This window comes from Mizuhopecten yessoensis, unplaced genomic scaffold (genome assembly GCF_002113885.1).
Source record: "Mizuhopecten yessoensis strain PY_sf001 unplaced genomic scaffold, ASM211388v2 scaffold716321, whole genome shotgun sequence".
Classification (NCBI taxonomy): Eukaryota; Metazoa; Mollusca; class Bivalvia; order Pectinida; family Pectinidae; genus Mizuhopecten; species Mizuhopecten yessoensis.
The window spans coordinates 264,657-336,745 of NW_018480058.1; the positions used below are offsets into that span (position 1 = coordinate 264,657).

At 39.0% G+C, this 72,089-nt stretch overlaps 1 protein-coding gene across 1 annotated transcript; it reads right to left on the reverse strand.

Moving 5' to 3' along the window:
- Nucleotides 1-25,984: 25,984 nt before the first annotated feature.
- Nucleotides 25,985-57,286, reverse strand: LOC110443018 (putative per-hexamer repeat protein 5). The gene is made up of 6 exons (XM_021486959.1): nucleotides 57,001-57,286; nucleotides 55,930-55,951; nucleotides 33,628-33,819; nucleotides 32,846-33,462; nucleotides 32,163-32,459; nucleotides 25,985-26,019 (listed from the first exon to the last, which is right to left on the reverse strand). The coding sequence occupies exons 1-6, from the start codon at nucleotides 57,284-57,286 to the stop codon at nucleotides 25,985-25,987; spliced, it is 1,449 nt and encodes a 482-aa protein (XP_021342634.1).
- Nucleotides 57,287-72,089: the final 14,803 nt, after the last annotated feature.

Sequence of the window (72,089 nt, forward strand, 5' to 3'; positions counted from 1 at the left end):
GTGACCTTATTTTTAGCTCACCTGGTCCGAAGGACCATGGTGAGCTTATGCCATACCGCAGCGTTCGTCGTCCGTCCGTCTGTCCATCAACTTTTCCTTTAAAATGCTACTAGTCCTGAACGGCCAAGTAGATTTTGACTAAATTTGGTCTGGAGCATCCTTAGGCCAAGGGGACTCAATTTTGTATAAATGGTGGGTGTGGCCCCCCTTGGGGCAGAGGGCCGGGGCCAAATAGGGGAAATAGAGGTAAAACCTTCAAAATCCTTCTCCTACCCTAGGGATTAAGGAATTTTATCCTTATTAAGTCTGGAGCATTTTTGGGCCAAGGGGACTCAGATTTGTATAAACCGTTGGTTTTGCCCCCCAAGGGCCTGAGGGGCGGGGCCCAATAGTGGAACATAGCAAATTATTCTTTAAAATCCTTCTACTTCTGTAAGAATGACAGGATTTGGTCCATATTTGGTGTTGAGCATCCTTGGGTTAAGGGTAACCAATTTTGTATAAACGGTGGGTCTGGTCCCCTTAAGGGGTGAGGGGCTGGGCCCAATATGGGAAATATAGCAAATTCTTAAAAATCCTTCTTCTGTAGGAATGAAGAGATTTGGTCCATATTTGGTGTGAAGCATCCTTGGGTAAAGGGAAACCAATTTTGTATAAACCATGGGTCTGACCCCCCAGGGGCCTGAGGGGCGGGGCCCAATAGGGGAAATAGAGGTAAAACCTTTAAAATCCTTTTTCTACCCTAGGGATTAAGGGATTTTATCCTAATTTAGTCTGGAGCATCCTTGGGCCAAGGGGACTCAATTTTGTATAAGCAGTGGGTATGGTCTCCCAGGGGGCAGAAGGGCAGGGTCCAATAGGAGAAATATAGGTAAAACCTTTAAAATCCTTCTTCGACCATCATGATTAAGGGATTTTATCCTTATTTAGTCTGGAGCGTCCTATGCCTAGGGGCATAGGGGTGTGGCTCTGTTTGAAATTTGTTATATGTCAAGTACTGGATGGATCTTTCTGAAATTTCATATGTACTTACAGCACCTACCATGGAGTGCTATATCTTTACTTCATACCAATTATTTTAAACATATTCAGGTGAGCGATACAGGCCCTCTGGGCTTCTTGTTTTGCTTTTATCTTCTGGCATTAAAAGTGCAAAATATGTGAGATACTATTCTTTATGAGCATTTCTCTCACATCATTTCACTTGCAGTCATCAAAGTTGATATGCTGGTACATTATGGGAAGGCTGAGTGTTATGGTCATAACTTGAAGCCTGTCTGAAATTCATAGTTCAGCAATCTTGTTTCACTTTCTGCTGAAGAAATAAAACTTCATTTAATAAAAAAAAAGTGGCTGAATGTACTCAGCATAGAACACAGGTAGTTTGTGGAAAAAATTGATAGTATATATAGTCAGGCTAATTCAATTTACTAGGCGACACTCCACCTGAGTCGCAGTTGACCACCAGGGTGACATAAGTCTGTGTTAAGATTTAGTAAGACTGTGAGCCAGGAATGGACATAACTGTGGGTAGGATTTATGTAGGACCAGGGACCAGCAGGGGATATAAAAGGTCTTGTACAATGTCAGACAGTTTACAGGGACAGCTGTACGACTAATGCATCAGTTTGTTACTTATACACTCCAATAAATATCCTTAAAGACAATGGCCTGTGTAGAGAAGTAAACAGATTACTGTACTTTATTTTCTGAATTAGTTATAACTAAGAGTCATTTTAGACAGGTGGTACGTATACAGTTTGATGTAATTGTTTCTGCTTATCGTTTTCAGACTAAAGTCATATAGTTTGGGAAATCTGTAATTTTCTTTTGCTCTTAGAACATGTTTTATAGTAATGAAACAAGAGTTGAATCTTAAAACAGGTTCTATTGTAGTGAAAGAGGTGTTTCTTTTAACAGGTTCTGCTTATTGACCAAGGAGAGGGTACTTATAATAATAGGTCTTTGATCACCTACGGTAGTGACAAAAGAAGGGGTTCTTAGGACACATTCTTCCGCATCAAGGCAGAAGGAGTGTCATCTTGAAGTTCCACTTTTATGATAGAAGGGTTAACGTTGGCCTTACAGGTCAGGTTCTACTAGTGTCAGAATTTGATGGTAGAAGTTGTTCTCTGTAAGTAAGTTATGCTGTTTTCCTTTAGTTATTCCTGGATAAGTTTCACATTTTGAAGCTAACCACACATGACACAGACACCGAATGTGGAGTACTGCACTGTTCAGTTGGTGCTACAAAAGATTTGCAGGCTGTATTTCTAGAGAAAGGAAAGTTGTCTTTGATCAAACTTTAATGGGTCCAGGGAGACTCCAATAGGGACATGAGATAGATGCCTACTGACCATGTTGCTATGGGCAACAGGAACTCTGTCCGTTCTTTAGGTTCTTGTACAGTTGTTATTCCAATGGTACTCCAGATGTATGAAGTATGATTGGTATTTAGATGGACAGGTTTTTGCCTGAAGTATAGTTTTTTAAAAGCTCAAAGAGAATACTTTTCTTTTGAGCTGTAAATTGATCAGTTTATTCCTGACGATTATTCTAGGGTAGTTAAGCTGTTTACCGTTTATATCTGGGTAAACAATTGTTTTAGATTTATCTAGTGAATACATGTATTGGATATTTGAGTCAATATTAGTTAAATATAACAAATGGGAAAATATTTTCATGAATTAAAAACAAATTATCAAAATAGTACTGTAAAATATCAAACCGTTGTCCCCCATTTTGTGTGTTTGTCCTTTTTTTACCCATTTTGTGTTTGACCTTTTCACCCATTTTGTGTTTGACCTTTTCACCCATTTTGTGTTTGTCCTTTTTGTCACCTTATTTTTGTTAATTCTTTTTACCTGTTTTGTGTTTACACTTAATTTTCACCCTGTTTTCTGTTAATACTACTGTTTAACTAATTTACCCCTGAAGACACATTTGAACTCTTCCAACTCAAAGGTTGGAATAATTCATTATAAAATTTCAGCGGTGAATGAGTTAACATATTTTTAGCCCACCATCATCTGATGGTGGGCTATTCAAATCACCCTGCGTCCGTGGTCCGTCCGTAAACAATTCTTGTTATCGGTATTTCTCAAGAAGTACCAAAGGGATCTTTCTTAAATTTTATATGCAGGTTCCCCTTGGTCCTAAGCTGTGCAGGGCAACTTTTGAGACTGATCGGATAAACAACATGGCCAACAGGCAGCCATCTTGGATTTTGATAGTGAAAGTTTGTTATCGCTATTTCTCGGGAAGCACCAGAGGGATCTTTCTCAAATTTTATATGTAGGTTCCCCTTGGTCCTTAGCTGTGCAGGGCAACTTTTGAGACTGATCGGATAAACAACATGGCCGACAGGCAGCCATCTTGGATTTTGATAGTGAAAGTTTGTTATCGCTATTTCTCAAGAAGTACCAGAGGGATCTTTCTCAAATTTTATATGTAGGTTCCCCTTGGTCCTTAGCTGTGCAGGGCAACTTTTGAGACTGATCGGATAAACAACATGGCCGACAGGCAGCCATCTTGGATTTTGATAGTGAAAGTTTGTTATCGCTATTTCTCAAGAAGTACCAGAGGGATCTTTCTCAAATTTTATATGTAGGTTCCCCTTGGTCCTTAGCTGTGCAGGGCAACTTTTGAGACTGATCGGATAAACAACATGGCCGACAGGCAGCCATCTTGGATTTTGATAGTGAAAGTTTGTTATCGCTATTTCTCAAGAAGTACCAGAGGGATCTTTCTCAAATTTTATATGTAGGTTCCCCTTGGTCCTTAGCTGTGCAGGGCAACTTTTGAGACTGATCGGATAAACAACATGGCCGACAGGCAGCCATCTTGGATTTTGATAGTGAAAGTTTGTTATCGCTATTTCTCAAGAAGTACCAGAGGGATCTTTCTCAAATTTTATATGTAGGTTCCCCTTGGTCCTTAGCTGTGCAGGGCAACTTTTGAGACTGATCGGATAAACAACATGGCCGACAGGCAGCCATCTTGGATTTTGATAGTGAAAGTTTGTTATCGCTATTTCTCAAGAAGTACCAGAGGGATCTTTCTCAAATTTTATATGTAGGTTCCCCTTGGTCCTTAGCTGTGCAGGGCAACTTTTGAGACTGATCGGATAAACAACATGGCCGACAGGCAGCCATCTTGGATTTTGATAGTGAAAGTTTGTTATCGCTATTTCTCAAGAAGTACCAGAGGGATCTTTCTCAAATTTTATATGTAGGTTCCCCTTGGTCCTTAGCTGTGCAGGGCAACTTTTGAGACTGATCGGATAAACAACATGGCCGACAGGCAGCCATCTTGGATTTTGATAGTGAAAGTTTGTTATCGCTATTTCTCAAGAAGTACCAGAGGGATCTTTCTCAAATTTTATATGTAGGTTCCCCTTGGTCCTTAGCTGTGCAGGGCAACTTTTGAGACTGATCGGATAAACAACATGGCCGACAGGCAGCCATCTTGGATTTTGATAGTGAAAGTTTGTTATCGCTATTTCTCAGGAAGTACCAGAGGGATCTTTCTCAAATTTTATATGTAGGTTCCCCTTGGTCCTTAGCTGTGCAGGGCAACTTTTGAGATTGATCGGATAAACAACATGGCCGACAGGTAGCCATCTTGGATTTTGATAGTGTGGGTTTGTTACCGCTATTTCTCCGGAAGAACTAGAGGGATCTTTCTTAAATTTTATATGTAGGTTCCCCTTGGTCCTAGCTGTGCAGGGCAATTTTAGAGACTGATCGGATAAACAACATGGCCGACAGGCAGCCATCTTGGATTTTGATAGTGAAAGTTTGTTATCGCTATTTCTCAGGAAGTACGGGAGGGATCTTTCTCAAATTTTAAATGTAGGTTCCCCTTGATCCCTCGTTGTGTATGTTATATTTTGAGACTGATCATAAAAACAAAATGGATTAAAAGAAGAACTAAACAGATCTTTCTCATATTGCAATGATCGATTCTATTTCTTTCACATTAAGTACTGTACTAGTAAATATGTGAAATGACAAACTCACTTTGAAGGTTGGCTTTCATACACATCAGTATTAAGTTTAGATCAAAAGTTACCTCAAGGTGCATTTACTGTTAACATGACTCGATCAAACAGATTAGAGGAAAGAAGAGAAAAAATCGAACTGACAAAGAACTAATGAAGATGGTACAAAGGTGGGCGCCAAGATCCCTCTGGGATCTCTTGTTGTTTTACCTTTTTGTGCATCTTTGCCCTTTGTCCATTATATAATTGTATTCACTTGTTCAGCACATATTTAATTTCTTTCAAACAAAAGACTGATTTTAACACTGGGTAAACAATATTGAGTATTATAGTTTAAGCAAAGCTGGTAAATTCATTGCAGGCAAACTGACATTGGAAGAATTTGTTTTCATCTAATAGAGGATGTAAGAATTGATTTGGTGAAAAACAAGGGTGTAATGCACAGTAAATTAATGTATAAACAGGTGATGAATGAAAATGTACAACATAATCTTACCTATTCATTAGTTGTGTGATAGCTGTTTGTCTCGGAGAAGTTGATTGTTGAACATGGTGAAACTTTGGAAGTTAATGGAGAACTTCAGCAATTACTCAGAAATACAGAGTGAGAAATGATAATGTTATACCGTGGCTATAAATGTTTGTCTGTCTGTAGTAGCCAGAGAGCTTGTGACTTATTCCTCTTTGAATCAACAGACCAAGTATGAGCGGGTCATTGATGTATCTAGATCTGTTATAGATGCAAATGGAGAGATGCAACTCCTGGTACTTGGGAAGTGGAATTTGACCGCTTGCTTCTGAGGAACCCATTAGACAGTTACTTATAACATCAACAGAACTGAAAATGTACGTTTGTTTAAGATTTATCCTCTTATTGCGGAAATAAATTTTCAAGTTTTTCCTTTCATATATCTTATTTCCACCATCAGCATTTGCTGCCAACGTGGCAAATATCTAAAACGTTAATTTTTGAATACATAGCTCATTTTGTAAACTATTGTAAAGAATAGGAAACCATTGAACAAATTAATGTGATTGAAACCGAAGGACCTAAAGGAAATGGATACTTATAAGTGTTAGCTGTTAGATATGTTCATAACAGTGTGTGTCTAGAATGGAACAATCCCACAGAAACGTTGCTAGGTTGGCCATTTGTTTTATCAATCAAATTTCGTATTTTGTCTGCGGTCAGTAACTTTCTCCTGTCTGTACTGAACAAGACACATCCTTTTTAGCTCCAAGTGGGCTTATGCCGTGGTGCGGCGTCAGTCGTCTGTCCGGCTTCCAGCGTCAATATTTTACTTTAAACGACTTCTAAATAACCGAAAGGCCTAGGGTGATGATATTTGGCCAGTAGCATGCTGGAATGAAGGACTACCAAGTTTGTTCAAATAAATGACCTTCACTTATTTTCAAGGTCACAGGGGTCAAATGTCTTAAAAAGTCTTTAAACAACTTCTTCTGAATAACTCAGAGGCCTAGGATAATGATATTTAGCCAGTAACATGCTAGCATAAAGGGCTACTAAGTTTTGTGAAAATGAATGAAGGTCACAGGGGTCAAATATGTTAAACATATTTTAAAAACCTCGATCTTCTCAATAACCAAAAGGCCTTGGATGATGATATTTGACCAGTAACATGCTGGGATAAAGTGCTACCAAGTTTATTCAAATGAATTACCTTCATCTATTTTCAAGGTCACAGGGGTCAAATATGTTTAAAACCTTTAAACAACTTCTTCTCAATAATCAAAAGGCCTTGGATGATGATATTTGGCCAGTAACATGCTGGGATGAAGGACTACCAAGTTTGTTCAAATGAATGACCTTTGCTCATATTCAAGGTCACAGGGATCAAATATGTTTAAATCTGTAAATGACTTGTTCTGAATATTCAAAAGGTCCAGGGTAATGATATTAAGCCAGAAGTATGCCGGGACGGAAGGCTATAAGCTTTCAAAGTCACAGTTGTCATGTATTTAAATCATTTAATAGATTCAAATGAACCTAACACACATATTTAGCTGTATACTAGTCCACTTTTAAGATTACAAGTGTGAGATTAATACCAGGTGAGCGGTTCAGGCCCATTGGGCCTCTTGTTCTGGTGAGTTAGGGGATGCACAGATTTACTATTTTTAGATCGCCTTACCCTGGCCAAGTGAGCTTATTGAATGTTGCAGTGCCGACTGTCCATCTGTCATCACCTTTATATTTTGAACAGCTTCTAATTAATTAACTAATAAGCCTAGAGTGATGATGTTTGTCCAATATTATGCTTGGATGAAGGCCTAGGGCTATAAAATATGTTGAAATGAAGACCTTGACCCATGTTCAAGGTAACAGGGGTCAAATTTGTTTTTAACTCATTAAGACAACTTATTTTGAATCTCCAAGAGGCCTAGGGTATTGACATGTGGGCAGGTAATGATCCTGGGGTTAAGGGCTATCAGTTGTCTGTCAATGAGTAACCTTGCCCAAATTTCAAGGTCACAAGTGCGAAATGTGTTGCAACATTAAAAAAATATTAACTTCGAGATAACCAAGACACCTAGAGTCATTATAATCAATCAGTATTATGCTGGGTTAGAGAGCTAAAAGCATTGTCTAAATAAATGACTTTGACCAAATTCGCAAGGACCGAATATGTTAAATTTAAAACATTTAATGAATGACATTGACTCATGGTTAAGAACACAGAAATTAGATGTATTACAGTGCTTGAACATTTTTTCCGGAATAATTAACTAACGGGCCTTAATGAATCATATTGGACTGAAAGACTATACATTTTGTTCAAGTAAAATAAACTTGACCTGTTTTCAAGGTCAAGGGAGTCACAGGTATAAAACGTTTAAACATCTTCATTAGAATAACCAGGAGGCCTATATTTTGATGATATTTGACATGAATATGTTAAAATGAGTCTACCATGTATGTTCAAATGAAGGACCTTGAACAGCTGTTTAGGTCACTTAGGTCAAATATATATGTCTAGAGCATAATGAAGTTTGGTTTGCTCAAATAAATGACATAGGCTCACTGTGAAGGTGACAACAATAAACAAGAATGCTTGGGTAGCAAGATGAGATGGAGGGCTGATAAAATTTAATCAAATATATAACATTGATCCCCTTTCAAGTAGGGCTGTCACAACATATCCGGAAAAAGGTATATTGTATCATACACACAATACACAGATGAAATATTGCTGTATCGCAATATTTTTCAAAAGCATATTTTTATGTATTTGCTTGGTGCTTTAACATTGCAAATTGCTACAAATTCTAACAGATATGCCAATAAGCATCAAGCAGGCTTTTAAAAGTGGTAGGAATTGGTTCAAATTTTGTAATCGATGGTTGGTTTGACAAAAATCTTACATTCTGACAACAACTTATTACAAAATTGAGCACATCCTTCCTATGACAATATATCGGAATAAATATCGCCATATATTCATTATGTAATGCAATATATTGTGATACACTGCCAGCATATTATGACACCCCTACTTTCAAGGTTACAGAGGAAAATTATATGAAAAACTTCTTCAAGAGCCTTATATATTATGATCATGATATTTAATATGTAGAAAGCTACATAAGAATGCTGTTAAGTTTATACACTAAAATTCACCTCATTGAATATAAAGTAATTCAACAAGCCCATTCGTCACACTGACAGTTGGCTTTGGTTTGTTTGTGTTTTACGTCCTGTTAACAGCTATGGTCATTTAAGGACGTGCCTGGTTTTGGTGGTGGAAGAAAGCCGGATTTCCCGGAGAAAAACCACCGACCTATAGCCAGTACCTGGTGACTGCCCCATGTAGGTCTCGAACTTGTGACCCAGTGGTGGAGGGCTCAGTGGTAGTGGCCGCACTGACAGTTGGCTCCTTTCAGGACAATTTCATTTCAGTAATAATTACCATAACTTTAGTATGCATATAAATACCTACACACATCTTTGTAGCCCAATAACAAAAGATTCAAATATCCCTACCTCCCTACCGTGACGTAACCTCTATCTCGATGACAGAGCCACGGAGTGATCTCCCTTCCTCTTCCTTTTATGGCGCCTGCTGCCTGCTGACGCCCGGAGCTTGCTCCATTTCAAAACTTTGTTTTGTCGGTTTGGTTTGAGTGTCATCTCAATTTTTTCGGCAGTTTGTGTGCCTTATACCCATCTGCCCTTGTTGATATAATTAATTATTTTTGAAAATTATTTTTGTGCCTTTTACGGCCGGTAATTTACTCCACGTGTGTCGGTGGTGTGCCACGGTCCGCCATTATCGTGGGTTAATTTCCGACCTCTGTTTATTTCGGTGACGGTTGTTTGTTTCGGCAAACGTTATTTATTTTAACCGTTTTCTGATTTATATTACGGGTAAAATTCTTTCTACGTTGCATACTTTGTACTATCGTATTTTATCATTTTTTCCCGTGTTATCTGCTTGTAAATTTTTGTTTACATTCGCTTTGGAGGGTATGTCTCGGTCTGGACAGCGACGAGGTAGAGCTCATGGGTGTTCCCATTTCTTTGTGGAACGGGACCCTCATGATGCTTGTCCCAGGTGTCGTCCTTGCAGTGAGGTTTCGCCTTGTGAACTTTGTTCACAGTCTAAATCTCAGGGCAAGGACTTCATTGTTCCAAAGCTACCCTCAACTTACCGTAAGACAGATTCGTCTGTTTCTTCCGGTAAGCGAGGGAAGCAGAGAGGTAGGGGTCGTGCCACCAGCTCTCTGGGGTCTGGTGGTACTGTCTCTGTTCCTGTCTCGGGGGGTCTTGCTTCGGCAAGTCCCTCTCGTGAGCAGGGGGTGGCCCTTCCTGTCCAGGAACTCCCTGGAGTAGGGGAGGGGCAGCCTGACCCTGGCTTGGCACAGCCAAGGGTCGAATTGGCCGGGAACGCCCGTAAGCTTTCGCGCTTGCCTTCGGGTAGGGACTACCGGCCGCCGGTCACTGACTCTGTCAGTGATCCCGGCATTCCAGGTGGTGCTGTCGTTGGGGACAGTCTTGGTGCCGGGCCTGTTCTTTCGGGTTCAGGTCCTGGTGTGACAACAGACTTTCTTTCGGGATTGTCTGTGTCTACCGGGATTAGTGACGCGCAGCTCACTAATCCCGGCATCAATGCTGGTCAGGCATACCCTCCCGGTCAGTTACCCGGACCCGGTCCTATTAGGTCCGGTCCCGAGTTTCATTCTTCTGGGAACCTGGGGGGTTTCCCCCCAGGGGTTGGGTTTGCTGGACAGGGGGCCGGTTTCCGGCCTCCGTTTTCCCCTGGCTTAGGGTATACGGGTGCCTGCGGGCAACCATCCTTGGGCCGCCCTTAAAAGCCTGCGGATGGTTTTAGATTGCGGCAGCATCCCGGCAGTTACGGGCTTAGCCCGTACATGTCCGGGTTTCCACCTGGAGGGAGTGGCGGTCCACATTCGCCCTTTGGGCAAGTTGGTCAGCCCCAGTCTCAGGCAGGCCAGTTTGGCCAGTTCTAGGGTCACTCCCAGCCCGCGGGACCTTTCCCTTATCCTCAGGGATATGGGTTTAACCCCATGGCATTTCCGTTGTGGAATCCTTGGGGTTTGGTCTCTCCCTCGGGGAGACGTGTTAGCAGTTCTGTTGACCCCCCCCCAACATTCTGCTACTTCGGGGGCCTTATCGGCCGGTCCTAAGAAGGGGTGTCGGATCTTTAGGACTTCTGCCTCTCGGGCAGGCTCGTTGGTCTCTGGGTCCAAGGGTAGGGTTTTGACTACTAAGCCTAAACCTACAGCCACGGCCGTTAGGCGAACTGCACCTAAACACCGGTACGGGGAGCCTTCTCTTGGGTTGGCACATTTCCTCCGCCCGAGGCTTTTGGTCTGGATGGTGTGGAGGCTATGGACGTTGAGGGCGCGGGTATGGCAGAGGACGATGATGTTGTTCATCTTTCACCTGGTTGCTCGGATGATGACGGTCTTCAGGAGGGCTTGCCCTCAGAGGAGGACTTCCAGGATGAGGGTGACCCTGAGGCTGCTGAGGGTGAGGCCCAGCATGTGTTGTCCGGTATGCGGGGCCTTAGGGCCGACGTTTCCAGGATTCTTGGGGAGGAGGTTTGCCCACCACCTTCGGCGTCATCTGTCCCCGAGTCCACCACCCTTTTGGGTTCTTTGGTGGCTCCTCGGGTGTCCGCTCGGTTGGACCGCTCTCTGCCAGAAGGCACCATTGTGTCTTCAGCTCTGGCCATCGCCCAGTCTCGGAAGAGAAGAATTCTTCTTCAACCCGTAGTCCTGGGTATGCTGGGTTGCAGCTCAGTGTTGGCGATTTGTCAGAAGTGCACGCCACTGACTATGCCACACATGATGGCCTGCTTGCCCCTCAACCAGCTAAGCTGGAATCGAGGGAACTTGCAGCCTGGCCCGGGAAATCGGTGGACCAGGTGGTGTTCGGTCCCAAAGAACACCACAAGATGGAGAGACTGCTGCGTCTCTCCATCCAGATTCTGTCTTATATAGACTACCTGACGGTTTGTCTATATAGGGTATCCGACTTGCCTGAGGGTCGGATTACCGAGACAGAGCAGGCCGACATCCAGGACAGAGTGACCTCTGCCCTGAACGGGGCATTGAGAGCGCTGGCAGCTTTACAGGTGTCATCCCTCGTCAATGTCTTGTTGGCTAGGCGGTTTTCAGTTTTGAAAAATCGCCCGGTCGATGAGCCTTACCGTTCCAGACTGTTGACTGCCCCCTTCTCAGGGTCCACTCTTTTTGGAGGGGCCCTTCCTTCTGTTCAGAAGGATTTGAAGGAGGACTCGGTCGCCTCTGCACTTCTGGTGAAGAGGATTCAGGCTGAGAAGGCCAGTACCTCGCAGGGGTCAGCGCCTCCTAAGAAGAAGGCTAAACCTTCGGCTTCGCAGTCCTCTGCGCAGCCCAAGTATAAGCCTCCCTTCAAGGGCAACAAATGGAAGGGTAAGAAGGGTAAGAACCCTCCTGGGGGTAAGAAGAAGGGTTCCTGACTCTTTTCTTCCCTCCTTGGTCGTGTCAGACGACGAGTTTGGCCGGGAGGAATGCAGTCCTCTCGGCTCAAGCTTAGGTCCTTCTCCCGCAGGATTAGGCTTCGGGTCAGCAGACGATTCTCTTGCCTGGCAAGGTCTCGATCTGCCTCGACCAGATCTTCCTGTGGGGGGTCGTCTTTCTGCTTTCCTTCCAGAGTGGAAGGAAATTACGGAAGACGCATGGACCTTGTCTGTGATCAAGGAGGGGTTAGGCATTCCGCTAGTGCGGGATCCGCCCTTAGCGTCAGAGCCAATCTTTTTTCCTCCACCGGGGGATCCGGAAAAGGCTCTGGCGCTCCAGGAGGAAGTAAGGACCATGCTTTCCAAGGGCGCGGTCGAGGAGGTTCCTATGTCGGGATGCACTCCCGGGTTCTACTCCAGAATGTTTCTGGTTCGGAAGAAGTCCGGGGCGTGGCGTCCCATCATAGATCTAAGTGCCTTCAACAAGCACGTAGATTCTCCTCACTTCAAGATGGAGACTCCTCGGGGTATTATCGCCTCCGTGAGAGAGGGAATGTGGGCGACTTCAGTAGATCTAAAGGACGCCTACTTCCACATCCCCATCAAGAAGTCGGCACGGAAGTACCTCCGTTTTACTTGCAACGGAAAGGTCTTCCAGTTCCGGGCCATGCCGTTCGGGCTCACGACTGCACCTTTGGTTTTCACCAAGCTGCTGCAGGTGGTCGTGGGATTCCTGCACTCTCGAGGAATAGATGTTCACATCTATTTCGACGACTCCCTCATGCTCCACCTAGTGAGAGAGTCTCTGGTGCAGGTCACCCGGTTGGTTCTGAAACTCTTACTCAAGGTCGGCTTCATTCCTTCCAGAGAAAAGTCGGAGGTTTCCCCATCTCAGGATTTTGTTTTTCTGGGGAACCGTTTCAATACGGTTCAGGGCATCGCCCTTCCACCGATGGAGAAGTTCGAGAAGGCCAGGGCTTTTGCTCTGACCTTTATCGGCCGGTCTCAAGTCCAGGTACGTTGGTTTCTCAGTTTTCTGGGATATCTCAACGCCCTGGCCGATGTGGTCCCCTTAGGGAGACTTCACATCAGGCCTCTCCAGATGTTTCTCCTTGCCAACTGGGTCCCTTCTTCAAGGGATTGGGAAGCCTTGCTTCCTCTGAACCAGTCGGTCAAGGAGTACGCACGCTGGTGGACTCATCAGGACAATGTTCTCCGAGGGGTTCCTTTGTCCAAGCCGGTTCCCACTATGACCCTGTACACGGATGCATCCATGACAGGGTGGGGAGCTTATCTCGACGGGCGTTGCCAGTCGGGGGAGTGGTCTGGGGAACAGCTCTCGGAGCACAGCAATGTGCTCAAGATGAGGGCTGTTCTGTTGGCTCTGCAGTCTTTTCGGGAGATCTTGCATTCCAAGGTGGTTTGTGTGGCTACGGACAACACTACGGTTGTCGCGTATCTGGAGAGACAGGGTGGAACCAGGTCTCACACCCTGTGTTCCCTCCTCCTGATAGCGCCCCTGTGGCCGAGGCAGCCTTGGTTTCCGGAGCTTTTGTCGCTTCTGGTGGAAGAGACCCTGTTCATGGTAGGTCGGAGGTAGGCTCGTCCTCCTCTCTTTCTGCCTTGATTAGGGGGTTTGGGTTGGACAGGCCTAGGGTCCGGCAGTTGGCTCCGCAGTGGAATTTGCCACTGGTGCTCGAATCGCTGATGCCGGCAGCTTATGAGCCTTTAGTGTCTGCCTCCTTGAAGTTTGTTACCTACAAGGTGGTATTCCTTATTGCCCTGGCCTCAGGTCGAAGGAGGAGTGAGATTCATGCCTTGTCTTCTCACCCCTCTTGCCTCCGATGGTCCAGGAATTACTCTGCCGTTACCCTTCTCACTGATCCTGCCTTTATGGCTAAGAATCAGGTTCCTGGCTTCTCGCCCGATCCGATTAAGATTCCGTCTTTGACTGCCTTCGTTGGAACTGAGGAACGGGATAGGTTGCTCTGTCCCTGTCGGGCGCTTAGGTTTTACCTCGATAAAACCAGGGGGGGGCGAGGTCCTCGATCTCGTCTGTTTTTGCCCATTAAGCAGGGTCAACAGGATATCTCTTCTCAGTCAGTGTCTAGATGGATCTGTCAGGTCATCAAGTACGGTTACGACCACTCGGATGATCAGGTTCGGGCGTTGTATAAGGTGAGAGCTCATGAGATCAGGGCCCTTGCTGCGTCATGGGCCCTCCTCAATGGGTCCCCCTTTCAGGAGGTCATGTCCGCAGCTTTCTGGCGCGGACAGACTACCTTCACGGATTTTTATCTCCGGTCCTTGGCCTCTCATTCTGATGGATTGTATTCCCTTGGACCGGTGGTGGTTGCACAGTCTGTGGCTGTTCCTCCACAGTAATTCAGTGATTTTAAATAGTATGCTATCAGGCACCACGGTGGTACACCTGCTCGTTTCACGGGGAGGTTTTCCATTTTTTAATTACTTTCGGGGCTTTATTAGGGGGGTTCCTTGAACCTTTTCCCTACCTTGAGCATGTCTCGAGTTTGTTCCGTCAGCCTGGTCTGCCTGGATTCGAAGCCTCCACTACGGTAAGACGAATTCGCATACTAAAGTTATGGTAATTATTACTGAAATGAAATTGAGGTTTTTGAAGTAAAACCAATTTTCATGATGTAATACTTACCATAACTTTATGGAGTCCCACCCTGTATTCCTCCCCTTGCCTCCTCATCCTGGCTGCCTTTAGGCTCCATAAAAGGGGGTTTGAGTAAGGGAGATCACTCCATGGCTCTGTCATCGAGATATAGGTTACGTCACGGTAGGGAGGTAGGGATATTTGAATCTTTTGTTTTTGGGCTACATAGATGGGTGTAGGTATTGTATATGCATACTAAAGTTATGGTAAGTATTACATCATGAAAATTGGTTTTACTTTAAAAACCTCAAGTTAAGCTCTTTAATATTGCCTACAGGTAAGCCTGGAGCCACAGATATTCATTTGTTTAAATTGAATTGTAATTGTCTTGAGTTTTAATAATTAAATTCTATTTTCATCAGAGGATAGGACTAAAATACACATTCTTAATGAAGGTAAGAAACTATATGGTTGCTAACAAACGTTACATTGTCAAATATGTGAGACCGTTCATAATTGGATGCATATGTAGTATGTCAACCGGAATAGTAAGATCATGGATTTCAATTCTTTTTCATTTATCTCCTTAACACAGTAAGGCAATTTTGTCATTTTTAGCTCACCTGGCCTGAAGGGCCAAGTAAGCTTATGCCGTGGTGCGGCGTCCATCGTCCGGCATCAATATTTTACTTTAAACAACTTCTTATCAATAACCAAAAGGCCTAGGGTGACAATATTTGGCCAGTAGCATGCTGGGATGAAGGGCTACCAAGTTTGTTCAAATGAATGACCTTGACCAACTTTCAACGTCACAGGGGTCAAATGTCTTAAAATCTTCAAACAACTTCTTCTCAATAACTTAAAAGCCCAGGGTACTAATATTGTGCCTGTAGCATGCTTGGATGAAAGACTACCAAGTTTGTTCAAATGAATGACATTGACCTACTTTCAAGGTCACAGGGATCAAATGTCTTAAAATCTTCAAACGACTTCTCCTCAATAACTGAGATGCCCAGGGTACTGATATTGGGCCTGTAGCATGCTGGGATAAAGGGCTACCAGGTTTGTTCAAATGAATGACCTTGACCCAATTTCAAGGTCACAGGGGTCAAATGTCATTAAATCTTCAAATGACTTCTTCTTAATAACCAAAAGGCCCAGGGTACTGATATTGGGCCTGTATAATGCTGGGATGAAGGGCTGCCAAGTTCATCAAATGAATGACCTTGACCCACTTTCAACCTAATGTCCTTGTTCGACATTCAAGGTCACAGGCGTCATGTGTTTAAATCTTTTATATAGGTTATTATGAATCAAACACTGATATTCTGCCTGTATCTGTATTTTAGTCCACTTTTAAGATTACAAGTGTGAGATAAATACCAGGTGAATGATGCAGGCCCATTGAGCCTCTTGTGTAATGTTTCTTCCAAAATACCTGTTGCATTCCTGTTGTCCTTTTTATGAAATGAATAATCAGGACCTGCTTCTAGACAGAAAACATCTGTTTTCCTTTATTCTTCCTTGTACACATAAACGATATCAGGTTGTGTGTTTCTCAGGACTGCTTACAATGGATATGTATAAGCTTATGGATGCCAGAGCTTTCATAATTAAATTAATATCCAACCTAGGATATTATTGTCAGATAATTGATAATTGAATCTATATCCAGCTTAGATAATCTTTTTAAAAAAGAATTCTAGAGAAATATGATTGTCAGAGCTTTGATATCTTAGTTCCTCTTGAACATAAGATAATAAGCCCCCCACTGGTACTACTAGTGCCACCTCACTTATATGCTACAGCACAGACACTGCAGACCATTTTATGCTCCACCTGCAGGGTTGTTGGGGATAATAAGCCCTAATGTCTTCATGGAAGCTGGAAATTTTGCCTCAGAAGACATTACTATTTACAACCAAGGTTCGGGTATTCCCCAGCTAAACAATCCTCGAATACTTGAAACAAGGATAGGTCACTAGACTGGTCTCTGTCTCTAGAATATTGAATCATTTAAAAGAAATAAACTCTAATAATGTTGATCACTTAGATGTCTGATTCTAAACTAGGGGGAGATAAGCTAGAAGTAAAATGCAGCCAGGAAATTCTTATTAAAAACTTAGCAGCTGGTAGCCAGTCTAGTTGGTCACAGGCACCACTAGTACTGGTAACACGTAACTGTACGGACAGTCTGGGATTTATATTCAGAACCCATCGAGCTCTAGACAAACGCTCTATGAGCTAGCTACCAGTCCACTGATGATCGGCCCAGTCCAGTTCCGCTTCATTTATATCAACATTTATTGTTCTCATGACAATGATGATATTATAGAACAACCCACATAGAAATTTGTTGTTGCTTTTCTGCCATTTTGTTTGTTTGTCGGATGCTACACGGTTAAATGCCAGTTGTTGTAGGTGTCTTTCGTTATTTTGTTACATGTTTAATAGCTTAATGAATGTTGTAGGTTTTTGCATCTTATTTAGTTGCATGTAACAGTTAAAAGACAGTTGTAGTTTTTGTCATTTTTTTGTCAGATGTTACAAAGTAAAGTTAGCTATGATGCAACAACCCATTAGTAATGATGGAACATAATGTCAATGTATGTATATGTGTCTGTGCAACTCGTAAATGCTGTAAGCTAAAAATTGTCCGTATGTTATGTGTCTGTGCAACTCGTAAATGCTGTAAGTTAAATCATTGTCTGTATGTATATGTGTCTGTGCAACTCGTAAATGCTGTAAGCTTAAAAATTGTCCGTATATGTTATGTGTCTGTGCAACTCGTAAATGCTGTAAGCTTAAAAATTGTCCGTATATGTTATGTGTCTGTGTAACTCGTAAATGCTGTAAGCTTAAAAATTGTCCGTATGTTATGTGTCTGTGCAACTCGTAAATCCTGTAAGCTAAAAAAATGTCTGTATGTTATGTGTCTGTGCAACTCGTCAATGCTGTAAGCTAAAAAATTGTCCGTATGTTATGTGTCTGTGCAACTCGTAAATCCTGTAAGCTAAAAAAATGTCTGTATGTTATGTGTCTGTGCAACTCGTCAATGCTGTAAGCTAAAAAATTGTCCGTATGTTATGTGTCTGTGCAACTCGTAAATGGTGTAAGCTAAAAAAATGTCTGTATGTTATGTGTCTGTGCAACTCGTAAATGCTGTAAGCTAAAAAATTGTCCGTATTTGTTATGTGTATGGGTAAATTAATAGCATGTGGATTTGTAGACAGCACTCGCATAGACATTAAATGGACACGAGGAAATTCTATTTGGATGTTTTTTGTCAGTTTTGCTGTAACTGTTTAGTGTAACAGGGTTAAATGGTGAGCTACATATAACTAACAACTAAGGGTGGTTTGGTGGAGCATTGGATAGCACACATGTCTTTCACCATTGGCAGCAAGTGTTTGATTCCCCGACTGGACGTGAAAGGGTATGGGGCACCTACCTATTCCACATGAGTTTTCTCCGGTATTAAGTTTTCCTCCCACATTAAGACCCCCCCCCCCTCCCCCCATATGCTAACATCTGGGCCAACAATAGTGATAAATATAAGTTGAAATAACTTGTTTCATAGTTGTTGTAAAATAAATTAAGGCCATGATAGGGAAAAATTGGTGGATTTTCATTGCCACTTTTTTCAAAACACCTACATGATTGTTTTGACAAATTAAGCATTAAACAACAGTAGGTCAAGAAAAATGTGAAAATTAAATCACTACTCCTATATATACCTACCAACCAACAATCACCAAAGGAACAAGGAAAAATAAGGCAGTGTAATTTTAAAAATTCTGTTGTTCCTGACTGCACAGATTGTAACCATATTCTGTCTGAAACATAATAAGAGCAAAACAGTCTTGTTAAGGTCATCTCTAGGAATGGTTTTATTGAAGGTCATCTCGAGGTCATATTGAAAGTCATCTTTAGGAATGATCTTATTGATGGACATCTTTAGGAAACGTCTTATTGAAGGTCATCTAGGAATGGTCTCATTTTATGTCATCTATAGGAATGGTCTTATTATATGTCATCTATAGGAATGGTCTTATTGAAGGTCATCTCTAGGAATGGTCTTATTATATGTCATCTCTAGGAATGGTCTTATTGAAGGTCATCTCTAGGAATGGTCTTATTATATATGTATCATCTCTAGGAATGGGGTCTTAGTGAGGGTCATCTCTAGGAATGGTCTTATTGAAGGTCATTTCTAGGAATGGGGTCTTATTGAAGGTCATCTCTAGGAATGGTCTTATTGAAGGTCATCTCTAGGAATGGGGTCTTAGTGAGGGTCATCTCTAGGAATGGTCTTATTGAAGGTCATTTCTAGGAATGGGGTCTTATTGAAGGTCATCTCTAGGAATGGTCTTATTGAAGGTCATCTCTAGGAATGGGGTCTTAGTGAGGGTCATCTCTAGGAATGGTCTTATTGAAGGTCATTTCTAGGAATGGGGTCTTATTGAAGGTCATCTCTAGGAATGGTCTTATTGAAGGTCATCTCTAGGAATGGGGTCTTAGTGAGGGTCATCTCTAGGAATGGTCTTATTGAAGGTCATCTCTAGGAATGGGCTTATTATATATGTATCATCTCTAGGAATGGGGTCTTAGTGAGGGTCATCTCTAGGAATGGTCTTATTATATGTCATCTCTAGGAATTGGGTCTTAGTGAGGGTCATCTCTAGGAGTGGTCTTATTACAGGTCAACAACTGGAATCATTTCATTGAAGGTCACCTATTGGAATCGTCTTATTGAAGGTCATCTCTAAGAATGGGGTCTTTATTGAAGGTCATCTGTTACATCAGTTTTGTTGAAGGTCATCTAAATAGTAGTGAACCTATTGAAGGTCATCTGTAGAAATGGTCTTATTGAAGGTCATCTGTTAGATCAGTTTTGTTCAAGGTCATCTACATAGGAATGGTCTTATTAAAGTCATCTGAAGGAATGGTCATGTATAATAGTGGTCAACCTGAAGTCATCTGCTTATTGAAGGTTTTCAGTAGGAGTGGTCTTCATAAAGATCTCACATCAATAGGAATGGTCTTATTATATGTCATCTGTAGGAATGGTCTCATTGAAGGTCATCTAGGAATGGTCTCATTGAAGGTCAAATATAGGAATGGTCTTATTGAAGGTCATCTAGGAATGGTCTCATGGAAGGTCAAATATAGGAATGGTCTTATTATATGTCATCTATAGGAATGGTCTTATTGAAGGTCATCTGTAGGAATGGTCTTTTTGAAGGTCATCTAGGAATGGTCTCATGGAAGGTCAAATATAGGAATGGTCTTATTATATGTCATCTATAGGAATGGTCTTATTGAAGGTCATCTATAGGAATGGTCTAATTGAAGGTCATCTATTGGAATGGTCTTATTGAAGGTCATCTATTGGAATCGTCTTATTGGAGGTCATCTCTAGGAATGGTCTTATTGAAGGTCATCTCTAGGAATGGTCTTATTGAAGGTCATCTCTAGGTGTGGTCTTATTGAAGGTCAACAACTGGAATCGTCTTATTGAAGGTCATCTCTAAGAATGGGGTCTTTATTGAAGGTCATCTGTTACATCAGTTTTGTTGAAGGTCATCTAAATAGTAGTGAACCTATTGAAGGTCATCTGTAGAAATGGTCTTATTGAAGTCATCTGTTAGATCAGTTTTGTTCAAGGTCATCTACATAGAAATGGTCTTATTAATGTCATCTGAAGGAATGGTCATGTATAATAGTGGTCAACCTGAAGTCATCTGCTTATTGAAGGTTTTCAGTAGGAGTGGTCTTCATGAAGATCTCACATCAATAGGAACGGTCTTATTATATGTCATCTGTAGGACTGGTCATCTGTAGGAATCATCTTATTGATGGTCATCTATTAGATCAGTTTGATTGAAGGGCATCTATATGTAGGAGTGGACTTGTTGAAGGTCATCTGTTGGAGCAGGTCATCAGTATCAGTGGTTTTTTTGGTACCTTAGTATATTGAGAACTATTTTATGTAGTTGAAACAAGCCTGATAATGTTGTGTGAAGATGACATTTTGTTTCCAGAAGCTGAAACACAAAGTATTTTTGTTAAGGAAGGCTTAATTTGGTCAGATGATGCCCTCAGTTACCTGCAGTGTATACTGTTGACTATCTCAGTCACATGATCAAACCCAGTCTGTCGCCATAGTAACTGTCAATTTATAAATCGTTAACCAATGTGATTTTGAACAGATTTTTAGCCCACCATCATCTGATGGTGGGCTATTCAAATCCCCCTGCGTCCGTGGTCCGTGGTCCATCCGTTGTCCGTCGTCCGTCCGTAAACAATTCTTTGTTATCGGTATTTCTCAAGAAGTAGCAGAGGGATCTTTCTCAAATTTTATATGCAGGTTCTTCTTGGTCCTTAGCTGTGCAGGGCAACTTTTGAGACTGATCGGATAAAAAACATGGCCGACAGGCAGCCATCTTTGATTTTGATATTGAAAGTTTGTTATCGCTATTTCTCAGGAAGTACCAGAGGGATCTTTCTCAAATTTAATATGTAGGTTCCCCTGGGTCCTTAGCTGTGCAGGGCAATTTTAGAGACTGATCGGATAAAAAAACATGGCCGACAGGCAGCCATCTTGGATTTTGATATTGAAAGTTTGTTATCGCTTTTTCTCAAGAAGTACCAGAGGGATCTTTCTTCAATTTTATATGTAGGTTCCGCTTGGTCCTAGCTGTGCAGGAAAATTTTAGAGACTGATCAGATAAACAACATGGCCGACAGGCAGCCATCTTGGATTTTGATAGTGAAAGTTTGTTATCTCTATTTCTCGGGAAGAACGGGAGGGATCTTTCTCAAATTTTAAATGTTGGTTCTCCTTGATCCCTCGTGGTGTATGTTATATTTTGAGACTGATCATAAAAACAAAATGGATTAAAAGAAGAACTTAACAGATCTTTCTCATATTGCAATGATCGATTCTATTTCTTTCACATTAAGTACTGTACTAGTAAATATGTGAAATGACAAACTCACTTTGAAGGTTGGCTTTCATACACATCAGTATTAAATTTAGATCAAATGTTACCTCAAGGTGCATTTACTGTTAACATGACTCGATCAAACAGATTAGAGGAAAGAAGAGAAAAGATCGAACTGGCAAAGAACTAATGAAGATGGTACAAAGGTGGGCGCCAAGATCCCTCTGGGATCTCTTGTTTTAAAGACTTCCTCGGAGAAACCTTGTAAATTTAGTTGTCCAGAAAATGTCTGCATCCTGGATGTAATGGAGGAACAAGTTTTAGACGAACCAGGGGCCTATTTGTATCCATCTTGGATTTAGATAGTGAAAGTTTGTTATCGCTATTTCTCAAGAAGTACCAGAGGGATCTTTCTCAAATTTTATATGAAGGTTCCCCTTGGTCCTGAGCTGTGCGGATAAACAACATGGCCGACAGGCAGCCATCTTGGATTTTGATATTGAAAGTTTGTTATCGCTATTTCCCGGGAAGTATCAGAGGGATCTTTCTCAAATTTTATATGTAGGTTCCCCTTGGTCCTTAGCTGTGCAGGGCAATTTTTGAGACCGATCGGATAAACAACATGGCCGATAGGCAGCCATCTTGTCATAAATGACTTTCATCTATTTTCAAGGTCACAGGGGTCAAATATGTTAAAAACTTTAAACAACTTCTTCTCAATAACCAAACTGCCCAGGGAGATGATATTTGGTCAGTAGCATGCTAGGGTGAAGTGCTACCAAGTTTGTTCAAATGATGACCTTCAATTATATTCAAGGTCACAGGGGTCAATTGTCTTAAAAAAACTTTAAACAACTTCTTCTGAATAACCAAAATGCCCAGGGTGATGATATTTGGCCAGTAGCATGCTGAGATGAAGGGCTACAAAGTTTGTTCAAATGAATGACCTTCACCCATATTCAAGGTCACAGGGGTCAAATATGTTAAAAACTTTAAACAACTTCTTCTGAATAACCAAAATGCCCAGGGTGATGATATTTGGCCAGTAGCATGCTGAGATGAAGGGCTACAAAGTTTGTTCAAATGAATGACCTTCACCCATATTCAAGGTCACAGGGGTCAAATATGTTAAAAACTTTAAACAACTTCTTCTCAATAACCAAAATGCCCAGGGTAATGATATTTGGCCAGTAGCATGCTGAGATAAAGGGCTACAAAGTTTGTTCAAATAAATGACCTTCACCCATATTCAAGGTCACAGGGGTCAAATATGTTAAAAACTTTAAACAACTTCTTCTGAATAACCAAAATGCCCTGGGTGATGATATTTAGTCAGTAGCATACTAGGATCAAGGGCTACCAAGTTTGTTTAAATGTATGACCTTGAATCATATTCAAGGTCACAAGGAGCAAATATGTTTAAAATATTTCAACAACTTGTTCTGAATAACCAAAAGGCTCAGGATGTTGATATTTAGTTAGTAGCATATGCTGGGATCAAGGACTACTATGTTTGTTAAAGTGAATGACTTTGACTTATATTCAAGGTCACAGGGGTCAAATTTGTTTAAAATCTTTAAACAACCTCTTATGAATAACCATGGGTCCCAGGATGTTTATACTTTGCAAGTTGCATCCTGAAATGAAAGGCATACAATGTGTTCAACATAATGACTTTGTTCCACATTCAATCACAGGGGTGAAATGTTTTAAAAAAAAATAGCAGGGTCTTTTGAACGAATTTAATCATAAATACTGATATTTTGCCTGTAGCTTTATTTTAGATCACTTTTAAGGTTACAAGTGTGAGATTTATACCAGGTGAGCGATGCAGGCCCATTGGGCCTCTTGTTTCATCTGTAATTTTTAGCTCACCTGGCCCTTTGGCATGGTGCGGCGTCCGTCCATCGTCCATCGTCCATCGTCCATCGTCGTCCGACCGTCGTCCTTCCGTCTTCCGTCCGTCGTCAACTTTTTACTTTAAACAACTTCTTCTCATTAACCAAAAGGCCTGGGGTGATGATATTTTGCCAGAAGCATGCTGGGATGAAGGGCTTCCAAGTTTGTTCAAATAAATGACCTTCATCTATTTTCAAGGTCACAGGGGTCAAATACATTAAAATCTTTGAGTAACTTCTTCTGAATAACCAAGAGGCCTAGGGTGTTGATATTTGGCCAGTAACATGCTGGGATGTAGGCCTACCAAGTTTGTTCAAACGAATGACCTTGATTTATATCCAAGGTCACGGGTCAAACGTGTATAAAACTTTTAAGCGACTTCTTCTGAATAGCCGAAAGGCCTAGGGTGATGATAGTTGGCCAGTAACATGCTGGGATGTAGGCCTACCAAGTTTGTTCAAATAAATGACCTTGATTTATATTCAAGGTCACGGGTCAAACATGTATAAAACTTTTAAACGACTTCTTCTGAATAACCGAAAGGCCTAGGGTGATGATATTTGGCCAGTAACATGCTGAAATAAAGGGCTACCAAGTTTGTTCAAATGAATGACCTTGATTTATATTCAAGGTCACAGGGATCAAATATGTTTAATACCTTTAAACAACTTCTTCTGAATAACCAAGAGGCCCAGGGTGATGATATTTAGCCAGTTACATGCTGGGATGAAGGGCTACCAAGTTTGTTCAAACGAATGACCTTGAATCATATTCAAGGTCACTGGGGTCAAATATGTTTAAAACATTTAGACAACTTCTTCTGAATAACCAAGAGGCCTAGAGTGATGATATTTGGTCAGTAACATGCTTGGATGAAGGGCTACCAAGTTTGTTAAAGTGAATGACTTTGACATATATTCAAGGTCACAGGGATCAAATTTGTTTAAAATCTTTAAACGACCTCATGGGTCCCAAGTTGTTGAGGCCTCTTGTTCCATTAAAAGTCCCGTAAGGTGTGATTTTCTTAACGCTTAAGTCATGTCGGGGGGGTGGGGGTGGGGGTGGGGGTGGGGCTTTTAATGTTCTACTAATGGTTGGCTTGAGCCATCGAATACAAGTCGACTCAATAAAGTCCACCCTTACGGAATTCTTGGTGATGGCTCTTTATCACTCATCTGCTTGTATTTACGTTCTTTCGGTGAAGATCTGCTTGAATACTCGGGTATCCAATGTGGATGCCTACATCAGGAGTATTTATGCATCTCCACCCCAATAGCTTTGTTAGTTTGACAATGCTGCCATTGTTCTTTACATTGTTATCTTTAACTCATTCACCCCTGAAGACACATTTGAACTCTTCCAATTCTAAGGTTGGAATAGTTCATTATGAAATTTCAGGGGTGAATGAGTTAACATAAGGATTTATGGTCAAAGCCAGTATATTATGACAGGCATTGATATATGGCCGGATAAACTGAAACTTTATCATGGTTCATGAAATGTGTCTGCAACCAACACTTTGTTGGAAAGCTTGGTAGGTATGAATAATTGTAAAGGATGTCCTGGTACAAATTTATTGTTCTGTCTCGTCTGTTTCTATCGTTTCTCTTGTTTCTCTCACAGAGCAGTTGTCTGTCTCTCCCCATTAAAGCGTCTCGAGCAGGAAACGTAGGAGTCTGTTCCAGGTCATTGTCTGTGACCATTTCCTGTGTTAAAGGGTCACTGTCTAAGCTTAGGCCACTTCCTTTACGGTATCTAGATGAGGATTTAACGGTAAAACCAAGGTCATGTGATCTGTACAAACATCATTACGATGGGACGCACAGAAAATATAATAGAATTCAAATATCTGTAAAAAAGACAAATAAAAAACTTTGATTAAAAGTTCTGCTAGCGTTTTTAGATTTTGAAAAGATTTGCCTGTGAAGCCTACGACTGCTCGCTGTTAAATATATCTGAACAATAACAAGGTTTGTTGGTTGCGGGGTATTTTTTGGGGTCCATATTTATCTTTTTTCAAACTCATGCCAAATAATCCAACAGTCAAACGTAAACATGGAAATCAGCATTCGGCTCTAAGTCTCGGCAAACGTAAACATGGAAATCAGCATTCGGCTCTAAGTCTCGTCAAATGTAAACATGGAAATCAGCATTCGGCTCTAAGTCTCGTCAAATGTAAACATGGAAATCAGCATTCGGCTCTATAAGCCTCTTCAAATGTTTTCCAAAGTATTGACAAAATAAGATATTTTATTAATTTATTACTAGAACAAGACTTTAGTCTTGAGCACAAAACAGTTTCGTGAATATGGGCCTAGCACTCTGAAAATCCAGTGCGCATGCACATTTTGCTATCAAAACTTGGTCTATAAAGCTAATTTCTGGAAAAGCTTTTTAATTTTATTAATAGAGAGTGTTAACACTAAAGATTATGTAGCAAATTTAATACAAATTAGATAAAGCTTGGAGTCATGTCCACAATTTGTGAAGTATCCAAATGTTTCAATCTCACTGTGTAATATATTGGCTAGAGTTCCCAGGGTAAATTAGGTTTCTCTCTGCCTGTAAGTAGAATGTAAAATACACATAAATAATTTAAATTCTAATTCAATAATAGGTGATGATTATTTCTGTTTCTTTCATTAATGTGTATATTTATCACAATTATGAACATACAAAACACACTGTAATCAGATTGTGTTAGTTTCTAATGGAATATGTGTGAGGATATTGTCTGTGATGATGTCAGCTGGTACGATCATCTTGAAGATGACAATTACTAAGAATGCTATTTCTGGTAGAGTTAATACTAATATGATTAATTTTTGTTACAATTTTGTATTTGACATGTTCGTAGGCCAAATATATAATGAATAATAAACCATCAAAACACCATTTCGGTTAACAAATCTTGAAAACAACAGATAGTTATTTTTAAAAATACTATGGCAGATAACAAACTATTAAAAATATCCAAGATAACAATTAAATCCTTAAAACAGTTTCTTACCTTACGTACCCTGAAATCAATATCTTTACCAACAAACTCAGAAACAAATATCTTCGCTAGCAAACCCTAAAAATCCTCTCTTGGCTAATTACATTAATCCTGAAAACATAACCCTAGCTTAAAACATACTATATGATAACACTATGTTAGCTAACAAACCATTGAAAATATATCAAAGATAACAAATTCTGAATAACTATCTCATATAACATATCGTATATTCTTTTAATCATATCTCATAATTAGAAACATTTTTTCTAAAATTAAATTATACCGATCAGTTGCATGCCTACTAGAAGTTCTTTAGTGGGCCTGTGACTTTTATATGTTGATCATTGTTGTGTAATTTAGATTGAAGAAATCATGTCAGATATATATGTGATTTTGTTTTTAGATTTGAGGAACTGACCGAAGCTCTTGTCTTTTATGTATTTGAGGTTTGTTGCCATTCCCATACGCTGTATAAATACGTCCTTACGATGGTGATACATACCTGGACAATGTTACAGGTGTTTGTGGTCAAGGTGGTGATGGACGTGTGGTCACTGGACACAGAAACTTGACCTTAGGTTGATCATGTATTATAAGGAAATGGACAAAGGAAGGTGGGAGTGGACATGGTGTTTTACAGTTAGCCTGGACAGAGTGACAGTTAACACACACAAAGTGATGGGACAGAGGTGATACACAGGTCATGACCTACTGTGTAATATTGCCACAGGGATTATAACAGACAGGGTATTAAATAGTACTATGCACACAAAACATAAAAGATATTTGATTGTGTCAACGTTTGTCCAGAAATTCTCCAGAATGATCTCTGCAGTGCTCTATAAGATGTAGGTGTTTAACAAAACCACTATTTAGTATTGTAGTATTTTTTGATACCAATGGCAGGGGATTGGGAACTAATATTTCTTAAACAGCTGATAGTGTTGCTTATACAAACTAAGTAACGATATACTGTAAGTGGGACATGTTGACTGAATGAGTTTCCATGTTATGAGATTCCTGGGATGAGTACAGTAGAAGTTAAGCTACTTGAAGCTTTTACATATGACTTAATTAATCTATTTTGCAACAATTATGGAACAAGTTTTTCAAACTTATATTAATCACTCTTGTTGGCACAGAGGGTCCTAATGTCGGAGGACACAGGAGTACCTGGAGAAAACCCATGTGATCCTCAGGCAGGTGACCCTCCGGCAGGTGACCCAATACCATTGCATGTCCAGTCGGGAAATTGAACCCTAGACCTGACATATCTTATTGAAAGGCATGTACACTGTCCACTGCACCACCTGACCACCTGCTACTTATCTCACCAGGCGCAAGTTGAATTCATGTTCATGTTATTATCATGCATAAGCAATGGCGACTATGTGTTTTGTTTGGGTCAGAGGAAAAATGAAATATAATCCCTTTTTGTTTTATATCTTTTACACATTTCACACCCGGAGTGTGGTATTAACGGAAAGTTCATAATTATATATTGCTATGTAAGAAAAATATGTCAGTGATATTCTTCCTGTTGATAGAAAAAAGAGCGAAGGTTAGCGGCACAGTACCTTTAAGAATATAAGGTACCTTGTCCTGTGCTTAGGAATGTACAACAAGTTCTGTTCTGTGGGTGTGCTACTCTGGAATGAACTCTGTTTAAATTATTAGAATGAGAACATAAATATTGAGGAGCGAGACCATTTACACAGTTAAAGTCAGTAAAGATTTTCTATAAATAATATACCTTTCTATAGGTATCTGCACACATAGAAAACATTACTTTCAACAGAGTCTCTAATGGAACATCAGAAACAAGGTGTGCTGCACATTGTTGTAATTTACATAACTTTTTCTTTTGGACAGGTGTTTTATGAGATAAACAAAGCTATATAGACAATATTCATTTCTTTGGCGCCATATTCGCTTGACAATAAGGCTGCACCTTTTCAAAAGATATTTTTAATAACGTAGCATATTTTAATTGTACATAGGGTAATGTACGTTTGCCTTCTAGCTTCACGCTAGCTTAATCGGTAAAAGGCCTCTGGGAAGCTTGGTTTGCATGTACTATCCCTGGTCAAAGCACACTATATACTCTCTTTCCCTGTTACAAATGGTGTCGCGGCCCTCCCTTTCGTGACAGGCAGTTAGAACCTGGGTTGTTGTGATGTTTGAGGGTGAACATATTTAAAAAGGAGGTATTTAAAAAGTAGCTATATAGTAGTGTGGCAAGTTTTAATTTTACATGGGATTAATGTCGCCTTCTAGCTTCACGTTAGACACAATATCGCTTAAGCTTAATCTGTAGAGCAGCGGTCTGGGAAGCTGGGGTTGGGGGGTTCAAACCCCGATGAAAGCACACTTCTCTCTTTCCTGTTACATTAGATCATCACATGGGAAGATAAAGCATTTTGAATATATCTTTACTAAAGTGAAGATGGTTTTTATCAAATTGATGATTTCCCAGTTTTCACTTGTAAAAAGTAATAAATGAATGTTTGTTATTCAGTGTTTGTATGTGTTAATCAAATGTAAATATGTTGTTTATGTTAATTCGTTATTCAGTCTTTTAAGACAGGTATTTAAAGGTGAGTAAAACAAAGGTTTATTATTTATTAAGACAGGCATTTAAAGGTGATAAACAAAGGTTTATTATTTATTAAGACAGGTATTGAATCTCATAAAGGTAAATACAGGTTTGTAACTCTGTAAATCAGGCAAAGTCTTCATTTAATGTTGATAACAATATGTTTTTTGTGTCTCATTAGAATTTTGAAAATTACCAAACTTGACATTTTATTGGTTTTTAAGTAGAAAACATTCAACTCTTGGATTTTAATTGTCATTCAAGAACATGAGTATTTTCAATTGTGTTTCATATCACAGTAAATCTTCATTTTTAAAGGAGTTTATTAGTATGTAAATTATCTAAATTAAAAACTTGATAAATTGCTTTCAGGTACAATATAGACATTGAGGTGGATAGGTGAGCATGGTAGCTTTACATACATAGGTCAAGGGTCATGGGGATAACGTTGAAACGCAAGCTACACATTGATTTATACGTAAAACTGCCTTGAATAAAGATTTCTTATATTTTTCCAATTATCATAGGAAGAAGACATGTTGGAAGTATTTATCAATAGACTAGCTGGAACAGCTCTGACCTCACAGCTGATATATTGTGTTCTGAGAATCAAATAAATGGGCAGGAGTGAAGGTGATTTATATGGTACGTTAGGACTGACACGGTACGTTAGGATTGACACGAGTGATAGGCTAATGAATTCCTGGTCCTTCATCCCTACTTAGCCTGCTGATGGCAAAACTGACGTCCCAATATTAATCACAATTAATGAGGTTCTTCGGTGAGAGGTGCTGCACCAAGCCGTGCACCAGACTGACTTGAGACGGCTACCAAGTAATATTATTAGTGTTGTTGAGCTCCTATTGTACATATTAGTTGTACACAAAACAAGTCAATACAAAGGTATCGGAGGTCAGAAAATGTCAATACATGTCTGTATGTGTCTGTCACAGATGTGATTCTTTCTCTTTTCTGATTTTTTTTTCTCTGTATTTTTTATTCTCCATGATTTGAAATGCTCTCACTTTGCTAGGGGCATTACAAAAATGAAATTTCTGAGGAGGTGAGGTATGTTCCTCCCCTTTCACTTTTATTTACTCCTTCTTTTTTTTAGGTCACCTGAGACAAAGTCTCAAGTGACCTATTGCGATCGCCTTTTGTCTGTCGTCGTCCGTCGTCTGTCGTGCGTCCGTAAACAATTTACATTTTCGACTTCTTCTCCAAAACCCCAGAACCAATTTCAATGAAATTTTGCAGGGACCTTCCATGGACAAAGGTCAACAAAAGTAGTGGCCGGTTTAGTCCCAAGCCACCAGGGGCCTGAGGGGTGGGGCCAAAAAGGGTCAAATTGACTAAAATTTCAAAAATCTTCTTCTCAAGACCCAGATATGGTAGAATCAAATACTCTTCATATATGGAAGGGTCTTAAAGTGCTTTACCAAAATTGTGAATTTCTTGACCCTGGGGTCTCACGTTTCCCCCTGGGGAGGGGGTAAACTTTACTATAGTTTATATAGGGAAATCACATTTTGGACCAACATTTGTTTAATTTCCATTGGAAGTAATTCAATTTGGGTTAGCATTATCAGTATTAGGTAGCAGTTTGATAGTATGCACCTATGAGCCCTGACTGACCCCCAGGGGCTGATGGGTGGGGCCAAAAAGGGTTGAATTGACTGAAATTTCAAAAATCTTCTTCTCAAGACCCAGATATGGTAGAATCAAATACTCTTCATAGATGGAAGGGTCTTAAGGTGCTTTACCGAAATTGTGAATTTCTTGACCCTGGGGTCTCACGTTTCCCCCTGGGGAGGGGGTAAACTTTACTATAGTTTATATAGGGAAATCACATTTTGGACCAACATTTGTTTAATTTCCATTGGAAGTAATTCAATTTGGGTTAGCATTATCAGTATTAGGTAGCAGTTTGATAATAAGCACATATCAGCCCTGACTGACCCCCAGGGGCTGATGGGTGGGGCCAAAAAGGGTCGAATTTACTGAAATTTCAAAAATCTTCTTCTCAAGACCCAGATATGGTAGAATCAAATACTCTTCATAGATGGAAGGGTCTTAAGGTTTATGACCCTAGGGTCTCACGTTTACCCCCTGGGGAAGGAGGGGGGGGGGCAAAATTTATTATGGTTTATAATGGCAAATGATACTTTGAATATTACATGTTAATAACTTGATTGGAATTATAACCTTGAGTTGACAGTTTGATACTTTGAAAATTTTGAGCCAGCCCTACCCCCAAGGGCTGTAGGATGGGGCTCAAAGGAGTCAGTGTGCTAAAATTTCTTCATTTTCCTTGTTTAGAATCAGAGGTGCTAGTTTCAAATACTTTTTAGTCTGAAATCTGTATGCTAGATATTGAATAAGGTGGTTTTATTGTTTTTTGTCACTTTGAATAATATTTCTGTTCATGTTAAAAACAAAATCAACTCTCTGTATAAATATATCAGGTGACCGTTAAGGCCCATGGGCCTCTTGTTTAAATCCCCAGTCACATCCATGGTTTATTATACAGACATCAAGGATCACTGTTATCATGTGTCCCTACTTTACGGACTTAAAGATGACATGGTATTCCGTTTATGTGTCAATAAGATATGGGTGGTTGGGTGGTGCAATGAATAATAGACTCGCTTTTCACCAAGGTCGGATTCCCTGATTGGATGTGAAAAGGTTTTGGATCACCTGCCCGACCATGTGGGTACTCTGATTTCCTCCCACATTAAGACCCTCTGCATGCTTTCACCCAGGCCAACAAGAGTGATTAATATAAGTTGGAAAACTTGTTTCATAATTGTTGTTAAAAAAAAAGAAAAAACAAGTGTAATGACAACATTAAGTTTTCTTCAATAATCTCTGTACCACTGCCAATGATCTCTGTACCACTGCCAATGATCTCTGTACCTCTGCCAATGATCTCTGTACCACTGCCAATGAACCCTGTACCACTGCCAATGATCTCTGTACCACTGCCAATGATATCTGTACCACTGCCAAGGATCCCTGTACCACTGCCAATGATCCCTATACCACTGCCAATGATCTCTGTACCACTGCCAATTATCTCTGTACCACTGCCAATGATCCCTGTACCACTGACAATGATCTCTGTACCACTGCCAATGATCCCTATACCACTGCCAATGATCTCTGTACCACTGCCAATTATCTCTGTACCACTGCCAATGATCCCTGTACCCCTGCCAATGATCCCTATACCACTGCCAATGATCCCTGTACCACTGCCAATGAACCCTGTACCACTGCCAATGATCTCTGTACCACCTGTGCCACTGCCAATGATCCCTGTACCACTGCCAATGAACCCTGTACCACTGCCAATGATCTCTGTACCACCGCCAATGATGCCTGTACCACTGCCAATGATCCCTGTACCACTGCCAATGAACCCTGTACCACTGCCAATGATCTCTGTACCACTGACAATGCTCCCTGTACCACTGACAATGATCCATGTACCACTGCCAGTGATCCCTGTACCACTGCCAATGATCCCTGTCCCACTGCCAATGATCCCTCTATCACTGCCAATGATCCCTGTACAACTGCCAATGATCCCTGTACCACTGCCAATGAACCCTGTACCACTGCCAATGATCTCTGTACCACTGCCAATGAACCCTGTACCACTGCCAATGATCTCTGTACCACCTGTGCCACTGCCAATGATCCCTGTACCACTGCCAATGAACCCTGTACCACTGCCAATGATCTCTGTACCACTGCCAATTATCTCTGTACCACTGCCAATGAACCTGTATCACTGACAATGATCCCTGTACCACTGCCAATGATCCCTATACCACTGCCAATGATCCCTGTACCACTGCAAATGATCCCTGTACCACTGACAATGATCTCTGTACCACTGCCAATGATCTCTGTGCCACTGCCAATGATCCCTGTACCACTGACAATGATCCCTGTACCACTGCCAATGATCCCTCTATCACTGCCAATGATCCCTGTACAACTGCCAATGATCCCTGTACCACCGCCAATGATGCCTGTACCACTGACAATATTATCTGTACCACTGCCAAAGATCCCTGTACCACTGGCAATGATCCCTGTACAAATGCCAATGATCCCTGTATCACTGCCAATGATCTCTGTACCACTGCCAATGATCTCTGTACCACTGTTAATGATCTCTGTACCACTGCCAATGATCCCTGTATTACTGCTAATGATCTCTGTACCACTGGCAATGATCCCTGTACCACTGCCAATGATCCCTGTATCACTGCCAATGATCTCTGTACAACTGCCAATGATCCCTGTATTACTGCTAATGATCTCTGTACCACTGGCAATGATCCCTGTACCACTGCCAATGATCCCTCTATCACTGCCAATGATCCCTGTACAACTGCCAATGATCCCTGTACCACTGCCAATGATTCCTGTACCACTGCCAATGATCTCTGTACCACTGCCAATGATCCCTGTACCACTGCCAATGATCTCTGTACCACTGCCAATTATCTCTGTACCACTGCCAATGAACCTGTATCACTGACAATGATCCCTGTACCACTGCCAGTGATCCCTGTACCACTGCCCAATGATCCCTGTATCACTGCCAATGATCTCTGTACCACTGCCAAAGATCCCTGTACCACTGACAATGATCCCTGTATCACTGCCAATGATCCCTGTACCACTGCCAATGATTCCTGTATCACTGCCAATGATCTCTGTACCACTGCCAATGATCTCTGTACCACTGCCAATGAACCTGTATCACTGACAATGATCCCTGTACCACTGCCAATGATCCCTGTACCACTGCCCAATGATCCCTGTATCACTGCCAATGATCTCTGTACCACTGCCAATGACCTCTGTACCACTGCCAATGATCCCTGTACCACTGCCAATGATCTCTGTACCACTGCCAATGATCCCTGTACCACTACCAATGATCTCTATACCACTGCCAATGATCCCTGTACCACTGCCAATGATCTCTGTACCACTGCCAATGATCTCTGTACCACTGCCAATGATCTCTGTACCACTGACAATGATCTCTGTACCACTGCCAATGAACCTGTATCACTGACAATGATCTCTATACCACTGCCAAAAGCTGTAACTTAAATACATTTGAAACCGTTTTCCTGGAAGAGTAAAGCTTTGATAAATCAATTTTGAAAAGAAAAACTACATCAAATTTGTGAAGGGTTGGAGAAAATAGAATCAGGAAATTTTACATAACATGAGAATCATTTAGGACAAAAATTGACAAGACAGGATGATTGGAAAACATGACTCCAGACAAAATAGGGCAAACATTATGACAATTGATCATGATTGAAGAACGCTAAACACTGATACAGCAAGAACGGGGGATGAAGATTTTGGAACATTAAGACAAAATATGACAAGCAGTGACAGGGTATGATCATAGGAGAATAGCAAGAAAGTTTAGAAATGCTGACAGGAAATGGCAAGTCAAAAATTTACGAGATTGGAATATTGGAGACCATCAAGACAAAAAAGGACAAATTATGATAGTTTGGAAAATATATGTTAAGAAAAAGTATGACAAAACATGACGGGACAAATCTTTTGGAGAAAACATTTAATTAAAAATAGAAATAAGACAAACACTGACAGAAAAAACTATTAGGACATTACGAAGACAGAAAAATTGAGGTCATAAAATAACTTGCAAACACAAAGACAAAAAAGGACAAACATTGAAAGGACAAAAATTATTGTTGATTACAAGGACAACGTAGAATAAAATTTTGAGTAGAATTTTAATCAATACATGAAATAATATTGGCAATGGGAAAGAAAATTACCATGACAAAAAAAAGACAAATATTGATGTAAAAAAAGGAAAACACAACGACAAAAAAAAGACGAATATTGCCAGGAGATGAAGACTTACAGACAAATATTGACAGAATGTGATGATAGGAAGAATAAACAAGACAAAAAAAAGATGAATGTTACCAGGAGATGAAGACTTACAAACATTGACAGAATGTGATGATAGGAAGAATAAACAAGACAAAACAGGACTTATAGCAACTGTATGATTGATAGACCAGACAAAATAAGATCAAATTGGTCCATCAAATTGTCAGCACAAAATGGTTGAAGAACAAAATAGCAAATATTGTAAACATAGACATGCCACTCTATTGAACCTAACCCAGCAGTACTAGTGCTGACTCATAGTTTAATGTCAGCACAGTAATCAAACGATCGGGGAAAAAAGGTTTTCTTAAAGCTGCCATTGAAATTTCAACGATTCAGAACATTTAAAAAGTGAGTACCAAAACACAGTTAGAAAATGCCAGCCTTACTTCCCTGCAGTAGTTATTGACTGTGCAAATTGCTAGGCAATAATCAGCTGTTCACCTCGTTAAACAAATGAAATTGACGGGTATCGAAGAATGATTATAATCAGCTTTTCAAGCCTGGTTAGGGCAGAGTTATCAAGTTTGTGATGGTTTTCAGTATGATCTAATTTTAAAATTTTTAATTCAGTTGAATTTTCAACTTATGAAATAGTCACACTATTGATTTTATGAGAATTTTTTGTTGTTGTTTACACAGATTTTTTTTATGCTCTTTAACACACATTATACCACAAACATTGTACAAGTGATTTCACTCAAAGACATGTGAAGTTTATATCACATGCAGAGGTGTACTGTTTGTTGATATACAGAACTGTATTGTTTATATAGTACAGACCCCCCGAAGTCGTTGTACACATGGATATTCAGAAAAAGTGTTTTTCTCCTGCCCACACAACTCCAACAACCCAGGTGGAGTATAAAATAGTCTGGGGTGGATGTTGCGGTATCTGTGCTGTACTTAGCATTCAAGTGCAGTGGGCTGTTGGAAGTATGGTCCAACTACAAACAGAACACATTACATCTCCAGCACACACGCAGGCATACACGTAGGGAGATATTAGCCAGGTGACATAGGACTAGTAGTTAGCCCCTGATAAGGCAGCTCCTGCGAATTCCTCAAATTGTTGAAAGCTATTGAAAAGGGACCCTTTACTTCCCGTCTACAAAAACTAAAGGATGAATCAAAGTTAGTTCCTTTTGTTTCTACTTTCAATCCACGGAATTGTAATATGTTTCCTGTGATAAAGAACAAATGTGAAGAGTTATAGCAAAGTAGCAGGCGTATGAGAAACATTTTTAATAAACATGCTATTTTACATTGTAGACGCCAACCTAAGAACTTGAAACGTATGTTGACATGTACTAAGTATGATAATTCTTGTGTAACACCAGAAGTATCCAAATGTAAGACACCAAGATGTGCTACATGTCCTATGATTATCCAGTGTAATACTTTTATTTTCAAGAATGGTTTGAAATTTACTGTGAAGGTACAAAGAATTGTAAATCAAAAAATGTAATTTATGCAATAGTTTGTTCTAAATGTGGTGATTTTTACATTGGTCAAACCTGTAATGAACTCAGAACACGTATGACTGTACATAGACAACAAACTAGAACTGATTCTTTACGAAATCTTCATGTTAACAAACATATTCATGAATGTGCTGGAGATAAATTTAATGTATTACCTTTGTATCAACTATTTTCATCAGACACTATTTTAAGAGAAACGAAAGAAGACCAACTAATCAAAATATTAAAACCAAGTCTCAACAGGCCACAGTAAAATTTTACGCTAAATTGTCCACCAATCTTGTGTACTTCGTGACGTCACGTTACTATTGTAGTGTGATGACATGTAATTGTGACATCACGAAGTTGTTCTTTTGAATAAACCTGAAGAGCCCTGTGAAGGGTGAAAGCAGCTAGTTTTTTAGTCGGTCGTTAATCTTTTTTTTATATAAATATATATATATATATACTGTAAAGCAATTTAGAGTGGCTTATGTTAGCTAGATAGGGCGATATATCAAATGTTGTATATTATTATTTATTTTATCACTTAAGTTTTATAGTACAGGTACCAATTATTGCATTTTCTGTAAAACAAGTAGCAACTAGAGAATACCAAAGTGTCAACAAGCAAGTTTAACTTCAAAATCAATAAAAGTAGGGCAAAATAAAACAAACATTGACATGGAGACCCTTTAAAAAAATCAAGGAGGAAAAGACCAGGTGTTCCAGAAGGATAGGCATCTTCTGCTTCATTGACGACACCCGCTATGTAAATCTAGGTCAAATCCAAGTTATGTCACACCCTCACACCCTCACACCTAGAACTTTGGGTAGTGACAACAAAACCCAAACGCACACTAATGAGCAATAATAAAAAAATATCGACCTTACAATATCACACCTAGAAATAGCACAAACAATGATGGGAGCAAAATCCTTACCCATGCACAGGTAATTCACACACATAAGATGCCTTTAACTACCTGTAAATGTGTCACACAAATGTTGGAAATAATAAAACTTTATAATGTAACAGTATATACATTTGGATGTTCAGTTTTATGGTTGGCAGTTCATAGTCCTATGAATGCCAACAGGTAGTAGAAATTGGCATAAACATCTGTATTGATAGCCATGAGGTATAAAAACCAAATTAAAAGCCATGACTTAAAAGTCAATACAGTTTAGCACGTCTATTTTTTAAACATGCTTAGTTGTTTAAGTATTAAAGCACCACTGTGGCCATGAGATGTCAGATCACCCTGCAGTGACACCGGAAATAGAAAGGAAACCCACCGTGTACAGTTGTTTATTGTTACTGGTACAATGGAACCTGATCCGAGAATGAGCCTCTGTAAACCCTCTCAAGAGTAAGATTTCCGTAATGGTTGCCTGATAATTACCTTAACTGTAGTGCAGTTAGATGATCCAGCGATCATTTAATGAGTTCAAAAGATAAAATAATCCAAGGGAGAAAACTTGTTTTAACTAATAAAATGTTATAGCATTACGCATTGTATAAAAAACCATTTAATATAGGGTAATGATAGTGTTAAAGGCTTTGAGTAGGAGATTCCTTGTACTCACAGAGTATAACCCGATAAATCTACTAAAGACATAGTTCTGTCAGAGTTTATGACGGTCGGTGAACATTTTTCTTCATGCAGGGTATGCAGGCAATCTCGTGCAGATGTATGAATTGTGTATAAGGTACTGAGTAGAACATAGGACGTCGGGAACGTAGTGTAGTGGAGTATGTCTTCAAGGACAAACCCTGATCAACATTGGCGACAAATAAGGGTTCCCAAGGTGGTGTGGTTAATAATTCAGTAAGAACTAGCTACACCCTGTGACTGAACACTAGAATGTTCACCAAGTGCAGAGTGTCAGGAGACAAGAAATGATGCATTCTTTATGATAATGAACACATTGATAATTTATTTTACTTTTTGTCTGGTAAAAACACATCCTCCGAAATGTTCCTCGATCCATAACTATTGATAAGCATGACATGTCTTTATGTCGTAAAGTGTGTAAAACAACATATAACTGGGTACACCTATATCACATTTCGCCAGGGCACCAGGTATGGGTAAATAAAGAGGCGGGCGTCTTTACTTAGCTATCTTCTATAGACTTTACTGACATGTAGAACCACAATGAATTGTTAGAATTCTTGAAAACATTCGATGTTGTGTTCTGAACTGAATGTTATTTTGAAGATGGACAATATAAAAATCTGGACCGGTAAATTCTGAAATGTTACAATAAGCATTCAAGTTATATGTTTGAAATCTGTGGATATGCCCTTATGCTGGAACTAGGATTCGAACCTGGAACCTTCTCAGTTCTAGATTGACACTCTTACCAATTGAGCTACCTACTGGTCAATAGGGATCGACCCAGTCCAGGTCCGCTCTATACTAAATACAGTACTTACTAATAGCAAAGAAATGCATTAGAAATATTGATAACGAAAGGGGTATGAGATACAGCGGCTAACTCTGATGGTAATAACCTTATAAGTTGTGTAACGGTTGGTACTGATCAGAACACTTCTGTTGTCCTGCCCTAACTCTGATGGTATTACCTTATAAGTTGTGTAACGGTTGGTACTGATCAGAACACTTCTGTTGTCCTGCCCTAACGCTGATGGTAACCTTATAAGTTGTGTAACAGTCTGTACTGATCAGAACACTTCTGTTGTCCTGCCCTTACTCTGATGGTAACCTTATAAGTTGTGTAACAGTCTGTACTGATCAGAACACTTCTGTTGTCCTGCCCTAACTCTGATGGTAACCTTATAAGTTGTGTAACAGTCTGTACTGATCAGAACACTTCTGTTGTCCTGCCCTAACTCTGATGGTAACCTTATAAGTTGTGTAACAGTCTGTACTGATCAGAACACTTCTGTTGTCCTGCCCTAACTCTGATGGTAACCTTATAAGTTGTGTAACGGTTGGTACTGATCAGAACACTTCTGTTGTCCTGCCCTAACTCTGATGGTAACCTTATAAGTTGTGTAACAGTCTGTACTGATCAGAACACTTCTGTTGTCCTGCCCTAACTCTGATGGTAACCTTATAAGTTGTGTAACAGTCTGTACTGATCAGAACACTTCTGTTGTCCTGCCCTAACTCTGATGGTAACCTTATAAGTTGTGTAACAGTCTGTACTGATCAGAACACTTCTGTTGTCCTGCCCTAACTCTGATGGTAACCTTATAAGTTGTGTAACAGTCTGTACTGATCAGAACACTTCTGTTGTCCTGCCCTAACTCTGATGGTAACCTTATAAGTTGTGTAACAGTCTGTACTGATCAGAACACTTCTGTTGTCCTGCCCTAACTCTGATGGTAACCTTATAAGTTGTGTAACAGTCTGTACTGATCAGAACACTTCTGTTGTCCTGCCCTAACTCTGATGAAATAACCTTATAAGTTGTGTAACGGTTGGTACTGATCAGAACACTTCTGTTGTCCTGCCCTAACTCTGATGGTAACCTTATAAGTTGTGTAACAGTCTGTACTGATCAGAACACTTCTGTTGTCCTGCCCTAACTCTGATGGTAACCTTATAAGTTGTGTAACAGTTGGTACTGATCAGAACACTTCTGTTGTCCTGCCCTAACTCTGATGGTAACCTTATAAGTTGTGTAACGGTTGGTACTGATCAGAACACTTCTGTTGTCCTGCCCTAACGCTGATGGTAACCTTATAAGTTGTGTAATAGTCTGTACTGATCAGAACACTTCTGTTGTCCTGCCCTTACTCTGATGGTAACCTTATAAGTTGTGTAACGGTTGGTACTGATCAGAACACTTCTGTTGTCCTGCCCTAACTCTGATGGTAACCTTATAAGTTGTGTAACAGTCTGTACTGATCAGAACACTTCTGTTGTCCTGCCCTAACTCTGATGGTAACCTTATAAGTTGTGTAACAGTTGGTACTGATCAGAACACTTCTGTTGTCCTGCCCTAACTCTGATGGTAACCTTATAAGTTGTGTAACGGTTGGTACTGATCAGAACACTTCTGTTGTCCTGCCCTAACTCTGATGGTAACCTTATAAGTTGTGTAACAGTCTGTACTGATCAGAACACTTCTGTTGTCCTGCCCTAACTCTGATGGTAACCTTATAAGTTGTGTAACAGTTGGTACTGATCAGAACACTTCTGTTGTCCTGCCCTAACTCTGATGGTAACCTTATAAGTTGTGTAACGGTTGGTACTGATCAGAGCACTTCTGTTGTCCTGCCCTAACGCTGATGGTAACCTTATAAGTTGTGTAACAGTTGGTACTGATCAGAGCACTTCTGTTGTCCTGCCCTAACTCTGATGGTAACCTTATAAGTTGTGTAACGGTTGGTACTGATCAGAACACTTCTGTTGTCCTGCCCTAACTCTGATGGTAACCTTATAAGTTGTGTAACGGTTGGTACTGATCAGAGCACTTCTGTTGTCCTGCCCTAACGCTGATGGTAACCTTATAAGTTGTGTAACAGTTGGTACTGATCAGAGCACTTCTGTTGTCCCGCCCTAACGGTGATGGTAACCTTATAAGTTGTGTAACAGTCTGTACTGATCAGAACACTTCTGTTGTCCTGCCCTAACTCTGATGGTAACCTTATAAGTTGTGTAACAGTCTGTACTGATCAGAACACTTCTGTTGTCCTGCCCTAACTCTGATGGTAACCTTATAAGTTGTGTAACAGTCTGTACTGATCAGAACACTTCTGTTGTCCTGCCCTAACTCTGATGGTAACCTTATAAGTTGTGTAACAGTTGCCTTGGGAAAACAGTTCCACAGGGCTTTCCCCTACCGAGGGATGATAGTTTTGACTGTTCCCCAAAAAGCCATGAAACAATTGTTTTATTACCAAATAAATATTAGTATCAATGCTGCATGCAATGTTGCCATTACTTCAACACTGAGTCGCGGTCACCGAAATGCTTGAACGGGGCTCTCGAGCGGGGATTTCTGTGCATCGAATTCGCGCCGGGTAACAGTTCGCTCTGACCGGGAAAACAGTTTTGACTGTTTCACCCCTACAGCTGAAATTGGACATCAGGCCAGAAACAGTCAAAAATGACTAATTGTAATTTATATAGACTATTGGGTAATAATCTGTACTGATCAGAGCACTTCTGTTGTCCTGCCCTAACTCTGATGGTAACCTTATAAGTTGTGTAACAGTTGGTACTGATTAGAACCCTTCTGTTGTCCTGTCCTAACTCTGATGAAATAACCTTATAAGTTGTGTAATGGTTGGTACGTATACTGATCAGAACACTTCTGTTGTCCCGCCCTAACTCTGATGGTAACCTTATAAGTTGTATAACGGTTGGTACTGATTAGAACCCTTCTGTTGTCCTGTCCTAACTCTGATGAAATAACCTTATAAGTTGTGTAACGGTTGGTACTGATCAGAGCAATTCTGTTGTCCTGCCCTAACTCTGATGGTATAACCATATAAGTTGTGTAATGGCCGGTGGGTACTGATCAGAGCACTTCTGTTGTCCTGCCCTAACTCTGATGGTAATACCTTATAAGTTGTGTAACGGTTGGTACTGATCAGAGCATTTCTGTTGTCCTGCCCTAACTCTGATGGTATTACCTCATAAGTTGTGTAACGGTTGGTACTGATCAGAGCATTTCTGTTGTCCTGCCCTAACTCTGATGGTATAACCTTATAAGTTGTGTAACGGTTGGTACTGATCAGAGCAATTCTGTTGTCCTGCCCTTATTCATTATCTAAAATATTATCTGGGATATTTTAAAAATAATTATAATATTGCATAATCAGGGCTCTGCATCAGAGATGAAGGGTATGGTCAAGCACACCACAGGGCTCTGCATCAGAGATGAAGGGTATGGTCAAGCACACCACAGGGCTCTGCATCAGAGATGAGGGGTATGGTCAAGCACACCACAGGGCTCTGCATCAGAGATGAGGGGTATGGTCAAGCACACCACAGGGTTCTGCATCAGAGATGAGGGGTATGGTCAAGCACACCACAGGGTTCTGCATCAGAGATGAGGGGTATGGTCAAGCACACCACAGGGTTCTGCATCAGAGATGAGGGGTATGGTCAAGCACACCACAGGGTTCTGCATCAGAGATGAGGGGTATGGTCAAGCACACCACAGGGTTCTGCATCAGAGATGAGGGGTATGGTCAAGCACACCACAGGGTTCTGCATCAGAGATGAGGGGTATGGTCAAGCACACCACAGGGTTCTGCATCAGAGATGAGGGGTATGGTCAAGCACACCACAGGGTTCTGCATCAGAGATGAGGGGTATGGTCAAGCACACCACAGGGTTCTGCATCAGAGATGAGGGGTATGGTCAAGCACACCACAGGGTTCTGCATCAGAGATGAGGGGTATGGTCAAGCACACCACAGGGTTCTGCATCAGAGATGAGGGGTATGGTCAAGCACACCACAGGGTTCTGCATCAGAGATGAGGGGTATGGTCAAGCACACCACAGGGTTCTGCATCAGAGATGAGGGGTATGGTCAAGCACACCACAGGGTTCTGCATCAGAGATGAGGGGTATGGTCAAGCACACCACAGGGTTCTGCATCAGAGATGAGGGGTATGGTCAAGCACACCACAGGGTTCTGCATCAGAGATGAGGGGTATGGTCAAGCACACCACAGGGTTCTGCATCAGAGATGAGGGGTATGGTCAAGCACACCACAGGGTTCTGCATCAGAGATGAGGGGTATGGTCAAGCACACCACAGGGCTCTGCATCAGAGATGAGTTGTATGGTCAAGCACACCACAGGGTTCTGCATCAGAGATGAGGGGTATGGTCAAGCACACCACAGGGTTCTGCATCAGAGATGAGGGGTATGGTCAAGCACACCACAGGGCTCCTGCTGACCTATCGGTGTTCTAGCTCAAACAAATTATCTAGTGTGTTGTATTTGTGATTTAATAACAATCTGTATATGATAAAGAACAAAACAGCTCACGTTCCTTGGTTCACAAGGTTGATCAACTATTCAGAAATCAGCTGAGTAGTTGACACCCCTTCAATGATTCTTGCAGAAAAATATAAACAAAAGGTGTTACGAAATCTCAAGGGTTAGAACATGGGAAGGTCAAATTATCTTCTTATTCAAAATATACTTGCTGGGTTCAATGTCTTTTAAAGTGATGATTTTTCTCTGAGGATTTGTTTTACTGAGTATTGCTAATGGGTCTTGGCTTATAGGGGGTAAAAGTATAAGTGTTGAATTCCAGAACCAATCTTATTTCAATGAGAGGCTCCCAGGTGTTGTAAGGTTGTATTTAATCCGGGTAGGTAATATAAGCTGGAGTTGAGCGTGTTGCTCTCAGGAGTAAAAATCTCTCGAGAATTGTGAAAAATGTTTGCAATTAGACAACATTAATTTTTCAAACACAGAGTCAGAGGGACTTGAATCAAGGCAACAAGGTAGAAATCTTTGTTGTCAATTATTCAACAGAATGATCTTCGATCAGATGGTAAAAAAGGTTCTGACAAGATCAGGAAGGAGACGTTTGGCACTTAGACTGCAAAGAAACTCAGAAGTGAAGACTCTACACACATATATAGTGGCAAGGAATCACCGCGCCTCAATAGTCCATTACTGTAGGTGTTCAGTCAGCCACGATGTCTCTGATAATGTGTTTGATTTTTACAACATTTCCACCACAATATATGTGAGGGGCACGAGAACACTCGACCACCATCACCAGGGACCTTACCTATGTTGTTTATTGACTATCACTTGCTAGCTCAAAAGCTGGAAAAGGATTCTCTTATTGACTTTTATACCCGAAATATTTCTGTAGATTTAAAGACATATAATGGGACCATTCATGTTTTCCTATAGTAAAGCTGGAACAATAATGCTGTCTCACAACTGTTAATTTTTATTTGCCTCTGTTTTGTTAGACTGTCTGTTGACATTTAGGAGCAATGCATTAAATCATCTGTAATCTTTGATTTACCTAAAGAAGGAGGTTTTTTTCTGGGATACTTAAGCTTTAACTCTCTGTGAACTTTTAGGAGTGTGGTATATATACCGGGCTGATTGGATTCTTTGATCTTAAATCTGGACAAATCAACTTTGCTGAGTTGTTGACTAGAGAAGAGGAAATCAATGGGCATTGAATCGTACCTGAGCAGGGGATGTCTATAAACAAGGTACGTGACGAGATAATCCCCAGTTACCTCCCCTTCTGTAATGAGTAAGTTTATAATGTGTGAATTAATATGCACCTATTTGACATTATAAGGTGCTTGATTCTATTAAAATGATTGTGAGAAATTTTTTGACAAATGAAACAAAAACTTCATGAAAAGTATGTTTTATACTCATATATGCCTCAATGTTGGTGTCACGTCATAGTTCATGGTAGTGAAATGATGTTTCTAAAAATGCAGGTCGTTTGTCATTTTATAGTCACCACACAACAGTCAGAATTAAACTATATAAGTTCTGATATATAGGTAAGTTTGTCAGTTCGTACTAATAGAAATGTTGTGTACTTTTTTCAATGAAAGAAAAAAAAAGGGACCACTTGTTAGCAGCCAACTGGAAATTTTTAACATTTATTGTATTAAGAGCTAAATATTTTAGCCGATCAACTGGTGCTTCATGCGTTGGCCGTGCATCCTTTAACAATTCTTTTTATCACATTTTCCGAAAAAATACTCAACCGATCTTTAATTCTCAAATTTTCACATGAAGGTTCCGCTCGGTCCATAGTTGTGGATGTTTTACTTTGAGGTTGATCGGAAAAAAAGATGGCTGCCAGGCACAATATTTGTAAAAAATAAATCAAAAGGCAATCCCTCCTAAAAAAAACAAATTATGTGGTCCTTGTTTGATAACTCAAATGAGATATATGTACAACTGTTTGGAATTATAGTGACAAGAAATTCTCCATAATAAAACATAACGTGTACATCAACATTACAACAGGTTAATTACGGTATAAAGCATTTTTCACGTAGCAGTTGATTGTTAACACTCTTTTTGAGGCAATCTCCTACTTGGAGATCATCCTGTTTGACCAGACACTATGTAAACCATCTATTATATGCTTTGTAATTTGGAAGCATGGAGATTGAAATCCTCTTCTAAAATAGAAATCATAGCATTAATTTGAAGTCCTTTTATCAATTGAATTTGACACAGAGAAATGTAAGATAAAAGAAATGCAAATGATTTTACAACACCTATAAAGAATGTTTTCAGCAATCATGTGAGAGCTGAGAGGCATGCAGTGTGCTGGAAGGGATCTTTAATTTACAAAGCCATTTATACAATTCAAAGTGAATGTTTGATCACAGAGATTGGACCATTATATTCCAATAATTATCATCAAATATGTAAACTATATTCTGAGTGCGTTGCTTATTGGGTATAACATTATTAATTAACATCTGTAGTGTTGCACGCTAGTTGTTGTGTGTCCTAGTTTGATGGGGGTTTCATCAGCCGATAAAACTGTCCCAGTGAAGAGGAAGTCATCAAATATTCCCCCTGGTTATATAGAAAAACAATAAAAGGTTGTAAAACAGCACCAGATTTACGTCCAGGATGGAATCATAAAAAAACTAAATAATTGGTGTGTGGACATCGATGTTAATGATTCAATGGTATGTGTACCCGCACAATAAAGTATACCTGATTCTGTCTGGCCTCTCCAAGTCTAGATCTCCCATAGCTGTTATAACAATGTAAAATTCAATACCGTCGTTTAGATAGGTTAGAGCCCTGATAATATAGAACCCTGATTAGACAGTTGATGTACGATTGTCCAATATGTTATCATTACTGGTGACACACTGTTGATGTCAGCTCCGCTGTGACAGAACACTTAACGGTGGTCAGGGGGTGCAGCAGTAGCCCACTCCCTTTCAACTAGAGTACAGGGTACAGGATTTGATTATGAGGTGTTTGGGGTGTTTGAACATCAAAAGATATGGGGTTATACCTGCCCTCTCTATAAAGTTTTCTCTGGGTGTTCGGGGTGTTTAAACGTAAAAAGATATGGGGTTATACCTGCCCTCTCTAAAGTTTTCTCTGGGTGTTCCGAGTGTTTGAACGTAAAAAGATATGGGGTTATACCTGCCCCACTTTAAAGTTTTCTCTGGGTGTTCCGAGTGTTTGAATGTAAAAAAATATACCTGCCCTCTTTATAAAGTTTTCTCTGGGTGTTCCGAGTGTTTGAATGTAAAATATACCTGCCCTCTCTATAAAGTTTTCTCTGGGTGTTCGGAGTGTTTGAATGTCAAAAGGTATGGGGTTATATCTGCACCACTATAAAGTTTTCTCTGGGTGTTGGGAGTGTTTGAATGTAAAATATACCTGCCCTCTCTATAAAGTTTTCTCTGGGTGTTCGGGGTGTTTAAATGTAAAAAGGTATGGGGTTATACCTGCCCCACTATATAGTTTTCTCTGGGTGTTCGGAGTGTTTGAATGTCAAAAGGTATGGGGTTATACCTGCCCCACTATAAAGTTTCTCTGGGTGTTCGGGTGGACTTACCATCCTGGTAATCTGGAACCATGAATGTGAAATAAAGACACTAGTTTTTCGTTTCTTCTGTTAAACTTCACTTACAAACAGACGTATAGTCATTTATACTTCTAAATGACTTGGTATATAAGAACAGATCTATACTTATTGGTGTTTAATGAGCTCTGTTTAGAAAGATAAAAAAGAATGTTGATTCAAGTTTTAGTCAGTTTGTTGTCAGTGTGGTGTCTGTTATAACTAGTGAGATTGTCAGAAAATTGTAAAAGATCTGAGTGAAGGGGTCAAATACGATTATAAAATTCTAAAATGTTGATCTGTTTACTGAAACTCCACTGAATGAATGACCACTAACACTTCAGGCATTAGATAGATTGACCAGATTTTTAATCAGTGACCAATTGATTAGAATGAGCTGACCAATGACCCTAAACACCTATTCTTATCCTGTTGGTCATTTGTCCCAGTCAACTCAATGCTAGCCCATTGGACATCGATGACACTGAAAAATACCAATTCCAGCGTAGATCATGTGACTGGTCATCATTAATGCTGACTATGACCATAAATTTGGATGTATTGATGGTCAGTCACCTGGCCATCTGACCTCACACAACTTCCCACATACCTTGACCAGCGATAAAAAGCTGGGGACTGTGTATTATTATTTTTTAACACTCCACTGTTGTACACTGTATACGACGGGTTTGATAACTACTTTTTGATGCTCAATCATGGTGTGTATTGCTATTTTGTGACTTTTTGTGACTTAGCCGTGACTTTTTCATGTGAAACATGACTATAGGGTTATACTGACCACCTTGACCAGTGTAAGGTTTGACCCCTAGTGTGTTTACGTTGCCAGTTATTCTGGATGGGACTAGCAGAGCCCAGTAGTGTACACTAGCTCCTATTTACATGCCTATTCTCAGGATTTTACTCAAGATTGTTTGAAGAAACAAATTGGATTTGATGAGCAACAGCAGCAGCATACAACAGGTACTTACATGTGCTAGTTCGTTTTCTCTAAATTTTATTTCTTTCAATTACTTTGTGTCCGTATGATGCTGCACCACACTGATTGGGTAGGTTTTGTTTAGTATCCAAACACTGCCAGTCTAACCGAGTAGGTTTTAAATTTGATTACGGGGGAATCAAATTTGACAAATCTGGTTAAAATGGTTATGGGGAAGTCACATGACTGGTATTTATGTTTGTTTTTTGTTTGTGGTGATCAGCCTACTGGTTAGATGGCTAATCCATGTGACAGCCAGGGATCTCTGCGTTGATACACTTGTCAGAATTGCCAGTTTAACTAGATATTTGGCCAAACTTTCTCAGTCCTAGATTACAGGATTATGTCAATGTCGGCAACACGATTTGTAATTTTCAACCACTGTAGCAGTTTCATCTTAGCGTAATCTCAACAAATAGGCCCACTTAACAGAGCCAACTGTAAATCACATTTTCTGTCTCGCAAAGTTTGTTAGCAAATTACATGTCTAACACACTTCTATATCACAAATAAATCAAGATTTATCTAATTCTGAAATGAAATATACAGCATATCAACATTTTGATGTGTCAGTTATTTTTGCTGATAGACGATGAATAGATGTCTATATTTCATGGAGAGGGGAGGGGAAGAGGGAAGGGGGGGATCCATCACAAAGATAAACCTCATAGAAAGTGACTGATTAGATTACATGTTGTATATATTTATAGCGTAATGTAAGTGAGAAGTTTAGGAAAAATTTAAAGTATTTTCCTGAATTTATTAGTTTCACATCCTAAACTTACATGTAGTGTACATCAAAGTGATGGATTTAATATCATTTCCAAGATGACAGAATTGTTAAATTTGATTAAACTTATTTTATTCCCCTCCCTAAGATAATTTTCAACTGACTATTGGCAAGATGTATAATTATTTCAAAATATCAAGAATTCTGTTTAAGTTAATAAACTGAATTTAATGAATACATTTAAATGAAAAAGAATTACATAATTACTTATTTAAATGTTTTTTTTCTCTAAAGTCAGATGATGTATCTTGTAACCGATTTGACTCTTGTAAAACAATCTGTTTTAAGCCGTTAAGTGTTGTTATGTATTTACGGAGGTGACCTTTGAGCTAATGAAACCTCTTACAGATCTAATTGTCAAACATTAGTGCTAAATTCTCCCATCAATTTATTTTGTTCTCAACATTGTAAAATAGGGGTAATCCATCTTTTACTTTAGAATATCCCTTTGAAATTGCTTGCGACTATGTTCTGTCTCCAATTCCAATAAAACGCCGGGGTCATGGTACTGGAGACGGAACATATTTCACGTCATTGCCAAGTTCTAACCGTTTGCTTGATTATGAGGACAAAGTAGACATAGAGGGTATGAAAGCAGACATAGGTTTCATTCCTTTCTGTAAGGTTTTCTTTCATTTGAAACGGTTATTTCCACCTTTTAAATCCTGGTTTTAGCTTTATGTTTTGTGAAATAGATAAACCACTATAATACTAGAGTACTGTTTCATCGTTTTTCCTTTATGTTTTCTCCCCAGGATGCTGTAGATAAATGACACGGCTGTAATTAAACGTTACAGTATTGTTACAGGGCCTAGTAATGTATTAGGGTATTGTCGCCCTATGTCAGTGTGTTAGGCCTGAAACGTGTCGTGAACCTTTAAGTACTAATGAAGATAAACAGCTAATGATAACTAATATGTTTGCTGGTGTTAACAGTCTTTGTCTTTGTGTACTCATACACTTCAGAAACAGTCAGAGCACTCCAGCATTTAACTGCCTGGAATGAGGACAGGAGATCTTCTTTTGTAATTAAGTAATCAAAACGTCATTAATTTTGGCACTATTGAAAATGTAAACCAAAGTCACTTATAAAATTTAGTTTTTGTAGGATAATCAGTGTTTCTCAGAAAGTACTAAAAGCATAAAATCTCCACTTCTAAATACTGGTTAAAGTTTGTATTCTTTATGTTTACTTTATCTTACTTACTTATATGCACGAACTGAATCTCAGTCAATTAGACCATATAGAAATTAAGATTTCCTTACAATGACACAAGACCTACCTGTATTGTGGAAGGTTCCCATTGCAATAGAATTAAAGGCTGGCTTCATGATAAGGGATAGGTGATATGAAACTGGGGTACATGGTGATGGGGCAATGGATGGGAGGTTGTTATGGCAATGAGTTTAGAATTATAATGTTTCTATGGCCATGAGTTAATGGATGGGAGGTTGTTATGGCAATGAGATTAGAATTATAATGTTTCTATGGCAATGAGTTACGGATGGGAGGTTGTTATGGCAATGAGTTTAGAAGTAAAATATTTCTATGGCAATGAGTTATGGATGGGAGGTTGTTATGGCAATGTGTTTAGGATTATAATGTTTCTATGGCAATGAGTTAATGGATGGGAGGTTGTTATGGCAATGAGTTCAGGAATATAATGTTTCTATGGCAATGAGGTAATGATGAGAGTTATTGGTATGGCAATGAGTTCAGGAATATAATGTTTCTATGGCAATGAGTTAATGGATGGGAGGTTGTTATGGCAATGAGTTTAGGAATATAATGTTTCTATGGCAATGAGTTATGGATGGGAGGTTGCTATGAATGAGTTCAGGAATAGAATGTTTCTATGGCAATGAGTTATGGATGGGAGGTTGTTATGGCAATGAGTTCAGGAATATAATGTTTCTATGGCAATGAGGTAATGATGAGAGTTATTGGTATGGCAATGAGTTCAGGAATATAATGTTTCTATGGCAATGAGTTAATGGATGGGAGGTTGTTATGGCAATGAGTTCAGGATTAGAATGTTTCTATGGCAATGAGTTATGGATGGGAAGTTGTTATGGCAATGAGCTCAGGAATATAATGTTTCTATGGCAATGAGTTAATGGATGGGAGGTTGCTCTGGCAATGAGTTCAGGAATATAATGTTTCTATGGCAATGAGTTATGGATGGGAAGTTGTTATGGCAATGAGTTCAGGAATATAATGTTTATATGGCAATGAGTTATGGATGGGAGGTTGTTATATCAATGAGTTCAGGAATATAATGTTTCTATGGCAATGAGTTAATGGATGGGAGGTTGTTATGGCAATGCGTTCAGGAATATAATGTTTCTATGGCAATGAGTTATGGATGGGAAGTTGTTATGGCAATGAGTTCAGGAATATAATGTTTCTATGGCAATGAGTTATAAATGGGAAGTTGTTATGGCAATGAGTTCAGGAATATAATGTTTCTATGGCAATGAGTTTTGGATGGGAGGTTGTTATGGCAATGAGTTCAGGAATACAATGTTTCTATGGCAATGAGTTAATGGATGGGAGGTTGTTATGGCAATGAGTTCAGGAATACAATGTTTCTATGGCAATGAGTTAATGGATGGGAGGTTCAGTTATGGCAATGAGTTCAGGAATATTATGTTTCTATGGCAATGAGTTATGGATGGGAGGTTGTTATGGCAATGAGTTCAGGAATATAATGTTTCTATGGCAATGAGTTATGGATGGGAGGTTGTTATGGCATGGTTCGCATAGGTCTTGAAAAACCCTTGAATTTGATGTCTATCTTGAAAAACCCTTGAAATTGACTGTAAGCCTTGAAAAACCCTTGAAAATCAAAGAAATTAGATGGGTATTACATCACATGAAAAGTCATAAACACTTGAAAAGAAAATTTGGTGACCACTTCGACTTGGCCTTTGACACTTTTATACCAAACCCTCTACTTCAACGGCAAGTACATTGAGACCTACTTCGACTGTTCCTAATCCAAATACGAACACAAATGCCGACGACTTTCCTTCAATCCTAACCCCTCAAGGCCTTGTTGTTCATTAAAATTGTTTGTTTATTTTGCAATATAATTGAGCCCTTGAATTTTTAAAATTTGTCTTGAAAACCCTTGAAAAGTCCTTAAATTTTGAGGTCAATAGTTTGTATGAACCATGTATGGCAATAAGGTATTGGATGGGAGGTTGCTATGGCAATAAGGTAAGGGATTGGAGGTTGCTATGGCGATGTGGTACATAAGGGATGGGAAGTTGCTATGGCAATATATATGTTTGGTGATGAACATGTCTTTTTTGTGTGTCATTGACTCCAGGGCATCATGTGAATTAAGTAGCTACAAAGGTGTAATAGTGACTGACAGCCCTCATCATTTTACCAGCTATGTAATGTGTGATGTTTGACATGATTGATTGACAGTCATGATGACAAGTTTGATAGTTACAAGAGAAAGTTGACACCATTAATTGATAAGTGATTGTACTTGGTGAGATATTTCATCACGACCAGTAGATTCATTGTTATAAGTGTCATTTTTTTTTTAATAAGTCTTGTTGCTTAAGCTTTTCTTTCATCTTTTGGAAAGAATTGAAGATGTAATAATTCAGCTAAATTTCTAGTTTTCTACTGCTCCCCCCCACACACAATGACGTGAAATTTAATCTTTCCAAAGTACCAGTTTTTAGATAAGCATATAAAGGGTTGTTTGACCTATACAGATGTCTGGTAGAATGCCCAAAGGGATAGGGTAGTTTGTCTTGATCACTAGAAGTCTTGCTGCTTAACCTAAGAATATTGATATTGTTGAATCACCTTCATATGCCAGTGTGAATGTCCTGTTTATGTGATTGCGTTCAAGGACTAGACAGGATCGAGACACAAAGTGTCTAGTTGTCAGCCAATGACTTTCTCTTGAATTAATGCTCCAGAATTTCAAGTTTGAAAAATTAAATCACAGTTATTTTACAAGTTCCCAGTTAATAATCGTTACCCTAAATAATAGTAACACTTAGTAATAATTACTCTAAGTAATAGTTAAATCAAGTTACTGTAAATAATGGTTTTATATTACTATCATGAATAAAGGTAACAGCTAGTAAGTAAAGGTTACAATCAGTCTGCAAAAGGAAACATTAAGAATTGTCAGCAAAATTTGGAAATTGTGTATCTTCAGTGATGGTACTGAACAGAAATTGGACAGGAAAAGTATGACGTCTGTGGTAATTAATATACAATTAGACACTATAAGAAATGTTCTGCAATGTTGGCAGACTGTGAAAGCAGGAGACAGAAGGATGCTTGGATACATAAGCAGGATACTCGTGTTTGCTGGTAATGAACATGATGGAGCCTGGAAATATTGGAGTTATTGAGGTGATATAAAGCACTGTTAGATTAAAAGTGTTTGGTAGCTATATATACTAAGGACTTGTCCACATGGAAGCTCATTCACAGCTTGCCAAAACAATATTTTGAACAGTGAAATGATACCTACCTTAAGGTGTCAGAACAATAAAAAAAAAAGAAGATTTACACAAAGGGTGATAACTCATATTTGATATATGTGTATATATTTTTAGCTTTAATCATATTCTGGTACAGAAAATGTTAATGAATTGTTTAAGACACTATGGGACAGCAGTATACCCATATATTTACATTAGGTGTGGCAAAGCCCTTCTATATTGCTACAAACGTACTGCCAATAGCAGCTTCATCTTATGAGACTATAACTGAAGTTGGTCTTTGCTCCTCCGAGCGACTTAACAGTGTCACTACCGAACTTATCGGTATCTTCTGCTTTGATCCCGAACACCAGCTGCCTATGTCTCAAGTGTCTCTGTGATCAACAAACAATTGTATGCCTGGATTTTTCACAAATTCAACCTTCTCCGGTTGCCCGATCAACATCAACGACATGCCGGACTTCAAATATAACTCTGACCTGATTACTGCAGACTTCCGTTGGGTGCGTGCGCCGGATATAGGTCGCAATAAAATCGGAAAATGTTTTACGACACTTGATTAGTTACTTACAAAATGTCATTTGTTACTATTTATGAATCGAGAATATGATATATATATAATACACAATCAAATGAATTATTAACGAAAGTTGCGGAGTCTTTTCAATTTTGTATGGAAATTAATACCGCATGACGTCAGCTGTTATCTGTGTGCCGTTCTAGATACTGACCTGACCTGACGGTAATAAGCGGGAAATTTAAAATTTGGAAAAGACATAAAAAAAAAATTGCGAATTCTCATTATGGAAATATAAATATAAGCAATAAACTGCATAGATGTGGCAGACCACCCGGTATAACTGCCACTTGTGTCACAGACAAACTGAATGGTGCGCGCTAGCGCACCATGATAAGTTTGTCTGTGACACATGTGGAAGTTATACCAGTTGGTCTGCCACATCTATGCAGTTTATTGCTTAAGCACATGCAGCTGGTGAAAATCTAACTTGAAAACTGCATGTGCTAGTCATGTACAAACTATCAAGGCCAGCGGATTCTCAAGAAACTTAGAAGTAGATTATTTTGATGAATTGATTAAAGATTAGGGTGTGTTGAATGTGATATTGTGCCTCACCTGTGAGAACTTTACTGGTATTAATATCTTATATCAACAGGGTACAGGCCCATTTCTTATATTCCTGTTAATAAAACCACACTTTATTTATCAGAATGATTCTCACGTGGAGTTTTATTTTCTAACTCTCTGTATTACCAGAAATATCTGATCATTTTACATGTTTTTTATTACATGTTCGTTTTAATGCTTCCGGTGGTGGTTTGATTATATTTACAGCAATACACGGGTTGATGTAAATGATGATTATATTTACAACTAAACACGAGACATATGATGGATGATGCAATTCTAATACCAGTGTAAATCGTGGAGCATAATCATCATACACTTCAAATCTTTTAAAATCTCTTTTACAGTTATTGAGCAGCTGTGTAATTTGAAATATCTACATGCTACACCTTAACAGCACCCACTACCTCACCTTAACCTCACCACTGCAGTTTCTGTACACAACATTGACCCGTTCTCCAATCAAAGTGTCGCCCACACTCCTCGCTTTACCTTCAATCAATAGTCAACTACTCCATTACCTTACAGACCCCCACCCCCACCCCCACCCCCAACACACCCCACACTGTATGTGACATTAAAACAGCTGCAGGTAGTCATGGACTCTTTAAGGTCCTGTCCAATTGCAAATTTTGTCTTTACCTATATATAGTTACCTCCCCTTAACTCCCGTTTAGCTATAACTGTAGCAAAGTTTGGCCAGAACACTTCTGTTGATCAGCTAGCTGAATCAGTTAGGGTGATAGTATAACAAGCTGAAGTCCAAGTTTCAAATCTCGGTCTAGCTCTGCTGATTTTTACACTCAGAACACTTCCCATCTAGCTCTGCTGATTTTTACACTCAGAACACTGATGTTGATGATGTGATTATATTTTGCTCTTTTTTTTTTTTTTTTTTTTTTTTTTTTATCTTTTTTAATTTTTCACAAAGGCCCCCGCAACGTATAGTAAAAACAGCTTCCACTACGCCATTACAGGTTTTGGCAGTGGTACAGGAACCTTAAACAGTTCCTGGTTGAGACAAAATCCTGACAAAGCCAGTGAACTAGAGCTGCGTATCAATGACAGTATTAATTGTCTCGGCCAATCAGAGGGTAGAGGACGATGATGTACGTATAATGACTGTTAGCCTGCTGATGATTATAGTAGCCAATAAAAATGTCAGGAATTCATTTATCATCAAGGATTTTGTAACCTTGGAAATTCAAAATGTAACCTAATAATATTGCAGATCCATAAAACTACTGTGACTAGAATGTTTTGTTAGTCTTGTATAACGATAGTTAATAGCACCAGGGAACTTGATTTCCGACTGCTTATTTTACTGTAGTCATAACATTTGTTCAGAGTAATTTAAAAGTTGGAATTTGATGATTTTTAGCCTTTCTGGTCCGAAAGATCATGGTGAGTTTTTGCCATGTTGTGGCCGGCATCCTTAGTCCATCTATTGGTCAATTCAATATCAATTGTTTAACTGACCTGGCCAGAAATGCTACTCCTCCTGAATAACAGAACACATTTCAACCAAATTTGCTCTGAAGCATGGACTTCATGTTGTGCGAGTAAAAGGTGTGACCATTTTGGAGGCAGTTAGTTGAGGCCAAATAGGGGAAATAGCAAAGACTCTTTTAACAAAAAACTGTTCTTTACAATTGATCAAAAGCATAACTTGGCCAATTTCAAGGAGGCTAAAGGTTGGATGCCGTTACACGAAAATATGTTCCCCCATCTTCCAAACCTGCTTTGAGATAATGGATGGGGATCTAATAGGGGAAACATATACATGCTTTAAAGATTACTCATTAAGAAAGTCTGAACAGATTTTAACCAAATTTGATCAAAATCATTATTTGGCCAAAGGGACTCAGGATCGTGTAAATGAGGAATGTGGCTACTTTGAGAGTAAAGGTCTGGGGCTGAATAGAGGAAATGAAAGTAATTTTATTTTTAAAAAAGACTACACATGTGGTGCAAATAAAGAGACTTAAACCAAATTTTATCTTAAGCATCACTGAGCCAATTCAAAGATGTTTAAATGGAATGTGTGGCCCCTCCATTGGGCAGCTGTGTAGTGGGGCCAAATACGGTAGTAGAATTAGAAACTCTTTTGAAAAAGGAATTTGAACCAAATTTTGGTAAAAATCATTATATGGCAAAGAGAAATACAGGTAAATATTTAAAAGAATACTTCTTTTGTAGAAGAATTTTAATAAATTTTGTTCAAAAGATCACTGGTTGCAATTAGCTTATTACATGCAGTTTAATTGATTTGGGAGTAGGATCATAAAGCTTGTCAGTGCAGGTGAGACTTGGTGTAGGTCATTAGTGTAGGTCAGACTGTCACAGAGGTCATCAGTGTAGGTCAGATTGTCACTGAGGTCATCAGTATAGGTCAGACTGCCAATGTGGTCATCAGTATAGGTCAGATTTTCACTGAAGTCATCAGTAAAGGTCAGATTGTCCCTGTGGTCATCAGTATAGGTCAGACTGCCAATCAGGTCATCAGTATAGGTCAGATTGTCACTAAGGTCATCAGTGTTAAAGACAGACTGCCAATGAGGTCATCAGTATAGGTCAGACTGTCAATGAGGTCATCAGTATAGGTCAGACTGTTAATGAGGTCATCAGTATAGGTCAGACTGTTAATGAGGTCATCAGTATAGGTCAGACTGTCAATGTGGTCATCAGTATAGGTCAGACTGTCAATGTGGTCATCAGTGTAGGTCAGATTGTCACTGAGGTCATCAGTATAGGTCAGACTGTCAATGTGGTCATTAGTATAGGTCAGATTGTCACTGAGGTCATCAGTATAGGTCAGACTGCCAATAAAGGTCATCATTGAAGATCAAAGTCAACGTCATCCATGTAGGTAAGACTGTCAATGTACATCAGGACATATTAGCAAATATTTCATTGAGTTTGATGAAGAAAAGATTATTAGATATTCTTAAAAATTCTACTAAATGTTTTTTTTTATTAAAAATGCTCTTTGATAACAAAGCACAAATGGCTTAGTCATACAGCTGTGGATTATAAGGTGAAGTGTGATAAGAATGAATAGTAGTGGATTGTGTAAAGTTGATTGCGATTATTATACAAATATGGATTATAAAAGGTGGATTGTGATTATTATACAATATGGATTGTGATTATTATTCAGATGTGGATTGTGATAATTATGCAGGTGTGGATTGTGTGAGGTTGATTGTGATTATTATACAGGTGTGGATTGTGTGAGGTGGATTGTGATAATTATACAGATGTGGATTATGTGAGGTGGATTGTGATAATTATACAAATATAGATTGTTTAAGATGGATTGTGATTATTATTCAGATGTGGATTATGTGAGGTGGATTAAGATTATTATACAGGTGTGGATTATGTGAGGTGGATTGTGATAATTATACAAATGTAGATTGTTTAAAGTGGATTGTGATTATTATTCAGATGTGGATTGTGTGAGGTGGATTGTGATTATTATACAGGTGTGGATTGTGTGAGGTGGATTGTGATTATTATACAGGTGTGGATTGTGTGAGGTGGATTGTGATTATTATACAGGTGTGGATTGTGTGAGGTGGATTGTGATAATTATACAGGTGTGGATTGTGTGAGGTGGATTGTGATTATTATACAGGTGTGGATTGTTTGAGGTGGATTGTGATAATTATACAGATGTGGATTGTTTAAAGTGGATTGTGATTATTATTCAGATGTGGATTATGTGAGGTGGATTGTGATTATTATACAACTGTGGATTGTGTGAGGTGGATTGTGATTATTATACAGGTGTGGATTGTTTGAGGTGGGTTGGGCTAATTATACAGATGTGGATTGTTTAAAGTGGATTGTGATTATTATTCAGATGTGGATTGTGTGAGGTGGATTGTGGTTATTATACAACTGTGGATTGTGTGAGGTGGATTGTGGTTATTATACAACTGTGGATTGTGTGAGGTGGATTGTGATACTTATACAGATGTGGATTGTGTGAGGTGGATTATGATTATTATACAGGAGTGGATTGTGTGAGGTGGATTATGATTATTATACAACTGTGGATAGAGTAAGGTGGATTGTAATTATAATACAGGTGTTGATTGTGTGGGGTGGATTGTAATTTTTAGACAGCTGGATAAGTGTGATGTGGGTTATGATTATTATACAACTGTGGATTGAGTGAGGTGGATTGTGATAATAATACAGATGTTGATTGAGGGAGGTGGATTGTGATTATTATAAAGATGTTGATTGTGTGGGGGGGATTGTAATTATTACACAGCTGGATAAATGTGTGATGTGGGTTATGATTATTATACAACTGTGGATTGAGTGAGGTGGATTGTGATTATAATACAGATGTTGATTGAGGGAGGTGGATTGTGATTATTATAAAGATGTTGATTGTGTGGGGGGGATTGTAATTATTACACAGCTGGATAAATGTGTGATGTGGGTTATGATTATTATACAACTGTGGATTGAGTCAGGTGTATTGTGATTATAATACAGATGTTGATTGTTTGGGGTGGTTGAAATTATTATAAAGATGTGGATCGTGTGGGGTGGATTGTAATTATTACACAGCTGGATAAATGTGTGATGTGGGTTATGATTAATATACAGGTGTGGATTATGATTATTATACAAGTATGGATTATGTGACGCAGATTGCTAGGATTGTGCAGTGGATTGTGGTAATTATATAGCTGTTGATTGTGCAGGAATTTGTGATTGTACAACATGTTGTGAAATTGATCATGGGCTTCCTGACATGTAAAAGTAGATTATCGCTCCATCATAACACAATCAACAGGTCTCCAGCCCCACACAGCTCCTAATTACCAGCCTGGGCGCTCTACCATACTGTCATTATAACTTCATATCTACACATTATTACACTAGAATAAACAAGTTTTTGATTTATAATCTCGTGTCGTGAGCTGGTATTTTTCTCTTATTAGTCGTAATATCTTTCACTTGAATTGACATAAAGCAATTACGACACCAGGTTTTCATTTTTTCGTTTATTAAAATGGAAATTGCCCGATTGTAGGAAAATAAATAGGTCTGTGTGACAAGTTATCCAGTGGGATTTTTCTATTAGTCTGTGGTGCCTATCAGGATCAGTTCACGGTCAGTTAGAATACTGCCCAGAGAGAATCAATAAATTTATAACCTGAAAAGGTCACAAGTGTTCTTGTTGAGAGACCAAAACAATTAGGGGCTAGCGTTTGGACACGACAGCTGGTGTGACCAGTCTGGTGTGTGGAAGGATGAAACATGCATGCTTCCATGGCGCTGGGTTACGCCAGACTATCTATTGACATTTTCATTCTTCAAGTGTGAAAATTATCGTGTACATATAACCTAACTTGTGTATAACCTTGTAATCCCCATTGTTATTGGTCTTTTCTACGCTGGCCATTTGTAGTTTCAAAGGTTTTGATGTACAGTGTTTAGTTAATACATTTGTAAGTGTATTTTTATTGCGGAATGTATTTACCTAGTATGATCCTCCGAGTATTAAGTTTAATAAGGTTATCACTTTCACTGCATGTATTTACCACAGAGTAAAGTCAATGGATTACCACTGTAATGTATATGTGGTGACCATTTTATCAACAGTATATTATATTTCCTGTAAAAGACTGTCCATCCCCTTTTTTCAGCACTTCTCAATTGATCTTGAACTAGCACCCTCTTTCCCAAACAGCCTCCTTTCTGGTCATCTCCAGCTAATAAAATTATATTACCATCCACTTTATATCACACACTTTAGTCTCACAATTTTACTATTTTCAGGGATAAAAAACCGATAACAATTTTGGAATTCTCCCTGGGAATGTGTCTGACAGTGATGTCGCCTTTATAGCTTACTGCCTCTTCTATATTTTGTTATCTTAACTCTTTCAACCCTGAAATTTCATAATGAACCATTCCAACCTGTGAATTGGAGGAGTTCAAATGTGTCTTCAGGGGTAAATGAGTCAATGAATGCTTCTCCAGCCAATATTCCATGTGCCCTGGTTGCTAATTTAACAGTGAATACAATATGCTCTGAAAATACACCTTGCTGATGATTTAAGCTTATATGTTTTATTCAAACCTAAATGTATGCATTTAATGCTGCACTCAGTGAGGAGAAGCAGCAGAAATTCTGTAAATAACATCTGCTAGTTGGAGTACAGGCCCTATATACCTTTTTGGGTAAAGAAGCCTGGCCTTGAAAGATTTTCATTGAAATGCAATCTTGTGCTTTCCGGCTCTTGTAAGAATTTAGGTTTTAATGCTCAAGGACAGAGTGGTATCTCAAATCTAATTTTGGCAAAGGGATATCTCGTTTGTTCAATAAACGTATAGTAATCACATCTTCTCATACCCAACATGAATACTATTACTAAAATTACTCCACAACAACTTTAGATAACATGGTCTGTTCTACACTGTACACATTCAGTGATTTTAAAGTTTCTCTCCTGAAAGTCAACATACATCTAAAGAAATCACCCGACCATATAGAAAACATATTTTCAGACGGAATGGTCAGGAGTGTCCAGAACAACAGACCACCTGTTTCCCATCCACTATCTGCCACAGGTGACCATTTAACGTGAGATCACTTTTTGTAAGAGACCACCTGTATAACAGATTACCTGTTAAAAGAGATCACCCTGTCATGAGAGACCACTTATGATGGGAGACCACCTGTCATAAGAGACAACCTATTATTAATTGTCCACCTGCTGAAAGAGATCACCTGTCCTGTCAAGAGCCCACTTGCTGTGAGAGACCACCAGTTGTTAAGAACCAACCTGCTGTGAGAGACCACCTGTTATTAAGTGTCCATCTGCTGTGAGAGACAACCTGTTATTAAGAACCCACCTGCTGTGAGAGACCACCTGTTATTAAGAACCCACCTGCTGTGAGAGACCACCTGTTATTAAGAACCCACCTGCTGTGAGAGACCACCTGCTGTGAGAGACCGCCTGTTATTAAGAACCCACCTGCTGTGAGAGACCACCTGTTATTAAGAACCCACCTACTGTGAGAGACCGCCTGTTATTAAGAACCCACCTGCTATAAGAGATCATCTGTTGTTAAGAACCCACCTGCTGTAAGAGACCATCTGTTATGAAGATTCCACCTGCTGTGAGAGACCACCTGTCATGAGAGACCACCTGCTGCGAGAGACAACCTGTTATTAAGAACCCACCTGCTGTGAGAGACCACCTGTTATTAAGAGTCCACCTGCCATGAGAGACCACCTGTCATATGAGACCACCTGTTAAGTGTTCACATGCTGTGAAAGACCACCTGCTGTAAGTGACCACCTGTCATGAGAGACCACCTGTTATGAGAGACCACCTGTCAAAAATCTTTTCACATCTGTCTATGTCATCACTTTACACCCATTCGTCTAGGACTCCTTTAGACCTATGGTAAATGAATATCCAGCTAGTGACTTCAATATGTACACGGTAATAATGTGTATAGAAGATAGCCTTCAGTGATGCAACAATCCTGAAAATTTGATTTTCATAGACCATCCCTGAAATTACAGGAAATTAGGATTCTCTCAAGGCCTAGTCGAAGAAGTGAATTATTCCTCAGAGATTTTTTTTAAAATCATTTAGCTCTTACTTTTCGTAAAATTTAGGATTCACCAATTAGTTTTCCACACTAAATTAAACTTAATGTGAGAGTCATTATTTTGTTTTATTAAGTTTGCATAATTGTCACATCTGGATTTTGGGGAATTATGTAAATTTGTGTTAATAAATTCAGGCAGATTTAATTCATTTCAGACAAATTCAGTTGACAATTATTTGAAGGACACATTCTTGTATAAAAAGGGTTTTTAAGGACATTTTGTAGGTCTTTGTCAATCAGATATATAGTTTTTCTAAAATAAGATATTTAGATTCAAGTTGACTGCTTGCTTTAAGAACATTGAAAGAAGTTCAATTTTTTGGTTGCGTAGGGATGCTGTACCTGTTGAACAGGTAGGCTGAGGCATGCCCAATGACAGTCAACTCTTACTTAGCTGAATGCCTCTCAGGTCATACCCCTGATATAAATTGCTGTGTCTCAAATTTAGATTCATATCTATTAATAAAAAGGGAGAAAAAGACGAAACTTTTTCTTCATTTAAGGAAATAATTTGGTTTCCGAGATAGGATACAATGTGTTTACTTGGCAAATATCACAAGGTGGCCCTGGCTCAATCCTGGTCTGGGGGCTAGTACCAACTTTGTCTTCTGTCCAATTTGATTTTCGCCTCTCTTGGGCCCAGTATTAAGGGCTGTTTGTAGAGCCATGAGTGATGGCCCCTTGTACGAACTCTCTGGCTGGCTTTCTGAATATAGCGAGTCCAATGAATCGTTTCTACTCCATTCTCCTCAGTTAAAAATCAATCCCCAATCTCATCAGGAAAGCACTGGGTGATTTTTCCCTATTACAAGGATGGATTTTTTTTTCAAAACACTAAGAATGCGTGCTTCTTGACTTTGCTGAAGTCTGAGAAAAAGCAAAACAAACCAAAAATCACCAAAAAAATCAAAAAATCAAAAAAAATCACCTACAGTATTGGTTATGTTTACCTACAGCTGTTATTCTGAAGTTAATTATGGAAGGTTTCTAAAAGGTTAACATCATGATTTGGTAAAAAGACAGATAGTTTGTGACTTTTGTAGAAATGTCTGTATTGGTGTATATAGCTGGTGTTCCCTCCTGTGTTTGATCAGGTGTATTGTGTGTGTACAATTGGTAAAAATCAATGATAAAACAATCTGGTTCACGCTCCGTATGTTTACGACTTATCCCGGAGAATTTATTGTCGCACGTGCCTGGTGAATGTCAGCAGACATCATTGTTAGTCAAGTAACTTGGGATGTAAAATACAGCCAAAACATCCCATAATAAAATCCAGCGAACGCAATTAAGGGATGTCGCTCTCAATAAAATATCCTCCTGGAATTCAATTTCAGACTGAAAAAAGTGCTAATCTACTGTGGACTAGAGGTTTGTAAGCCCACACCAGGAGATACCTTATTTGTACTCTTTTCATTGCTTATTCTGATGGGAAACAAAGGGGCAAAATTAACATTTCTACGCAGCAGTATTAAAAGTTCACCTCACTGCACTGTTTTTGTTACTTATTCTGATGGGAAACAAAGCATTACAAAGGGGAAACAAATGAACATTTCTATGGAACAGTACTAGTACACCTTACTGTACTGTTTTTGTTGCTTATTTTGATGGGAAAACAAAGAATAACAAGGGAAACAAATTGATGTTTCTCTAAAACGGTCTTGGGAGTTCAGCTATCACTTTATGTTTTTAAACACCTTTTTTGTAGCTGTAGTTGTATATCCTAGTTAGGTTCTATGTAGTTTTAATTATCCACTGTATATGTACTGCTGATTCTCAAAGCACCATACTTAATTAATTATCACTGTTACTATCAAAGTCATTCAATACACTGTATGTCGTGATCGAAATGTTTCCTTAATATTATGGTGTACTTACCAGTGCTCTAGGGAACTCGCAGAACAACATATTACTTTTTTGTACTAAATTAAAAAAAGGCGATAAAATATTCAGGTCTACTGTGTGAAGATGTCACCTTTAAGTTGTGTGGAGGTAAACCTTTGTTTATTGGTAGATTTAATCCAATTTTCTCTGGATTAAATCTTTGTTTTAAGTTTTCTCTGTATATATCATCTTTGTTTTAAGTTTTCTCTCGATTAAATCTTTGTTTTTATATCAAAATGTGAATTTATACTTATATTTGTTAATATATATGTAAGACGAATACTGATACTTGATAGAATATTTTGAACAGTGTGTACATTATTTAAAGGCGATTATTGACGCCCATGTACATTGTATGTATATTTATATATATGTTTATGTCATAAAATTTTGAAAATATAATCGTTGTTTGAGCTTTCTCTCGATTTTGTCCTTGTTTGAGCTTTCTCTCGATTAAATCTTTGTTTTTAGTTTTCTCTGGATTTAGTCTTTGTTCGAGTTTTCTCTGGATTAAATCTTTGTTTGAGCTTTCTCTCGATTTAGTATTTGTTTGGACTTTCTCTCAATTAAGTCTTTGTTTGAGCTTTCTCTCGATTAAGTCTTTGTTTGAGCTTTCTCTCGATTAAGTCTTTGTTTGAGCTTTCTCTATATTTAGTCTTTGAGCTTTCTCTCGATTTAGTCTTTGTTTTAAGTTTTCTCTTGATTTAGTATTTGTTTGAACTTTCACATAATTTAGTCGTTGTTTTAGCTTTCTCTGGATTTAGTCTTTGTTTGAGTTTTCTCTAGATTAAGGTGTTTTTTTTAGTTTTCTCTCGATTAAGTCTTTGTTTGAGCTTTCTCTGGATTAAGTCTTTGTTTGAGCTTTCTCTGGATTTAGTCTTTGTTTGAGCTTTCTCTCGATTTAGTCTTTGAGCTTTCTCTCGATTTCGTCTTTGTTTTAAGTTTTCTCTGGATTAAATCTTTGTTTGAGCTTTCTCTCGATTTAGTCTTTGTTTGAGCTTTCTCTCGATTTAGTCTTTGTTTAAGCTTTCTCTCAATTTAGTCTTTGTTTTAGCTTTCACTGGATTTAGTCTTTGTTTGAGTTTTCTCTTGATTAAGTTTTTTTTTTAGTTTTCTCTCGATTAAGTCTTTGTTTGAGCCCTCTCTGGATTAAGTCTTTGTTTGAGCTTATTCTCGATTAAGTCTTTGTTTGAGCTTTCTCTCGATTCAGTATTTGTTTGAGCTTTCTCTCGATTTAGTCTTTGTTTGAGCTTTCTCTCGATTTAGTCTTTGTTTGAGCTTTCTCTCGATTAAATCTTTGTTTAAAGTTTTCTCTGGATTTAGTCATTGTTTGAGTTTTCTCTGGATCAAATCTTTGTTTGAGCTTTTTCTCGATTTAGTCTTTGTTTATTGTTTTTCCCGGACGAAATATTTGTTTTAAATTTTCTCCGGATGTAATATTTATTTTATGTTTTCTTTCCATGTAATATTTGTTTTGATTTTTCTCTAGATATAATATTTGTTTAAAGTTTTATCCGGATGTAGCATTTGTTTTAGGTTTTCTCTGGATATAATATTTGTTTCAAGTTATATCTGGATATAGTATTTGCTATAAGTTTTCTCTGGATTTATTAGTCATTGCTTGAGTTTTCTATGGATATAATCTTGTAATATTTGTTTTAAGTTTTCTATCGATGTAATATTTATTTAAGTTATATCTGGATATAATATTTGTTTTAAAATTTCTCCAAGAATGTAATATTTGTTTAAGTTTTCTCTGCATTTAGTGTTTTGGCTTTTTTCTGGATAGTCTTTGTTTTAGTTTACTGTAAATTTACATGTGTATGTTCCCTGCTAATTCTGAGAAACTTAGAATTTGAAAATCTTTGACAACAGTTTAAGTAACTTTTTAAAAATAATCTTTGTAATGATTGTTGAAAGACAAGATATATTTTTTTGAGACATTTTGGTAAAGTGTTTGAAGACACTTAACGTATTCATTAGAATCCACCTGTATTTGTATCTAATAAGATAATGGGAAGGTATGGTTTAAGAACGCGTGCTTGTACGAAAGCTAAGAATTGCATGTGCAGTACTCGTTGCCTGAATAGCATGACCGCACAAAAGAGCAGTCGATTTCGTGTACCATGGATCTTGAGGTTAGAAGCGCTGGCCCATTTAAGAACATCTTAAGGCGAACGTAATCGAACGAGAGGTCACTCAATCGTGAGGAATTGCACTGATTCTGGAGGCAAGTCAAACAGGCCAATATTTTATCAAATGTCTTGGGATGTGTCTGGTAACGCTGGTGGAAAATGTTCTCGTTAGTTGTGTACCTGTACGGTATACACTACTTAGATAACATTTCATGTGGCACATGTGAAAGTGGTACAGGCGACACTCACAGCAACAAGTTCCATACTCCGTCAAACCAGACACAATACTTCCCTAGGTTTGTAGCATTGTAGATTTGGTTTCTTTTCAGGGATATTCTGGTGTCTGAGGGGGGCACAATACTTGGGTAGGTTTGTAGCATTGTCGATTTGGTTTCTTTTCAGGGATATTCTGGTGTCTGAGGGGGGCACAATACTTGGGTAGGTTTGTAGCATTGTCGATTTGGTTTCTTTTCAGGGATATTCTGGTGTCTGACACAGACACAATACTTCCCTAGGTTTGTAGCATTGTAGATTTGGTTTCGTTTCAGTGATATTCTGGTGTCTGACACGTATCAGGTTTGGACAATATGCCATGTGTCAGACTGGAGGTGTCCGTATCAGGTTTGGACAATATGCCATGTGTCAGACTGGAGGTGTCCGTATGCGTAATATAATGTGTCGAGCTAAGTGCGTGGTGGTTACACATTTATTCTATCAATCCTTTATGTTCTACTGAATTCGTTTGTAATTTCTGGAGCAGTAAAAGACTAACACTAGCGACTACTCATCCACGATATTTCGTAATATATTACGGCAGATCGTTTGCCGAGCTGATGTGCCTTTGACTTTTAAAAGGGAAATAAACGTTCCCCTGGAACCTATCAAATTCCCCTGGCTACAATAAACTGGTATTGTCTTTTATCAGTGGAGTTGCAATAATGAGCTCCTGTTCACCTAAATTCTACATAAGTGGGCAGAATTTGTCAGGAAATTATAATGAAATAATAATGTTGGGTCTCGTTATAATGGTTTTTAATTTCATGCTTGTAACTTGATCATTGGAAAGGACTATGAGTGGCATCTTGTCTAAAATTAATTACCCCGAGACTTGGTTACAAAAGAAGTTTTTATTTGAATGGCTGAAATGGGATTTAGATTAAGGTATAATTAATTATAGGGTTTTGATGACACATTGTGTAAAAGCCACGAATAAGACCACAGATTATCATGGTAGCAGTGAAGACAAGCCATTATACCCTGAGGCATAGAGAAATGATGATCTTATGAAAGAACTTTAAGGACCTATTCCTTTATGTGCTTAAGATTAATAACAGGCATCATTAAGGTTACCAAAACAGAGAAGAATCTCAATGATCTAAACACTGTGTAAGTAGAACCTCTATAATCAGAACACTTAAAGTAGAACCTGTATAATCAGGACACTAGTTGCTGACAGTAGAACCACTATAATTTGGACTGTGATTACTGACAGTAGAACCTAGATCTATAATCTGGATTCTGGTTACTGACAGTAGAACCTAGATCTATAATCTGGACACTGTGGTTACTGACAGTAGAACCTAGATCTATAATCTGGATTCTGGTTACTGACAGTAGAACCTCAATAATATTAATCTTAGCACTGTGATTACTGACAGTAGAACCTAGATCTATAATCTGGATTCTGGTTACTGACAGAAGAACCTCAATAATATTAATCTTAGCACTGTGATTACTGACAGTAGAACCTCAATTAAATTTAGACACCGTGGTTACTGACAGAAGAACCTCTATAATCTGGACACTGGTTTCTGATAGTAAAACCTCTATAATCTGAACACTGGTTACTGACAGTATAAAACCACAATAATCTGGACACTGTGGGTAATGACAGTAGAACCTCAATAATCTGGAAACTGGGTAATGACAGTAGAACCTAGATCTATAATTTGGACACTGGTTACTGGCAGTAGAACCTCAATAATCTGGAAACTGGGTAATGACAGTAGAACCTAGATCTATAATTTGGACACTGGTTACTGGCAGTAGAACCTCAATAATCTGGAAACTGGGTAATGACAGTAGAACCTTAATAATTTGGACACTGGTTACTGGCAGTAGACCCTCATTAATCTGAACACTGTGGTTACTGACAGCAGAACCTTAATAATCTGGACACTGGTAACTGGCAGAAGAACCTCTATAATCTGGACACTTTGGTTACTGATAGTAGAACATCAATAATCTGGACACTGGTTACTGACAGTAGAACATCAATAATCTTGACACTGGTTAAATTACTGGCCGTAGAACATCAATAATCTGGATACTGTGGTTACTGACAGTAGAACCCCAATAATCTGGACACTGTGGTTACTGACAGTAGAACCTTAATAATCTGGACACTTGTTACTGGCAGTAGAACCTCAATACTCTGGACACTGTGGTTACTGACAGTAGAACCCCAATAATCTGGACACTGGTTACTGACAGTAGAACCTTAATAATCTGGACACTGTCTACTGACAGTAGATCATCTATAATCTGGACACTGGCTACTGACAGTAGAACCTTAATAATCTGCACAGTGTTTACTGACAGCAAAACTTCAATAATCTTGACACTGGTTACTGGCCGTAGAACCCCAATAATCTGGACACTGGTTACTGACAGTAGAAGCTTAATAATCTGGACACTGGTTACTGGCAGTAGAACCTCTATAATCTGGACACTGTGGTTACTGACAGTAGAGCATCAATAATCTGGACACTGGTTACTGGCCGTAGAACCTTAATAATCGGGACACTGTGGTTACTGACAGTAGAACCCCAATAATCTGGACACTGGGTACTGACAGTAGAACCTTAATAATCTGGACACTGGTTACTGGCAGTAGAACCTCTATAATCTGGACACTGTGGTTACTGACAGTAGAACATAAATAACCTGGACACTGTGGTTACTGACAGTAGAACCTTAATAATCTGGACACTGGTTACTGACAGTAGAACATCAATAATCTGGACACTGGTTACTGGCCGTAGAACCTTAATAATCTGGACACTGTGGTTACTGACAGTAGAACCCCAATAATCTGGACACTGTGGTTACTGACAGTAGAACCTTAATGAACTGAACACTGGTTACTGGCAGTAGAACCTCTATAATCTGGACACTGGTTAATGGCAGTAGAACCTCTATAATCTGGACACTGTGGTTACTGACAGTAGAACATCAATAATCTGGACACTGTGGTTACTGACAGTAGAACCTTAATAATCTGGATACTGGTTACTGACAGTAGAACCTCAATAATCTGGACACTGGCTACTGACAGTAGATCCTCTATAATCTGGACACTGGCAACTGACAGTAGAACCTTAATAATCTGGACAGTGTTTACTGACAGCAAAACTTCAATAATCTTGACACTGGTTACTTACAGTAGCATCTCAATAATCTGGACACTGTGGTTACTGACAGTAGAACCTTAATAATCTGGATACTGGTTACTGACAGTAGAACCTCAATAATCTGGACACTGGCTACTGACAGTAGATCCTCTATAATCTGGACCCTGGCAACTGACAGTAGAACCTTAATAATCTGGACAGTGTTTACTGACAGCAAAACTTCAATAATCTTGACCCTGGTTACTTACAGTAGCATCTCAATAATCTGGACACTGTGGTTGCTGACAGTAGAACCTTAATAATCTGGACACTGGTTACTGGCAGTAGATCCTCTATAATCTGGACACTGTGGTTACTGACAGTAGAACATCAATAATCTGGACACTGGTTACTGACAGTAGAACATCAATAATCTGGACACTGGTTACTGACAGTAGAACCTTAATAATCTGGATACTGGTTACTGACAGTAGAACCTCAATAATCTGGACACTGGCTACTGACAGTAGATCCTCTATAATCTGGACACTGGCAACTGACAGTAGAACCTTAATAATCTGGACAGTGTTTACTGACAGCAAAACTTCAATAATCTTGACACTGTTTACTTACAGTAGCATCTCAATAATCTGGACACTGTGGTTGCTGACAGTAGAACCTTAATAATCTGGACACTGGTTACTGGCAGTAGATCCTCTATAATCTGGACACTGTGGTTACTGACAGTAGAACCTTAATAATCTGGACCCTGGTTACTGGCAGTAGAACCTGTATAATCTGGACACTGTGGTTACTGACAGTAGAACCTCAATAATGTAGACACTGTACATGTGGTTGCTGATCGTAGATATATGCTGCTTTACCCTGACTTTATCTCCTTTCCCAAGCGTACCACACTGACATCACCTGCTTTGCAAGAATTTTTTTCAAATCCATGCCTAGCAACCAAGTCATTTTCTTACCTGGTTGGAAAATCTGACAACATTAAACCTGATCCAGACTAGGCTACTCATTGTAAATCAATAATAATGTAAAAATAAAATTTTGATAAAAACTATAATTTGCATCTATAAAAAAACACCATAAAATGTGTAAGATATTGCTAAGTGTACACCTTCCCTGTCATTAGAAACCTATTTCCTAACTGATATGACAAGTCCTCAACGTAGCTTAGATATTTGTCCTACTATCTACATCAATTATAATATTTCTGTAATACATTAGCCATGATAAAATTTGATAGGGCTTTTCTGCAATTTTCTTCCAGTGTTAACACACTGATATATTAAGTTCATTTCTCAAACCCGTTCAGCAAACCAAACATTTATTATAATCATTTTTTTCTCTCTCATTTTTATAAAAAAAAAGGCGGATAGGAGACAGTTTACAACATTGTGGAAAGATCGACTTTGATACAGTATTACTGTTCTTATATAATTGAGTCATTGAGCAAAAGTCATTGAGAAATAAGATAAAAAAAAAATAAGTTAAGAATTAACCCTCCATGCATAGCAAGATCCCTCCAAGTATAGCCATGGTGGCCGAGTGGTTAAGGCATCTGACATTCCACTACCACTGAGCCCTCCACCACTTGGTCGCGGTTTCGAGACCTATAGGTGGGACAATCGTCATGAACTGACAGTAGGTCAGTGGTTTTCTCCGGGAACTCTGACTTTCCCCCGCCACCAAAACCTGGCATGTCCTTAAATTACCAAATCTAAGTCTGGCAAGATTCCTCTAGGAATAGCAAAATCTCTTCAAGAATATATACCAAGTTCATGTTACAGATAACGTAACAAGATAAAAAGATAAAAGTTAATGCTTGTGTGACATGCCAGAATGATAATGTTGTCCTGAGATTGGGAATCACTTCCTTACAAGAAGGTTGACATAATGTCCTGAGATTTGGAAACGCTTAAATGGGTAATCACTTCCTTATAATATGTTACTAGAAGGGTGAAATATGTCCTGAGGTTGGAGATCACTTCCTTAGAACTGTGTTCCTAAAACATGGTATGGTTTACATCATGATGTTAAATGTTACAAGATCAATTTAATCATTTATCTAGATAGTCTACTTGAAAAATGTGTATGTGTTTTGATGTAAGATAACAGATATATGTATATGAGCCAGTTATCTGACATGCTGGTCCTGGTCGGTCTAGACAGTACTACCACTAGGCAACTAATAGTTCTATTGAAGTGTAGGTAGGTATGATATTTTAATCGAAATGCCAGGCTTATATAATTGTGTGGGGTTGGCTTCAGATAATTAGATTGAATTCTCAAAAAGTTTTTAACATTTCGCCCAATGGGGGATAGTCGATGATTGTATTAGAGACCACAGACCGATATCATATATCTCTGATGGCCATTGTGGGAGATAAAAAATACGGACTGAAAGTCAAAAATTTCAGACCTGTCAGTAATTGAGTACCGTCTAAAAATATAGAAAAGATGATTAACTTACAGACATCTGGAGAATTCCCATGTTTCTAAAACTATTTATATTGAAAATAAATTGTTATATGAACTTTATACAGTTTCATTT

Bases quoted from the DNA above. Each gene is read 5' to 3' on its own strand.
- LOC110443018 (XM_021486959.1), bottom strand. From the start codon at position 57,286: ATGACCTTTATTGGCAGTCTGACCTATACTGATGACCTCAGTGACAAT. The intron at 33,463-33,627 runs GTACAGGGATCA...GATCATTGGCAG, and splicing joins TACAGGGATCACTGGCAGTG to TTGTACAGGGATCATTGGCA. The intron at 32,460-32,845 runs GTTCATTGGCAG...GCAGTGGTACAG, and splicing joins GATCATTGTCAGTGATACAG to GGATCATTGGCAGTGGTACA.